The sequence below is a fragment of the Camellia sinensis genome, chromosome 11 (assembly GCF_055761805.1).
Source record: "Camellia sinensis isolate YWXY chromosome 11, ASM5576180v1, whole genome shotgun sequence".
Taxonomy (NCBI): domain Eukaryota; kingdom Viridiplantae; phylum Streptophyta; class Magnoliopsida; order Ericales; family Theaceae; genus Camellia; species Camellia sinensis.
In genome coordinates, this window is record NC_138971.1 from 106,895,910 (window position 1) to 106,967,998 (window position 72,089).

At 36.5% G+C, this 72,089-nt stretch overlaps 1 protein-coding gene across 2 annotated transcripts; it reads left to right on the forward strand.

Moving 5' to 3' along the window:
* The first annotated feature begins 12,535 nt into the window (after positions 1–12,535).
* On the forward strand, positions 12,536–26,704 carry LOC114294952 (glycine-rich protein). 2 transcript variants are annotated; one of them, XM_028239141.2, is made up of 4 exons: positions 12,536–13,450; positions 13,534–13,718; positions 25,872–25,949; positions 26,041–26,704. In XM_028239141.2, the coding sequence occupies exons 1-4, from the start codon at positions 12,805–12,807 to the stop codon at positions 26,422–26,424; spliced, it is 1,293 nt and encodes a 430-aa protein (XP_028094942.2). In that variant the 5' UTR covers positions 12,536–12,804; the 3' UTR covers positions 26,425–26,704. The 2 variants fall into 2 exon arrangements, with proteins under 2 accessions (XP_028094942.2, XP_028094940.2); XM_028239139.2 differs by having other exon boundaries at positions 12,570–13,450; positions 26,038–26,704.
* The last annotated feature ends 45,385 nt before the right edge of the window (positions 26,705–72,089 follow it).

Genomic DNA, 72,089 nt, shown 5'->3' on the forward strand with positions numbered 1-72,089 from the left:
TGCGGCTCTATTCTTGATGTTTCTGGAAAAAGTTTGGATTTTTTAAACTGATAATGTTCTCAGTTTTAAAATTAGAAAAAACTGATAATATTCTCGATTTTATTAGATAATTGAATCAAACTAATAAGTAGAAGGATAAAAATGTTTAATCTCATGCTCTATTTTTTTTATCAGTTAGTGAAACAATTATTTGAAACACTACTATGCAAAATTGATAATATTCTTAGTTTTAAAAATTAAAAAAAAAAACTGATAATATTCTTAGTTTTACTAAATAGGACTTATGGATTCAAAAATTATTAGATAGGACCTAAGCTACCATAACATTTGCAAATAGAACTTTTAGGTAATTAACTCTTTTTTTAATTAAATTATTAAATTCACATAAAAATTGAAAAGAATTTGTGTAAAATTAGATATTAGTGAAGAAACATATATATATATATATATATTTTAAAAGTTTATAGTATTTGATTTGGCTTCCCATTTTTTATTATTTTTTTTATAACTTTTGTTTTGAATTTTTGAATTTTCATGCTTTTGCCTTTGACAAATTGTTTTAATAACCTTTTTATTTTCTTTTTAGATTACTTAATTTAATACTTTTTTTTAGTTTTTAATTATACTTTTAGATTTAGATTCACTTAATCTAAATACATTTAGAAAATAATTTGTTGTGTATTCTTTTTGGAAAAAAATTATTAATATTAAATAATAATAATAATAAAATCAGTACATGTTTGAATTTATAATTTTTTTACTAATATTCTACTTTTTAATTCTATTTAGATTATTAGATATTATATTTTCATGTAAAAGTATAATTTAAATATAAAATATGCAGAAATTTCAATATCTTTAATCACCAAAATTGAGAAAATATGAAAAATTGAAAATTGAAAAACAAATTTAAAAAATAAACCAACGAAAGTGGCTCTTGTTTAAAATTTTGACATCATAAGTTGGTTATTAAAGTACTATGTAAAATATCATAGTTCATAATAAATAATTTACTCAAAAAAAAAAAAGTGTACGAAGATAACCTATGAATTTTTGAGATGCAACACAAATCTCTATTTTAAAAAATGCATGCACTTTTTTCTGTCTAGATTTGAACGAATGCATACAATTTTAAGATTCAATCAAAATTATTCACAATGATTTGATCCATGATGGATAATTGTAAATATTATGTATATCAGTATAAAAGCAAACACATGAAATAAGAAAGAGTAATTATTTTTTGTTCTTCAATTATCATCAATGTAAAAAATAGAGACACACCTTTTATTTTTTTAGTAAAGCACCAATAAATCCCAAATAATGATCTTATGAACTATTTGGTCAAATTATTATTATTTTTTTTTGTTTTTTCTCTTCTTATAGATCCAAAGGTCTCATTCTAGTGTGAATTACATAAATGACCAAGTATAAACGTGCATGCTTTACGTACTGATGAACAAATGTGAGTTTTCTCATAATGTTAAAATTATTAAACTTTACACTTTTAAAAAATTTCTTAGTACACTTTTTCTAAACGTAACACTCCAAAAACGTAATACTCTAATGTAACGCATTAAAAAACTATGTACTTTTCTCAAACGTAACATTCCAATGTAACACACTAAAAAACTCTTTAGTATATTTTTTTCAAACATAACATTCGAAAAAACTCTTTAGTATATTTTTTCCAAACATAACACTCAAATGTAAAACTAAATAACTTCTTAGGGTACTTTTATCAAACGTAACAATATAATATTTCAAAAAAATTCCTCAGTGTATTTTTTCCAAACATAACACTCAAATGTAACACTAAAAAACTCCTTAGTGTACTTTTATCAAACGTAACAATATAACATTTCAAAAAAATTTCTTAGTGTATTTTTTCCAAACATAACACTCTAATCAATGTAACGCACAAAAACTCCATAGTGCACTTTTTTTTTTCCTCCAAATGTAGCACTCTAATATAACACTTCAACGTAACACCAAAAAACTACACTAACAAAATATAGATTTTCACGCTGGACAACCAACACTTTAGCCAATAATCGCTCAAAAAAGAATCTTCTATACGTCATATTTTCATTCTCATCCAAAAACTAATTAGAAAATTGAAAAAATGAATCATAAAAGGACATCTATACTATATATTAAGCAAAAAGGATTTTTTAACTCACAGATCTTGGGAGAGCTCCAATATCCTAATTCTAATTTTTTGATTTAACAAAAAAAAAAACTCTCAGCATTTATTGTTTCTCCCAACCCAACCTCAATATTTATTAACTTCTCTCAACCCACAATCCCTTTTGACTTCTTTCATAATTACTGCAGCATCCTTTTCAATTTCTCTCATACATCATGGCTACACACAAAAATAAATAAGATAAGAATTTAGCTATAGATCTCAAAAAAATATAACATCTAAATTTGAATTATGATTTAGTAATATAATTATGTATTTTTTTTTATATATATCTATCAAAATTTTAAATCACTTAATGAGACAAATTAATCAATTTTCTAAAACTATTAATTTTTTAATTTACAAAATAGATTTAAAAAATATTAACTGATTTATTTGTTTAACAACAAAAATGTTTCATAATCTCTCCCTCCTAATCTCTTGCATTCGTTTTCTCTTCCCCAAAAAATCAGATAATATTTTTTCATTAAAGTTGTAGATATCTATCTATATCTTATATATTATATTATAACATTAAAAAAAAACTAAAAAAAAATCTTTAAAGCTTATTTAATAATTATAATAATTTTTTTTTAAAATTTATAAAGTTCCGTGCATAGCACGGGTTACTATTATCTATATATATATATATATCTATAATCTATACTATATATTAACCAAAAGGGGGTTTCTAAACCCCAAGGCTTGTGGAAGCTCTAATATGTCAATCCTAATTTTTTAATTTTTTGTTTTTAAAAAAAAAAATTAACCTCAGCATTTATTAACTTCTCTCAACCCACAAGACTTTTTGACTTCTCTCATAATTATTGCGGTACCTTTTCCAAAACAAATAATATGTATATTAAAAAAAATTTTAAACAAATATAAATATCTATATATATATATATATATATATATCTATTTATTTATATCTATCTCTAACCCACAAGTTTTGTGGGAGTTCCAATATCCTAATCTAAATTTCTCGATTTTTTGATTTAAAAAAAAAACCTTAGTATTTATTAATTTCTCACAACCCCCAAGCATTACCCTTATAATAACACTTTAATGCATTAAGAATAAATATAAAAAAAAAATTCCTTGAAAAGTCCAACACATATGAATTCCTTGAAAAATCTCAACACATATGATTATTATCCCTCATAATAACACTTTAATGCATTAAGAACAGGTATAAAAAAAATTCCTTGAAAAGTATAACACATATGATTATTATCAAAATATTAAACTTTAATATAATATAAAAAAATAAGACATTTAATTCATTGAAAAGCTCAACACATATGATTATTATATTGAACTTTAATATAATATAAAAAAGAAAAAAGAAAAAGAAGACATTTAAAAAAAAAAAGACATTTAAAAATCACAATTCACATATATATCCCATGATCAGCATTTATTACCTCTTTTCAACCCACATGTCTTTCCACATACCTGAATTTATTAATTTGGTCAAAATTATCTAATTAGCATATAAAATCCCCTCATACAGATAATTATAGATACAACTCGTGCATAGTTACTGCAGTACCCTTTTTAATTTCTCCAATACACTATAGTTAGTGATAAGATTGTTAAATTATTATTATAAAAAATCTTAAAAAACATAATTTATATACTAAAAAAATCTAAAATAAATATTTATAATTATCCCGTATTATTATTATTATTATTATTATTATTATTATTATTATTATTATTATTATTATTATTATTATTATTATTATTATTATTATTATTATTATTATCTATATCTATACTATATATTAAGCAAAAGGGAGTTTTTAACCCCAAGGCCTGTGGGAGCTCCAATATCCTAATCTTAATTTTCTAATTTTTTGATCTAAAAAAAAAACCCTCAGCATTTATTGACTTCTCCCAACCCAACCTCAGCATTTATTGACTTCTCTCAACCCACAATCCCTTTTGACTTCTCTCATAATTACTGCAACACCCTTTTCAATTTCTCCCATATACTATTGTTACACACAAAAATAAAAAATAAAAAGATAAGAATTTAGCTATAGATCTCAAAAAAATATAACGTCTAAATTTGAATTATGATTTAATAATATAATTATGTATTTTTTTTATGTATATCTATCAAAATTTTAAATCACTTAATGGGACAAATTAATCAATTTTCCAAAATTATTAATTTTTAATTTACAAAATAGATTAAAAAAACTATTGACTGATTTATTTATTTAATAACAAAAATATTTCATAATCTCTCCCTCCTAATCTCTCACAAATTTTCAAAAAATAATATTAAAACTTGCATTCATTTTCTCTTCTCCAAAAAATCAGATAATATTTTCTATTAAAGTTATAGATATCTACCTATATTTTATATATTATATTATAACATAACAAATAAAACTAAAAAACTAAAAAAAAATCTTTAAAGTTTATCTAAATAAACTTTAAATCAATAAAACTCACATGTCTATCACATATCTAACTCACATCATAACTTACCTAAATAATAATAATAAAAAACAAATGAGAATCACAGATAAATTAAATTTAAAAAAAAAAGATACTCATAACTCCATCTTAAATAAATTGAAAAAAAAAATACCCGAATAGAAACCACACAAAAATAAAAATAAAAATAAATAGATATATCTATCTATCTATCTATATCTATACTATATATTAAGCAAAATGGAGTTTTTAACCCCCAAGACCTATGGGAGCTTCAATATCCCAATCTGAATTTTTTAAATTTTTTATTTTTAAAAAAAAAAAAACTCAGCATTTATTGATTTGGTAAAAATCCCCTAATCAGTATTTATTAACTTTTTTTCAATCCACATATCTTTCCACATGGCTGCAATTATTGACATGGTCAAAATCTCCTGATCAGCATTTAAAATCCTTTCATACAAATAATTATAGATACAATTCGTGTATAGTTACTGCAATACCCTTTTCAATTTCTCCCATACATTATGGTTAGTGATAAGAAAAAAAATTTAAAAAACATAATTTATATATTAAAAAAAATCTAAAACAAATATAAATATCCATAATTATCTCGTGCATAGTACGGGTGATAGGCTAGTATACATTAAGCAAAAATGAGTTTTTTAACCCCCAAGGCCTGTGGGAGCTTCAATATCCCAATCTGAATTTTCTATATTTTTTTATTTTTTATTCAAAAAAAAAAAACTCAGCATTTATTGATTTGGTCAAAATTCTCTGATCAAAATTTATCAACTTTTTTCAATCCACATGTCTTTCCACATACCTGTATTTATTGATTTGGTCAAAATCCCCCGATCAGCATTTAAAATCCCCTCATATAAATAATTATAGATACAATCCGTGTATAGTTACTGCAGTACCATTTTCAACTTCTCCCATACACTATGGTTAGTGATAAGATTGTTAAATTATTTTATAAAAAATCTTAAAAACATAATTTATATATTAAAAAAAATCTAAAACAAATATAAATATCTATAATTATCCCGTTCATAGCACGGGTGATAGGCTAGTTCAATTAAATTCAAATGGTACCAAATTAAATAAATATAACTTTCCAAAACAAAAGAGACTAATTGGCTAATAAGAAAACTCTTAAGACTAATGGATCAACATTCCTCATATGAGATTTATTGGTAATTTCTTTTATTTTTTTATTTTATTTTATTTTATTATTATTTTTTTATATGAAGGGAGACAGTTTGTCTGTATTTATATAGGACTCTTGAAAGCAGATATATCATTTCTGACTATTCAACTCCAAAAATAAAGAGATAGTTTATATAAGACTCTTCATGACTTTTAGAAAGTATAGTACATTTTTTTTAAAAAAAGCAGAAAATATGGCAGGTTTTTCACACTTTTATGATAGTAACAATAATAATAATTGGATGTAATTATATAATAGATAAGAAAAATGTCATGATACTATTTAGTGGAAATAATATTAAAATGTATAACAAAGTCTTTATTATACAGGTTATCCATGTCAATTTCGTACTATACAGTTTTGACACTAACCCGACATGTTTAATATTCGTGTTATTAGACATGTCATATACGTGTTCATATCAGGAAATGATCAACTCTAACTCGTTAACTTTATGTACGATTCTAGTCGTGTTATCGTGTTGTCTCACAAATTCCCACCCCTACTAATTACTTTTTGTGTCTCTATCACGTAGCTTACATCAAGAGTATATTTGTCTTTCTCTTTCCCATTTCGTATAGATTTCGGGTAGGTGATGTGATAGCACCCATGCTATCACACTCTGTGTGATTTATTCAAATCATATTTTAATAATTTAAACTATTCGCATTATAGAATGATTTATTCAAATTATATTTTGATAATTCAAACTATTCATATTATAAGATTTGTTGAATATACATTTAAGGCCCCAACTTGTCTCCAGTTGGAGATCAAGATTGGACCATTCAATCTGCTCCGTGGGCCCACTTTTGGGCCCCTTTGATAATCTGAACCATTCACATTTTAGGGTTCATCGAGTACATTATTTTTGTAAAAAATCAAGTTAATCGGATAACAACAACTACGTGTTCAAATCAGTTTTGTATAAAAAGAAATGGACGGTAAAAAATGAACGATTCATATAAAACTAATTTGAACACAGTTGCAATTATCTGATCAACTTAATTTTTTTATAGGGATAATGTACACGAGGAATCCTAAAATGTGAACGATTCGAATTATTGAAGCAGGACCCAAAAGTAAACCCACTGAACGAACTAGATGATCTAGTCTTGATCTCCAACTAAAGACAAACTAGACCCTAAATTTAATCAGGTAAGTATAACCCATGATTTCACGGTAAATCAATTCAACCTAAGAGCATTTCCAATGGTAAACTATTGGAGTTGTCATTGCCAAAATTTGGCAAGAGTCTCCAAAAACCTTGTTCCAGTGGGTTGCTATAACCCCTACCAAATTTGGCAATTACCATTTCCTCTACCAATGCCAAACTTGCCACATCATCTAAATAAACAGAATTTGGCTCCAAAATTTCCATGGAACAAACAAACACAGTGGAGAAAATCAATCAAACAACACAATAATTAAAAAAAAAATTTGCCATTACATTAAATTTTTGGAGAAATTATTACCATGAACTAATAAAAAAATAAAAATATATTAAAACAAAATCTAATAAATTCAAGGAATCTTACACTTGAAAGATCGTATGTAGAATTGATCATTCCTCTTTTCCCATTGCCATCGTCAAAGAAGATCGATTACAGTTTGAGTTTGGGTTTAAGAGGGTTTCAATTAGAGAGGGTAAAGCAAAGATAGAAATAGAGATGAGAACAACCGCTCTTTGGAGCCAAGTAGAACAATCACCATTTGGTGCACGATCGAAGAGACGACTAATGAACTACGATGAGTTTTGGTAGGATGAGGCCATTGATCAAGGAGACAGTGATGAACGACGACGGATTTTGGTGAGATGAGGTGGTTGATGAACTAGGGTTAGAGGAGTTGAAGGAAGACGAAGGAGATCGAGAGAAATAGAGAGAGAATATTAGGTCTGTCTGAGATGAGAACTGAAGAGGCTTAGGAAGAGAGAGAGAGAGAGAGAGAGGGGTTTTAATCTTAGTTGTTGGATGAGATGAAGGGAAGTGACAAATGGACGGGTGAGAGACAAATGGGAGGGTGAGAGATAATCTGAGTCGTTGGATGCTCAAATCAATATTGATCCAACGGTTAGAACATTTAAAAGAAATGAGATGCATAAGATTTTTTTTGGAAAAATTAGCCTAAGGTCCCTCTCCCACTTATCGTAATGGAAGAGATCCACAAAATTATTTTTTGATGTCTAAGGTCCCTAAACATATATCAGAGAAATTTGACTCTTTTGTCTCTCCTCTCTCTTCTCTGCTTCTCCATCCTCCTCTCCACCCTCCTCTACGATCTCTTCCTTAACACCTTCTCCTTCGACTCCTCCTTCCGCTCCGCCACCGTCGCAGACCTCCGCGCCGCCCGGATCCGCGACCCGGCATGCCTCTCTGTAAATTTCTGATTGAACAGTTGAACATAGAGTTCACCCACGACACCTTCGATGGCAACCAAGTCTTAGAGCTCAGATTTGTACGAGTTCCTTACAAAATTTATCATGTCTGTGCAGTGACACAACCACGATGCTTTTAATGCCTTCTTTAGCGAGACAGGTGCAGGAAAACATGTGCCCAGAGCTATATTTGTTGACCTGGAACCAACTGTTATTGACGAAGTCAGGACAGGGACTTACCAACTTCTTCCAAACTGTTGCATTCAACCTTCCAAATGATGAGCGTATAGTGAAAGATCGGGGAACATCCATGGTCATGCTTAAAAATGTTTCAGAGGCAAAGTACAATTCTTTTCTTTGAAGCAATTATGCTCATGTTCAAATATAAAACTGATAACAGATGTCTCTTGTTGGCAATTATTGGAACTTCTTATTAGTTGAGATGGGAAATTTTTTGTTATCTTATATATGCCCTTGTTTAAAATTGAATTCATTTGGTCTTTTTTTCTCTACCAGGTTCAAGCATATTCTTCGGCCCATATCTGATGTATGTATTACGAAGAAACAACAGAAACATGTAGACTTTGATTCTTTCTTCACCCACACAATTTGCCATGAGTGTTGCCTTGGGATTGGGCTTCATACCATAACACTTCCAAATGGTGAAAAATCTATAGTTAGATTGGTCAGTTGCATTGTCATCATTTTCACGCTCTTTCTTTGTAACTTCCTCCTCACTTGTTTGGTTGTTAGCATCTCATTTATTTATGTTTCGCAACTAGTTTAGAGGGCATCATCTCTCTTTGTGATATCGAATTATTCTTCAATATTAAAACATATTTTTCCCATATGTCATTTTGTTTTAGTGTTGATGAATTAATAATTATTTGATGGATGGATACATATATGTGGCCTCAGGTTAGAAACGTATGGGGGCAAGAATCCAACATTGGGGGCAGAAGAAAGACATGGTGTGATAACCCTCACCCCTGTTTACCGATAAACTACTGATTACTGCTAAAATGAGACTGAACATGATTAGTAATTGAACTGACTGAATTACTGAACTGATTGACTGCGTATGTTAGTTAAATTGCATTTCTATCTGTTGACTGTTTAAATTATCTGTTCATGTTTTATGCTTTAAACTGCAAATTGAAGGCCTTATCGGCGACCGAATCTGAAATTGATTGACGCTTTATGATCATTAGAATTTATATGATTTATGGCATATTTAATTGAAAAGTGTTTTGGTATGATGAAATTAGATTGAATTAAGCTAAATTGCAGAGTTAGACTTATTTACCATCGTGCCATTGAGTGGGCCACTTAGCCAACACATACTTGAGCCTTGTTATACATGTAAACAAAACATTTCATCAGCCAAGTTCCTTGTTATTGCCGACTAGAGAGAGAGAGAGTGAGAGGAAAAGAGTGATTTCAATTTGCTTCATCTTGTATTGCTTGAAAATTGAGGAGATTGGAGGAGTTTGTGATCAATTGAGCTTCTAGACTTGTATTTGGGAACCTAGGTAAGGAATTTATCCTTTTAATTGTGTATTCAAGTTTGTTCTTGCATGATTCATGAGTCTTTAGTGATCGAAGTCATGAATTAGTTCTAGCATGTTGAGTTGTAGCTCTAATCTTGCATGCATGTTTGTATTGTTGAGTTTTAAGTTGTTTTCATGGCAAAATGTTACATGCATGCTCATAATTATGTTTAAGTCCATGATTTCACCTTGTTTTGAAAAGAATCGGCTCATTAGAGCATGTATTGAAGTTTTGAATTGATTTAAACTCATGCATGTTTGCATGTTCATCATGTTCATGAAAATTGGCTTGAAATTGAGTGTTTGAAACACCATTGGGCTTTGATTTTACAATTGAGCTTTGGAATCATGTTAAATTATGAGTTTTGGAATGTTTTCTGGAAAATTGGCCCAAGAGGATCGGAATTTGTGCATTTGAACTTGGTTTTGAACTTGGAAGTTCAAATCTGGAAATTCCAGATTTTGAACTCCCGCTCGAGCGGGAAAAATGACGCTCGAGCGGGAAATTCGTGCTCCCAATTTTTCGCATTGTTTTGACGTCCGCTCGAGCAGAATAATTGACGCTCGAGCGGGACCTTGTGTATTACGCTCGAGCGGCTATCGAGCGCCCATCAAGTGTGATTTTCACCTATCCAGTACTTTTGCCCTGTTTTGCAGAACGCGCGAGCGGGAAAGTATACGCTCGAGCGGATACCTTTGTCTTCATGTCCACTCGAGCGGGGAAACCTACGCTCGAGCAGGACCTCTGTTTTCTGAAAAATATTTTAAAGTGCATCTTTGCATCCTCATTTCATCCTAGGCATTCTTAGGCCTAGTTTAAGGCATCTTAATGATGATATAGAAGTAGAACACACCGAGGCAAATTAGGGATTAAGTTATTATCTTTCCCAACTGTGTAGCTTAGTGTGTGTTCATCTTGTAAACTGTGTAGGGTTGGCGACTAGAGACGCGCTCTAGCTTAACTGTAGCTCAGAACTCTGTGAGTAACAACTGTGTAAAGATATGTTCAAAGATGAATATTTTCTGATTGTTAACTGAACTGCTTTCTGAACTGTTATTGTCAACTGAATGAATGTATGTCCAATATTCTGAACTGTATTGTGGCATCCTTAACAACTACTATTTACTGTTACTGCTACTGTTATAGAGATCTCTGTCGGTTCCTATGTGGAACCATTGCTGTTTACTGTTATGATGGCCATCATTGACTGCTCGGTCTTTTAAGACCTACTGTTTACTGTACTGTTATGCTAATGGATGTACCACATATGACTGTTATGACTGAACGATTGAAATACTGATTTAATGAACTGTTTTTATTACTGTAAGGACATTCATTCTTAACCTCTTTACACATTATGTTATTCACTGGGCTTTAACTCACTGTTTATATATATATATATATAGGTGTACAAGCACCAGACCGGAGCTAGGAGCGTGGGTTGGACTCCCTTTTTGTCAAGCCAACCACTGTGCCTCACTGCGAGGTTCCGAGGCTGTCAAGCTATGGCTTAGGGGTGTTTTAATTTCCTCCATTTGTCTCTGTATCTGTTTTGTAATAATTGTATAGACTGATAGCACTGTAATGTACTGTCCAACAGGGATTAGGTCCCTGTTCTGATTGACTGTAAATGTTGTACATATTGTTCTGTATTGTTCATGTATATACGTATGAAAAATCTTTTTGCATACAGACTCACAGCTCATTGGACATTGTTTATTTACTGTTTTGGCTTCCGCCATGCCCCTGTACTCTGTATTATTATCTGACTGTTAAGCAGGCCTTTGGTAATCTTGGGTTACTGGCGGGTTACGGTGCTAAACCCATAGGGACGGGTTTGGGTCGTGACACATGGGGCAGATGCTGCCAATAATTTTGCCAGAGGGCATTATACAGGTAAAATCTTCACTGTTCATAAAATTCACCACCCAGCACTTGGAACGTTTCTGTTTGTGAGGCTTAAACCTGTTTTTGGTGATGTTATCTGGATTTGGCAATTTTCTCTAGATTACTTTTGAATTTTATCTGAATTTGGTAATTTTCTCTGAATTACCCTTGAATTTTCTCTGGTTTCAATTTTCTTTGATTTTTCTCTAGTTTGAATATTCTCTGGTAAAGAATTTTGAATATTCTCTGATAAAGGATTTGAATTTCTCTAGTAAGGACATAGGGTTTGAATTTTCTCTGTTCATGATGGCATTTGTTAAGGACATAGAGTTAACTGAATTGATTGCTGAGTTGAATTTCTCTGGGTTGAAACCAGAGAAATTCTCTGGTTTTTAAAATTTCTCTAGGCTGAAATTTCTCTGGACTGGAATTTCTCTGGACTGAAATTTCTCTAGATCAATGTTGAGGGAGCTTAGACATTATGAAAATATTAGATGTCCTTTATACTATAAAGTCTTAATACCAGGGACCCTAAAAAAAAAACTCCATTTTTTTCCCCCAATTTTGTAGTGGTAATGGGTGAATTAGATTTTTTTTTTTTTCAAATTTTTAATTTTTTTTTAAATTTTGTCTAATTGTGTAGCATGTAAATATATATTTTTTTGATAAATTTTTAAAAAAATCATAAAAGACAAAAAAAAAAAAAAAAAGAAGACAGAAAAAGAAAAAATAAACTCGTATATCTAAATATCACCTTAAAAAAAAAAAGAAGAGAAAAGTGGTTGGAATTATGTTAAAGTAATATTGCTATAATTTAATAATTTACGACTGCAATATGTTTAATAATTTACGACTGCAATATGTTAAATTATAATTTTGACAATGCTATAATAGCAATTGGCATCGTACATGCTGCAATTCGTGAAACAAACCGGATAAAAGGCCAATCGCTCCTCTCTCTCGCTCGCTCGCTCGCTCATAAATCGCACTCGCCTCTTCAGCCCTCACTGTCTTCTCAACAACTCCGCAAAGCCTCCAAAAACCCTTCCCTACCCAACCACCGCCACCGCCACCGCCGTGAACGGCGGCGTAAACCACCATTCCTCTCTCCGATAAAACTCATCCGATTTCAGAATGCCAACTATGGCGAACTCCGAAGTCACTGACGGGCCAGTCCTCAGCTTCATCAACAAGCGTCTCCGTGCCCTCCGCAAGAAACTCAATCGCATTGTCCAACTCGAAGACTCCATCGCTCAGGGCAAGCCCATCAACAAGGAACAAGAAGACCTAATCGTCTCCAAACCCTCCGTCACCGCCTCCATCGACGAGCTCGAGAAGCTCCGCCATCCCCTCTCCGCCGCCATCGCTGAAGAAATAAACCTCGCCGTCCAACGCCACCACACCACCCCCTCCGATGATACAGAAAAGGACCGAAATGTGGCCGAGGTTGAATCCAAAGCGGTGGAGGATCTCCTGAACCTTCTCTACTTTGGGAGTATGTTTGATGTGAAGAGTCAGAACGATTTCACTTCGACGATGCTGACTCGGACTCACGAGAGGGGGTGCTGCTTGACCTACGACTACGTCACTGACGACGATGCCGCCGATCTGCTCGGCGAGAGGGACTTGGATTTGATTTCGATGTTGGGCGGTCTCTTGATTTCGCGGCCTGTCGATTCGAGCCTCTCGCATATGAATGCGTTGCGACGGTGCATTGAGCATGCGAAGCAATGGCTTTCCAATTCCGATCATCCAATCGATTCAGATCCGAATGTTACTTGTATGCTTACTTCATCACAAGTCTATGATTTTGTGAATTTCTGTGTTTTTTATTTTAGTGAATTTGACTGATGATTTTTGTAGATACGGGGTTGAGAGCGAAGCTCAACAAGATTATGGCTTCGGACTATTTCACCACAACTCCGGAGATGAAAGCTACTGTTGAAATGGCTGCTGCAGCTGCCGGAAATTATGCCTCTTTTCAGGTGCCTGTGCATGGTTCCATGGTGCCAGTCCAAGTGGAAGGTTCGGATGAGCAATACCAGCAGGTAAAAAATTGATTTCCTCAGAAAAAAATTTGATTTATTTTCTCTATGATCATTAAGTCTATATGGGTTGTGCCGTACTAGCATTATGTTTGATGTTTCTTATCTTCTTTTGGTTTTATACATATCTGATAATGATATTATGGTCTTTGCTAAGTTTGCATCCTGTTGTTAGTGATTTTTATTTATCTACAACTTACACTATAGTGGTGATGAACAAAGTCAGACAGTAAGTCTATGGTTTTGGGGCCTTTTAAGAGTTCAGATCAATATAATGGGTGTTGTTGGCTGTCTACTATTAACAGAAGAAACTATGTCGTCTTGAATCTAGAAAATTTGTTGCATAAAGAAATGTGTAGTTAAACCTGGTTTCCATTTTTTAGTATGATTTGCTGCTGTGCCAGGGTTATTCTGTTTTGCTGAAGAGTTGCTTTGCCATGCAAGATTGGGTTGTATGAGGCTATAAGATGATTGTTTAGGCGGTGTACTTGTATTGCATTCAAATTAATTGAAGGTTGCAAGAACAATGCTTGTTTTATTGTGGTTATTCACTTTGTTTGGATGCATTTGTAGGCGACGCGATTTATCATTCTCACAACACTCGTCCTTGTGGAAGTAGTTAGTTGTTAAAAAATTGGGAATGATTTGTCTTTCTATGGGATTTATATTCTGGTTCTCAAATTGGTGGTAGTACCCATAAAATAGATATATTCATATATCTAGTTTATCAAGTTGTTAGATCCCGCATCGAAGCTTCCTTCTTCTGGTGGAAATAGTCAAAAAGCAGATTTAGTATCTTTCTTGCTCTTTCTCTGATTGTTTTGTTTTGTTTTCTTTCTTTCTTTCTTTCTTTCTTATTTATTTATTTATTTATTTTTCAAATGAAGAAGTAGACAAAGTTAAGTAGACACTTTGTTTTGCCGGCTGTAGATTTTAACCTCTGTTATCAGAATCTTACGATTCGCGATTCGATTCACGATTCGATTCGCAATTTTTGCAAAATCGATACGAATCTAGGGGTGAATCTATTTTGGAAGTGAATCTCTAGTGAATCGCACGATTCACAATTGATTCACGATTCAATTCACTTGTTACGATTTATGTAATTTTTGAAATTATTGTATCCGATATATTTTTGACTCTATTTTTCCTCCATCTTTTTAGTAAAAATAACATAATAAAACTTCTTATAGCGTTTAATACCAAAATAACCAGCATATATACATGATTTTTTGTTATTTTAGTGATCATGAAGTTTTTAATAGGATCCAATTAGATTTAGTCAGACCCAACATATTTTTAACCTTTCTTCTCATTTTTTTTCCTTTAAAAAATTGTAATATATCTTCTAAAGATGTTTAATATTAAAATTACACTATGAATTATCTATTGCTATTTTATTAAATTAAATATTACATGTATGAGGTCAATTATACTTTTTAAAATATTTTAGGCTTTAAAAAAAAATATTCTAAATGATTCTTTCTTTATTTGCTCACTGTTACTTAGAAAAGTATGTATGCTTATTGTCCAAATATCAATATCGTTGTTAATTATTGTTACTTTAGAAATTGATAGTTTGTCTATCTGGTTATTATTTTTATTAAGAATGGTTGATAAGAAATATCTAAAAAAGAAAAAAAAAGATAAGATGGTGATCTTACATAGGAACGTTTAACATTTTTATTGATTTAAGTCTAAATATTTTATATTCATAAGATATATTTAACATCTAAATGTGTAAATATATGTTTTTAAATAATTTAGAAGAAGTGACCGAATCTTTACGATTCACGATTCGATTTGATTCGCGATTTGGTACGAGACCATTTCGATTCACGATACGAATCTCGATTTGACAACTATGATTTTAATTGTAAATATTTTCATTTTTGAATGAACCTTAGCTGTGTGTAATTGGCTAGAAGGAAAAAAAAAGAAATATAAAAAATACTTCAGCATTCTTAAGGGGATAGTGTTTTCTTTTTGCCACATTTTTGGGCCTCGATTTCTAACCATTTTAGAATAATTCCTCTCCTATTGATTTGTAGGGATTGGAGGGCAATATGTGAAGTGTAGTTTGAGAGATTGTTAGAGGGAAAAAAAAAAAAGAATTGTAAAAGAATACTTCAGCATTCTTATGGGATAGAGTTTTCTTTTGTTACCTTTTTGGGCCTTGATTTCTAACCATTTTAGAGAATTCCTTTCCTTTTATATTTTAGGGATTGGAGGGCAATATGTGAAGTGTAGTTTGAGAGATTGTTATGTGAATGTAGTTTGAGAGATTGTTAGAGGGGAAAAAAAAGAATTGTAAAAAATACTTTAGCATTCGTATGGGATTGAGTTTGCTTTTTGTTACCTTTCTGGGCCTTGATTCCAAACCGTTTTAGAAGAATTTTTCTCCTTTTGATTCCTAGGGATTGCAGGCTAGTATTCAATGTGTAATTTGGGAGATTGTTTATTTTTTCTTTATTTTTTATTTCTCTTGAGATTCCTTGTCTCTGGTATCTTGTAATTTTCTTTTTTCTTTCTTTTAAATAATATTTTTTTCTTTTGTTGTCTGTCGCCAATAGTTAAAAAAAAGAGAGGAAAATGGAGAGATTAGTGATATCATAATATGTGGTGAAGGTCATGTTGTCTTTCCATAATGCTAGTTTGTTTGCCAACATTGAAGTTAGTTTCTCACTCAAACATGGGTGCAATAATTTTTTCCCCCCCTCCTGTGGTAGCTAGGCCTTAGCTTTGAGAGTTTCTTGACTTCCTATTAGTGGATGGTTCTTATTTCTTTTCTGTGTGATCTTTCTTCTTCCCATATGAAGTTCTTTTTTTTAGGTATTTTTTTTTTTTTCCTTCTTACATGTGATTGTTCTTATAGAAATGGATTAGTTTGATAGGAATGTGCTTTTTGATAGTTTGTTATAATAAACTTGTAGTCACAGGATCTCTAATGAAAATAGTCATATCTTAAAACTGATATACAATTGGTGAATAATGGGCAATTTGTTTACATGTGTGTGCATATATTGAGTTCTATCTTATGGTGCATGGGTACTTAAAAAAAATGATGTTGCACTGTATAGTATGGCTCCAATACTACTGCACACGTATTGGGTACGTGAATTATGTGTCTATCTAATTATTTAAAAAATATATATGATTTTTGGGCATGGGTCGGGTATGACATGGATATGATTTTGGTGTGACATGGGTACGTATCGGGTACTTTTGTGGATATATAGAGGTTGAAATGTATTATTTTTTTTTAATAAAAAAATATAGGACTACTGTAATAAATTTATTATGTTTATTTTTAGAAACTTTAAAAAGAAAGGGTATCTTTGCAAATGTCCCAAATCAAAAATTACATTTAGGATTCTGTTATCAGACTAAGTAATTTTGTGTCCATAGAAGAGTAACCCTTTGTTTCTCTCTTAGTCTGACACTCAATAATCTCGTCGATGCTCAACACCAATGCCTTCTAGTAAATCTCCTCTTCTTTCTGACTCTCTCTCTTTCTGTCTTCTTTATCTTAATTTTCTTAGCGATCTTCTCTTGATCAGATTATCTTGTACTGGGGAGGGGGAGGGTGGAGGGGGCCTGATTAAATGGGTTTCATTAAATTTGAAAATGCCTTAACACAGTTGTGTGCTATAATCCCACATCGATTGACAATAGGCTTGGCCATCTGAATTTAAACTTTTTGAGCACACTTCCTTTGCAAATTTTGTTTTTAAGGATGAATTATATCCAAAAATTTGTGCCCATTTGGTGTTAGAGCCTACTACCATCTCAAGTCTTAAATCAAACCAAATCAAACCAAACCAAGCCTTAAGTCTCATCAAATGGGGTCGGCTACATGAATCCTTCTTCTCCATTCGATTCTATCAAAGGCTATTTGGTTAATTAAATTAAGGATATGCATATCTTCCCTCTACCGTTGCTGTATCGTATTTCTTTACTACTGTTTCTGTTGTATATGACCAAGCCATCTCAATCTATTCGTTATCAACTTATTTTTTGTTGGTGCTACTCTTACCCATTCACGAATTTTCTAATCTTGTCACAAATCTACCTTAGCTCCTCATCTTAGCAACACTCATCTCATCTACATGTTGTTCTTAGTTGCCCAATATTCCGTCCTATATAATATCGTTGGTTTAATATCCGTTCTATAGAATTTTCCTTTTAATTTTAGTAGGTACTCATTTATCACACAGTACCTTAGATGCACTCCTCCACTTAAGCCACCTTGTCTTAATTTTATGGATCACATCTTCTCCAACCTCCCTAGCCATTGTGATAATCAATCCTAAATAACGAAATTGTTCACTCTTACGTAGTTCTTGGTTCTTAATCTTCATTCCTTCTTTGTATCCGTTTCCATTGTTACTATTACTAAAATTACATTCCATGTATTTTGTTTTAATTTTGCTTATCCTAAATCTTTTAGATCAAGTAGTTTTCTCCAAGTCTCTAACTTAGAGTTAACTTATTCTCTAGTCTTATCCATCCACCATCTAAAGTATGGGATTGAATCGGGGTGCTGCCTTCTAGCATGGTAGTCACCTTCCTACAGTCCAACCATCAATTAAATAAGAAAATGAAATTCAAAAACTATGATTTCTTTAATCATAAGTTGGTCTTATGCTTTTAAGAAGCTATACAATGTACTTTAACCTTATAAACCATATCACTATTTTACTGAATTCAAAAGCACTTTTCATTGATGTCAAAACTTCGTTTAACCTTTTCACCATTTCCAAAACACTTTTTACACATATTTCAACTTTAAACAATGCCCTAGGGGCACTTGTTAGCATTTGTCTTCTTTTACTCCTTTAATCCACAAGCTTATGAAACTTTGAACCATTTATTTTATTTGCTTAAGGGAATCACTTTCGCAAGGGAATAATTGTGGATGTTAAACCACGATAGCGAGTCTCTGTCTTTGGACATTTGGCGATTGCAGAGTCTGTGCCACTAGTAAAGCAACCCAACAATGGACACATGTTCTTATAAAGTCAACCATGAAAGATATTCATTCAGCTGTAGTGAATAAATTGAAGAATGCAAAAAGGCCGACAAACCCAAAATGCACAAAACACGCACTGACCAACACATGATTAACTAAAAAAATGTCCCAAATCATACATGAAAACAAGCCAAGCACGCATAATGTTACAAAATATATTCACGCCTTGTTTGAGATTATTCAATTTTAGTCTAAAAGTTAAAAAGTTGCAAAAAAATTCGAAATGCCAACAAAAAGCCAACAAATTATATAAAAAAGTCAAAGATTTCCTTTGTCTCTTTATTTTTGGTACATCTTTTCGTAAAAAGTCAAAAAGTTATCCCAAACATATTAGCTTTTTTGTACTTTATATTTTAGTCAAAAAATCAAAAAGTTACTAAAAGAGCCTGTTCCTAATAACACGTGACACACTTGGTTGTTTTCAACCTCCAAAAATGCCACAAACATGCAAGCCAAGCCTTGACTAAAATTATTTTATAGATGTACCCCGACTTTACCTTTTTTTATTTATAAATTTTTTTTCGTGTGAGCATACTTGTAACACACCCTTACTAGCATCCGTACAGCCGTGCTTCAGGTTCTACCTTATTTTAGCCTTATTGAAATGGTCCTTTCTTTTGTTGGATGCTGGGAAAGGTCATTGGTGATTTTGCAAAGTTTTGAGGTTGAAGGGGATGATAGTGGTTGGGAGAGTAAAATCATCTTATCTGCAATCACAAACCCCCCCCCCCCCCCCCCTTTCACTTGTCAAATTGTGAACTGATTGCACAATTCAATGATGATTTTTTCTTTTAGTGTTCTTCTCCTATGACATTACATTTCTTTTAGTGTTCTTCTCCTATGACATTGCCTGTTTGGCAGAAATTATTTACAGCTTATTTCAGCTTTCAGCTTAATTTAAGCTATTTTGATGTGTTTGGTTTAGCTTATAGCTTATAGCTTTGTGGAAGTCAGAAATCAGCTTATTCTTTGAGTGGGGCAGGAGATGCTTTAAAAATAAGCTGGAAATCAGCTTAAGCTGAAAGTTATAAGTTATAAGCTGTTTAGGCATAAGCTATAAGCACTTTCCCACAGCTCTACCAAACAGGGCTATTACATTACTCTTATATTTGTTCAGAACCACTATGACATTACATTTTTTGCTGGAGATTGTTCCAATTTCTATTAATTGATAAAATACACTCATTGCCTTGGAAATTGGTGGTTAGTTGTTTATGGTTTTTGCTTTCTTGCAAGACAACAGACTTTTGAGAGGATGAGTTGAATTGGTAGAGAGATTGGGCTTCATAACTTCAATGCCCACGTGATTTTAAAATTCTTGCACCCAAACTTTGGAAGAAGTCTGACGGTTGAGCTTTCAAATGTTTTGTCATTTGAACAAGGCTTTTCTTGGTAATTGGCACACATTTGGGTAAAAATGACGTTAGTTTTTCGAGATAAATGTAGCCTCTATTTACACTTGCCTTCTTTGGGTTTTACTAAAAGAGTTCATGAGGTTTTCTAATTCTTGGGGCCGTTTTTTGTTTACCAGCATTTGCTGATGAGCTGTTGGTTTGAATGGAAATTGCAACTGTTGTCAGTCATTAGGGAATTATTGATTCATTGTTGGGTTCTTCGTACACATAGAGAGTTTGATTCATTTATGTGGATTCTTTGGGAAGTGGTTGTCCATTTATTGCAAGAAGTGGCACAGGGCAAGGAGGCAGCCCGCTGGCCATGACCCTCATTCTTTTTGAAAACTCCTTTCATCTTTCTTGTCAATTTGATTACTTATTATGTACGAAGTGGGGCTTTTGCATAATTGGGGCTAACCAAAACTTTAAAATCATCACTCCGAATTCTAGTTTTGTAATGACATTACATGGTCAAAAGTATCAAGTTGGGGCTAATCGTAAGTTGTAATATTTTGCTTTATATACATTTTGCATTTTTTGTGGCATTGAAAGATGTGTTACTTTAACTTCTTAATTCTAAGTAGTAAAAGTGGGATGAAATTGCACATGTGATCTTGGTTTCATTCAACGAGAAAGCTCGAATGTTATCATGTCTTGCACTCGTGCATTATATACTATTGGCAACAACTATAACAAAGTAAAAGAAGCGGCTAATTAATAATTTTTTTCAGAGACTTAATGAAAGGTTGTAGATCTAATGATGAGGTCATATAGGATTTGTGTACCACAAAAGTATACAAACATTATAATTGTCTTAGCAATAATTTGGTTTTATACTACAAATTAATCATAATTTTGTTGTCCTAGGCAAACTATGGATTTTCTAAACTTTCAGTAAAAAACCTTGGTAAAAAAATTAACAATTTGTGGAACCAAGTTGAATTTCATTTATCTTGTTGTGTTATGGACTATATGACGCTGAACGGCGCTTTATGATATTAGTATTCATAGTATAAGTAGATACTTTCTTTGCCATTCCCCCAAGCAAGAAGTTCTATTTAAGATTATATGTTGGTCATTATTCAACTTGCCCTTGTATATTCATTTTAGAGGCACTATTTTGGTCCATGCTTCATCATAAATCTGTGAGTTCATGTTCAATGGAAAATGTCTTTGAATTTCTCATAATTTTTGTTTTTTAGTGATGAGATCACCATATGTGGAGATGCTAGGGGCCGGGGAAAACATAAGTTGATACGGGATGCAGTAGTGAAAAAAGATCTAAATTTGTTTTATTTAACTGAGCATAGAGCCCTTGATAGTGCTAAATGGAGAAAAAGGATTCATGTAGCCAACCATACTTGATTGGGACACAAGGCTTAGTTTGGTTTGGATATTTTTATTTTTGGGCTTTTGGTTATTCTCTAATTGTTGTTGACTTGGGCCAAGAAATCTTTTATGGTGTTACATTTGTTGTGTGATAGCCTGTTGACAAATTTCTCAAAGTGGCTTTTTTGTTTCCTGGCCCCGAATCTCCCTAAATCTCCAAGCAACTGAGTTGTCACTTTCCTCATTGTATTTATTTGCTGTTAGGTTGAGTGATCCATGGGAAGAAAAGGTTTAAGGTTTAGGGTTTAGGGTTTAGGGTTGAGTAATCTCATAAGAAGAAAAGGTTGTGACTTAAAATTAATTAAAGCGGTGCTTGTTGAGTGGCCAATTGGGTAAAAATGATTTTTTCAGACAAATTTCATGTTGCATATGTTAGGTTGAATGAAAGAAAAAAGTTTCTTCCTATCATTCTATTCGGTTTGTAGTTAATGCCTGTAAGTGATGTGTTTGTTTGTAAAAACATTGCCTGATAATTTCGCAATGAGTTAATTTGTTTGCTACGTTACACGGACTCATTGTTTTGCTACCAATACTGGTGTCGACACGACACGACACGACACCAACACGGGTGCGGAATCCAACTCGGACACGACACTTTGCAAAAGGATACGGCAGATCAAGAGACGAAACGGTGATTGGATAGATTGAGGAAGAAAAACATAGATTGTGGAAGATTGAGGCGCAATGGATGCCGATTCACGTTGACCATCGTCTTTCAATCACCGAAGAGGAGAGAGGGCCACAATACTTTATAGTTACAATATTAATTGGGCTAACTTTTCACTCTTCATATTATTAAACTCTAATCCAACGAATTTCGGCCTGTCCAAACCAAAATTTTGCAGCAAAATAATTTTTTTTTTCAGATTTAGCACCTAAAAAAATAGTATAAAAAAAGAAAAAAAATTGTAGGATTAGACCTCTGCTAATGTTTTTTCAATACTTTTTGCTGTATCCACGTATCAGTATCTAATTATTGGATACATTTTAGCTGAGTCCAGGTATCCTTTATTTAGAGATTTGATGTGTCTGACTATATTACATGAACTCAGGTACGGGTATTGGGTGCTAGTATATATCTAGATGTCGGACTCATCAAATTATAAATTTAGAGGTACGCGGACTATGCAAAAAAATGTCATATTTTTAATTATGTGAGATAAAATGGTACTAACAATTGTACAACAATATTTACATATAATAATACTATTATATACAATTACATAAGAAGTATCCATTAAAAAGTATCCGACACTTATCTTATTCCCTTGTCTGAGTGTGGAATATCCGACATGGGAATTTGATTTATTTTGAAGAGTCTGTGTAACATAAGTGTCCGGTCCTTAGTTACACACCCGAGTCCATGTAACATAGTCTGGTTGTGTTCTCTTACCCTCAATGTCTTGTTGCCTTCATTAGGATGCTTTGGCATCAGTGTCTACTTGTAATAAGCTTCCATGTGGATCAACTTTGGGAATTATAAATGATGTGCTAATATCGTTTGATCTGTTTTAAGTTTGACCCTTAAGACTTTTGAGCCATACAAGAAGTTGGAGGTTATGTACAAGTGTGACAAATGTGCCATAGTTTATTATAGTTTTTTTAATTTCTCTGCATGTATATGAATATCTATAATCATCATACTTTAGAAAGGGTAGGTATAACGGTGGGTGGTGGGGAGTTTCTTTTTACACATGTTTTTGTCTGGTCACCTATTTATTTATTTATTTTTCATTCACTAGGTTATCAACTACCAAACAAAAGTTAATGGCTTAGATATCAACCACTGAATGAAAACCCATGGTTTGGCTACACCTTTGGTTCAATAGTAGATATTTGAACCATGAGTTTTTATTCATTAGTTGATATCTGAACCAAAAAAATGGTGTGAAACTAAGAAAATGGATGGTGTGCAAATAGAAGCTCCTTGGGTGGCAGGGCAAGAAGTCATTTTATAATTGGTGTGCAAATGCAATTTTTTCTCCCCAACTTTTGAATAGTAGATACAAGTCAAAGTCTCAACACTCTTAATGTCATAAACCTCAGTTTTTGAACCACTTCCCCATGTTATATGGACTCTTCAAAGCAAATTAAATACTTGTGTTGGACACTCAACACTTGGACAAGGGTGTGGGATCCGATATTTTCCATCGGACACTACACTACTTATGTATTCGTATTTAACAATATTATTATATGTATACATTGTTGTATAATTGCTATAGAAAGAATACAATGCTTTTTTGAGGGAAGGAAAAATATAATAGACGAGTTTTGGTGTGCTTAGAGGGAAACCAAACCACAACCTCCTAAGTTAGACCAGGCTAATGGCTATGGAAAGATAAGTTTCTGATGATTTATTCATTGCTATTTCTGAAATTTATACAGGCACTCCTTCCAGATTTTCCATACATGGGAATACGACATGAGTTCAGGTGCAGCCTCTGGTTTATGGCCCTTTGTTGCCACCTCAAGCCCTTCCCATTTTTTTCTTCCTGTCTTTGTAGTGCCTTCACTTGAATCCAATCATTTTTCAATGCTAGTGCACGACAAAGAGTCCAATTTTTATGCATATTTGTTCTTGGCTTTTGGTCTTATTGGACGCCTAGATGAATTGTTGTACTCTGGCTGCTGCAATGCATATTAACACAAAATGAGTTTTGAGTGCTGCCACTGGGTATTGGCCTTCTGTTGCCACCTTGGGCCACTCCCATTTTTTTCTTCATGCCTTTGTTGTGCCTTCACTTGGATCCAGTGTTGTGAAAAGCGCGCCTAGGTGCAAGGCGAAGCGAAGCTCATGGTTTGCGCCTACACAAGTCCCAGGCGAGGCGAGTTGAGTTAGGCGCACGCCTTAGACGCGACTTGAACCAGGCGACAGTGGCGCAAGGCGACGACTAGGCGCGCTTGATTTTTCAAATGGCTCTTAACCACAGATCGACTTGATCGAATGGGCTGATCGACTTGATTCTTCTTCTTCTCCTCCTCCTCTTCGACTGGGCTGATCGACTTGATCGAATGGGCTGATCGACTTGATTCTTCTTCTCCTCCTTCTCCTCTTCGACTGGGCTGATCGACTGGTTCTGTTTTTTGTTATTTTTTTTGTTTTTTTTTTTTTTTGGGCTTTGACTTCTTCGACTTCTTCTTCTTCGACTCTGACTCTGACTTTGACTCTCTTTCTCCTCCTCCTCCTTTTGGCTGTGTCGTCTCGTCTCTGTTTTGCCCCCTTTTTTTTTTTTTTTTTTTTTTTTCAATTATGCCTTTGAGTCTGTTAGAAACAAAAAAAAAAAAAAAAAAAAAATACAAATACAAAATAATTAACTAAAAAAAATAGACTAAAAAAAAAAAGATTATTATGCCTTTCAATTATGCCTTTTTTTTTTTTCAATTTTTTTTTTCCTTATCTGTTAGGGGAAAAAAAATAGATTTTGATTCTGATTAATTAACTAAAAAAATACACTGAAAAAAAATTATAAATAAATAATTATTCACAAATAATTAATTAATACAATGTTCTACTAGTCTTTTTTTTTCCTTTATCTGTTAGGGGAAAAAAATAGATTCTGATTCTGATTAATTAACTAAAATTATTTTCCAAAATTAGATTCTGATTCTTATTCTTATTTTCCAAAATTCATATTTGCCAAAATTAGATTCTTATTCTAATGAACTAAAATTAATTCATATTTTCTAAAATTAGATTCTGATTCTGATTCTTATTTTTCAAAATTAGATATTTATGTTTTGGATGTATTAGTGTTTATGTTTTTGTTTTTGTTTTTATTTTATTGAATGTGAATTATTTTATCTTTGAAAATTGGAATGTTATGTAATATGCACTTTCATGGCTTTGAGAATTATTTTATATTTTGTCTTGAATCTTGATTACTTTTTATTTTTAAAAAAATTGTTTTAGTAGTTAGTACTATGAATGATTAGTCTATGTTAATTTTTTAGTTTTTACTAAGACTTTGCGCCTTACTTCAATAAAGCCCGCGCCTCGCCTTGCGCCTAGGCCCCGAGAGACCTTTAGTGCCTTAGTGCGCCTTGAGCCTTTAAAAACACTGCTTGGATCAATCATCTCTTATTGCTGGTGCACATATATGGTGAATAGTCCAATACTTGTGAGTATTTTTTACTTGGCTTATGTGCCAAATGCTTGAACGAGTTCTCTCATTAATTTTTGGTGCTGCTTCTCCCTTTAGGTATTACGTCTGATTCTTTTTATCCTGTCGGAATGAACTTTTAACAATGAAGTAACTTACTTTCTTCTTATTTTATTATATTTATTTTTAATTTTAAATATGATAGTTGCATGTGTCCTAATTTGCAAGTATTATGTAGGATGAAGATACAACAAATTTTCAAGGAAACGAGACATATGATAATCAGTCTGGTCCTGTGGAAGAACCTCACAAGATGGTATTTGTACCCTTACACAAACTCCCTGTATTTATTAATGTTTGGTAATTTTTTTTGGTTAATGAGATGAAACATGGCACTCTACTAGCAGGGTGAATTTGGGTCGGAAAATCATACAGAAGTTTTGTCTGAGACAGAACTAGATGAACTGCAAGCAGAAGGGAAGAATCAGAGAGATGTGGAGTCAAAGGATCAGCATTATGTTTCTCGGAGGAACTATCAGAACCAAAAAGGTGGCCGTGGTGGTGGCCGCAGGGGTGGTGGCTACTCCAATGGCCGTGGAGGACGAGGAAGCAGCAGGGGAGGTGGGCCTTATCAGAATGGCCACAACCAGTATTATGACCAGCCCAGAAACTATAACCCAAGGAACTATTACAACAATAGGGGAAGAGGTGGCAGGGGTGGTGGTGGTGGGAACTTCTACAACAATTATAGTTCAGGCGCTCAAGGCAGCTATGAACCAGCTGAGTCATGATCCCTTATAACCCATTTAGTTGTTGATAGGGTTTTTTTTGCTACTAGCTAAGCCTTCTGCTTTGCATGGAACTTGGACTGGTTGCCCTTGAGATGAGAGTGCAACAACATCCAGGACCTTTGCTTTTGTAGTGCAGTCAGTTGAGGACTTCTTTTTATTTTTATTTTAGTTTGATAGCAATAGATTTTCATTTGAACTGCAATGCTTGTCCGACTTTTAATTTGGATTTGCAGAGTTGTTTCAATGCTTGGATGACGCTGCATATTTTGCAGTTGTTTCAGATGCATCATCTAAAACTGTGCTTGTTTTGCCCATGGAAAAAGATTTAGGCAATGGCAGTTTCTGTTGCTATTCATGAGTTGCAGGTTCTGGCTGGAGTTTATTAAGGGACACCAAGAGCCTCAATAAATAGCTTCCAGTTTCTTAGCCTGAGGGTCCTCTGTTGTAAAATCCTACATCCTCGTCTCAATTTACTCAGAACCGTTTGATCATATATGAGATTTTCAAATTAACTCCTGATTAGTATGCTGGAATGAAATATTCATTCTAGCTTTGCATTCCTTTCCCTTGTTTGATGCGCCATATTTGAGTGAGAAAATTCATTCCAACAAGAAAAATGCTAGACCTCAAAAGATTTATTAAAATTTTTACTAAATGTTTCACATGGATATGCGATCAACCCTATGTGAGTCTTACACTCATGTGAAATATTTGATCGAAATTTTAGTAGAATTTTTGAGATCTTTAAAATTAAGAGCTTGTTTGGTATGATGGAATTGGCCGGAATGAAATGTCCATTCTAATTTTAGATTTGGTACACCTTATGTAATTGGAAATGGCTATTTCATTGGAATGGTCATTCTAACAAAAAGTTTTATACTTAATTCCTTCTTCCAAGTTAAAAAAATAGACATTCAATTGTATAATTGAATTATCTTATAACAAGTGTATTAGTATGATGGCTGCTATCTCTACCTATTACCGCCATAGCCACCCCTCTTCTACCACCTACCACTGCCACCTACCACCACTATCTTCCTTACATCACTGTTGCCACCGCAACCACCACGACCCATTTTGATATGGCAAATCATATTCTTAACATTAATCTTCTTAGAGGAGATGCAACTAACCAAGTGATTTGGAAAAATAATTAGAGTGGTGCTTATTCAGTTAAATCTGGATATCTTCTTGCTATGGGGTTTGATAACTGTCAACGTTTGTTGGAGTTGTGGGGTGCACAGTGCACTTTGGAAAAAAAACTTTGGAATCTTAACATCCCCTAAATGGTATCTCTTTATATGGAAACTTTTTCATAGAATTCTGCCTGCTCGAGCCTTTCTTCTTCAACGACGATTTGTCACGCAAGCCTTGAGTCCATTATGTCGAGAGGGGGAGGAAACTCTTGAACATTTTGGGTTTCAATGTCTGATTTCTAAGCATGTATGGAGAGGGTCACAGCTGGGTTTAAATTTTGAAGTTGCTGTAGAATTATTGGTTCAGAATTGGTTATCTCTTTGGTTTCAAATCGCACCTGATGAAGCTGCAATGGTGGAAGCTGTTAAGATTTTATGGGGTCTATGGATCTTTCAGAATAAAGCTTGCTTTGATGATGAAGTGTTTAATCCTTCTGAAATTCTAGGTTTCATTTCCAATCTACATTCTAATCTTAAGGGTTTCCTTGTGTCACGGCCTTGGAATTTCTGAACCAACCCTCAGTCTTTCCAAGCCAACCGTGCGGCCTTAGATGCTTGTAGCACGCGTTGCTCGCACCTAAGTAAGCCTTTTGTGGAAGGGAGCTAGGGGAATACTAGCTTTGTATTACTAGAATGCTTTACAATGCTTGGGTCTACTTCTTAGTTCTTGGTTCTTGGTTTGGCCAAATGAGGGCCTCCCCCTTTTATAGCCTTACATAGAATATTCTAGAACTACTATGGTGGAGAGTGTTCTAGACACTTCCCCCTACTACCTCTAATAGATTATTTTAGAACTACATGGATGGAGGGGATTCTAGATCCTTCCCTCATCCTCAAAAAGCCTATCCTAGAACATACATACAACCTTTATTCTAGAGTCTTCTAGGCAATGCTGCTGCAGCTTCTCTTCTTGTAGCCATTCTAGAGAGTTCCAGAACTCTCTAGCATCCTTCCTGGCCTTCATACTTTCTCAAGTCTTCCAGGAGCTTCCAAGCCATTTCAATAGTCTCTTTTCCTTGAGACTTCCTTTTTGTAAGTTATTCTGCCTTAGTAATACGGCGGGGCGTGACACTTGGCATCTGAGGACATGGATATTCCAAACTTAACTTGTACTCAAGGGCCCAAGCATGGCTTAAGGTGTTTTGTTGTTTCTAATAATTCTTCATGGTGTGCAGATGATATTTTTGACAGGATGCTTATTGAAGCTTGGCAACAACATTCACTGAAAGCTGGTGCTGCTTGGGCGGGATTGGATGGCAATAGAAATCCGATTGTTAAGCGACATATGTACTTTTTTGCTTCATCAGCTCTTGTGGCTGAGGCTTGAGCATGTTTAGAAGCGCTAAAATGGTGTCTTCCACTCTCAAATTAAAGCTATTTCTGTTCTTACGGACAGTCAGGAATTGATCCGTCAATTACTGACACTGGGCTCGACGGAGTGGAATTTAGAAGCTTTGTTAGCTGATATTAAGTATGTGTGTTAGTTTTTGATTATGTCTGTATTTATAAGGTTCCTAGAGTAGAAGTTAAAGTTGCGCATGAAGAGGCACGACTAGCTTCTTGTTATAGAAGCATAAGTTTGTAATCTGCCTCTTTTGCTTTGTGTTGTTTTGTTTGTCTGTTTGTGAACTTTAATCTATGAAAGTTTCATATTCCTTAAAAAAAAAGAGAAAACCTCCATGACCCTGTGATTGCCACCCTACCACCACCATTGTTGCCACAACTACCACCCTACCACTACCCACCACTACCACTACCGCCACCCCTATTATCGCTACTACCACCGCCACAACCCTACCACCAACCCCTATTACCTCCACAACCATCCTATTATTGCCACCACCACGGTCGTTGTCGCTGCCACCATAACCCTACTAACATTGTTGCTACCACCACCTATTACCACCGTCTATAACCACCCATGCCTCCATCGTCACAACCACCACCCTACCACAACCATCTATTATGACTGCCTACCACTGTCGCTGCCCCAACAGCCACCCTACCACCATTACCACTGTTGTTGCCACAACCACCATCCCACCAACACCACCTATTACTACCAGCATCCTATTATCACCATTACCACCTATTTTCGATAGTTACTGTAACGCCCCGGAAATAATGATAACCGATACACCTCATAACCCTCAAACATACATGCATAAGCTTAACAATCCCAACCATTTAATATCATACACATTTCCAAAATTATAATTCATTCATTTACCTCAGTGCCGGCCCTGGGCATGGGCCAACAAGGACATGGCCTAGGGCCCCTCAAAAAAGAGGCCTCTTCTATTATGATTTAGTGTAATATATTAGGTATGTTTTAAATTCAAAAAAAAAAAAAAAATAAAAAATTAAAGAAGACCCAAACTAACTTAAAATAAATTGACCCATTAAAAAATTGAGAGGCCCATTCAAAAAAATTAACATTGTTATCCATTGAAAATAGACAAAAAAAAAGGGGGTCCCCCTTCTATTATAGTTTATTAGTTTATTGTAATATATTAGGTATGTTTTAAATTCAAAAAAAAAAAAATTAAAGAAGACCCAAACTAACTTAGAATAAATTGACCCATTAAAAAATTGAAAAGCCCATTTAAAATAATTAGCATTATTATCCATTGAAAATGATTTTGCGAAAAAACTAGATTATGCAAGTATGATTGATTTATTTGCTTCTAAAAATGCAAGAAGAGTGAGAATCAAGCGACACTTATTAATTGTTGTAATGTAATACTAAGTATTTTTTATGATTTTGACACAAATCTTTTGTCTTTTATCTTCAATTTTTTTTTTCATTCAATGAAAAAAAAAATGTGAAGGGCTCCAAAAATTTATTAGTTGATTATTGGCTTTGGGCCCCGGAAATCTCAGGGCCGGGCCTGATTCACCTCAAAGTATTACAAGAGACATCACATGCGGTAATACATTCATCAATTTTGGATCATGAATCTATAGCATGTGACCTAACACATAGGAACAAAAGTAAATAAATATAAGTTCATACCCTAAAGGTTACAAATTTTCAAGAATTTGATTGGTTATAACAAAAGTGGGTCAAGCCATATACAATGAAAATCCTAGGCTTGAACAAAACAAATTTACCAAAAAAAAAAAAAAGAAAAAAAGAAGCTATCCTTTTTGCAGAGGCATACCATCAGTACCAGAAAGTTGGTTCCCACATAGGGTAAGCTAAAACCCAGTAAAGATGAGTTTAATAACATGTATGATGTTTAACAAAGCTATATGGTTAATGCTTATGAAATGCTATTAAAAAAATATACAATTTTCTCTTTTTAAACAATGCTATGCCAGGGTTCAAATCACAATTTATATATCTTTTTTTTCAAAACAGAAAATAGGGTAGTAAATACACACATTGGTAATCTTTAGGTATGTATCTGCAAGTAGGCTATAAAAGCACTACCAAGCCCATTTTATCGGCAACTAACCGGAATGAAGGCATCTTAACTGTGCGGATTTTTGGACTTTCACCAAGGACACAAAGGCCAACTTAATTAATCACAACCACACCCCTAACCAGATTTATCACGGTATTCATCCATTTTCCTCAAAATAATACTTTTTAATGCATGAGTATGAAACCAATACTCAAATGAAATGCATGGATGGTTGGACTTCAGTTAACCTAGTTCTCATGCAATTTTTACAACAAGCAATGCTATCCTCCACCGATAGCCAAAATAGTCATCTCTAACTAATATATAAATTTCAAGAGACAAATATAACTTATAATCTCATATTTTCAATAATTTCAACATAGGAGTAACAATTACATGTTCGATCTTTTCTTTTCCAACTCAAACCAGAATTATAATATTCTTCCATAGATTTCATCAATTTCCCTTTTTGTTCAAAGTCAAGAATTGCCAAGATCTTCCATAATGCCAAAATAACATATGTTTCTTTCACATTTCTCATTTGAAAGCAATTTCCCTCAAGTTCCCATACCACCCATTATCATAAGCAACCTAACAACATTTTGAAGAAAACACCCCAAAAACTCTTTTTTTATGAATAAAAATCATGCCTAATTCAATCCCAAATTCCTCCAAAATTCAATTTGACCAACACATAATGAGGTTAAATAACATACAGGCCATTAAAGAAATCCCTACCACAAAGTCAGAAGAAAAGATAAACAACGTGCAAAATTGATGGAGATGAAAATTCAAACTTTTCAGATTAAAACGATCCTCGCCTCAAGCCCAACCTTTAATCCTAAAGCACAAATATCAAGAAATCCATGGATCAAGCAAGATGAGAGGATTTAAACAAGGATTTTAGAGAGAGATGAGAGCAAAAAGGGAAAAAGACCCTTGGAGACAGAGAGAGAGAGAGATGTCAAAAAGTGACTTTCCTCATAGTTTTATACAAACAGACCATTCAAGCGATGAAACCTATGCTCGAGCATCAAACACAACATATTGCTCGAGCGACCAACCCTAGTCTCAAGTGAATAAACCAAACTCCCAAAAGTTAACCCCTGTAGAACAGACCGCTCGAGTGACTAAAATATTTCTTGAGCAACCAAACTCCTATTCTCAGAAGTTAATACTATAACCTAGAACCTGGGAGAAATAAAACATTGCTCAAGTGAGCAAAACACCGTTCGAGCGAACTCAAAACCACACAACTAAAACCTACCTAGAAAAACCAAAACCCCACCCATTTCAACGTAACTCAAAAATCCAATTCTCAACTCCAAAAGACAACATAGGATCATAATAGATGTTAACATCAACAATCAAATACAAACCTAAAACCAAAGAGTATAAAAGGGTCGAGTCTTAACCCAACCTTCCCCCCTTAGGGAATTTTGTCCTGGAAATTGAACTACGTCAACAACAACAAGCAATACAACATCAACAACAATAATAACATTTGCCCAGTAATATATATATAAAAAAATACAAACTCAACTCAACACAACATTAACATCAATCTTACGAAGTGTTTACAAATTTCATATATGAAAATAACTACAAAAGATTCAAACATCAATAAATAAGTTTGGATACTTATCATGGACTTTAGTCTCACACTCTCAAGTCGCTTCTTCGACCCCGTGGTGCAGCCACAATACTTAACCAAAGGAATAGTCTTGCCTCACAAAACTTGCTCTTGTGTGTCCAAAACCTGAGTTGACCTCTTCTCATACGAGGCATCCTCGTCTACCTCTAAATCAGTCCAATCTAGCACATATGAAGGATTGAGCTCATACTTGCGAAGCATACTAATATGAAACACATTGTGAACCCTGAAAATTTGGGACGACAAGGCTAAACGATAAGCTACCTCTCCGATTTGCTCTAAAATCTCAGAAGGTCCAATAAATCTTGGAGACAACTTTTCACTCTTTTCAAACCTCATCAAACCCTATCTCGGTGAAATTTTAAGGAACACGTGATCCTCCACCTCAAAAGGCAAGGGTCTCCTCTTCCAGTCGGCATAGTTCTTTTGACGACTTTGAGTTGACACCAACTTCTTATAAATAAGTGCAACTTTCTCCATCGTCTCTCAGACTAACTTTGGACCCAACATAGGTGCATCATCCACCTTGGCCCAACAAACAGGCGACCTACAAGGTCGGCCATACAACACCTCAAAAGGTGCCATTCCGATACTCGCTTGAAAACTATTGTTATAACAAACTCTATAAGAGGTAAGTGCCTTTCCCAAGACCCCTTAAAGTTGAGAATGCAAGCCCGAAGCATGTCCTCTAGCATTTTAATTGTGTGCTCAGATTGCCTGTCGATCTGGGGATGATAAGTGATGCTAAAAGTCAGCATGGTACCCAAGGCACTTAGAAGGCTCTGCCATAATTGAGGTGTGAAACGTAGATCCCTATTTGAAACGATAGTCACCGGAACCCTGTGAAGTTGAACTATGTCCCTAACATACAATTTGACAAGATAGTCCACTGAGTCACTCGTGCGCATAGGAATAAAGTGAGTGGACTTAGTTAACAGGTCAAAAACTACCCAAACAACATCATTATCCCATTGAGTCCTCAGAAGACCTATAACAAAATCCATAGTGAGATGTTCCCACTTATACTTGGATATAGGTATGGGTTGTAACAATCCTACTGGTCGTTGGAACTCGGCCTTCATTTATTGACAAGTAAGGCATCTTGAAACAAATAGAGCCACGTCTCTTTTCATCCTCCTCCACCAAAATTGACGACAAAGGTCATGATACATCTTTGTGTCTCCCGAATGTATAGCAAGGCGTAACTAGTGGAACTCTCGGAGTACCTCTTCTCTACAAGACTCTGGCACAAACATGCGGTCTAAGTATCTCACACTTAAATCAGAATGAATATTCAAATCCTTCTCTACTTTCGCATTGGAAATCTTTTCTCGAATAATCTCGACCTCACGTTCGTGTTGTTGTGCCTTAATAACTTGACTAACCAATGTAAGTTGTGCAACTGCGGTAAACAAGGTAACCAACTCAACAGACTCATCAAGATGCAAGTCAAACTCACCGATGACACCTAGCATCTCCCATTCGTGTACGACAATACTTGCTACGTTGCTCCAGAACTTTTTACTCAACGCATCAGCCACTACATTGGCCTTCCCTAGATGGTAATTGTAGACGCACCCCGAGAACTCTCCGATGTCCGCGCCTGCGAGGGGCGCGAATCTTGTTTTGTTCTGAGCTACTACAGTTCGGACTCAATGTCACGGTTCTGAATCTAATCTCGCAAAGTGCAATACAAGACTGATAAATCACCAAAGAGTCCAAATCCGGCAAATCGTTATGGAAAACTGATTTTTATAAAAAAGTGCCAAACATGGACTGCTTTGCCAGATACAGAGTCGCCACCTAAATATTTTATTTTGGGGGAATTTAGGAAACCCTGACTCGTGCCTAAGGCCACGTGTCCGTCATCACCAAAGTTGCCTCGGCTCGAGAACTTGGGTACAAGAGGGGAAGGTCATGCAATGAGCACCCCCGCTCGCCCGATCAAAGATCGGCCTTTACTAACATGATATTTTGTTTTTGAAAACACATGTGCTCTTATTTCGGTTAATTAGCTAATCTTACTACGTGATACGCACATCATACAAGTATAGACTAGATCGCCTAATTTGGAACAAAACATTGCATGTTCATTTGTGAAAATGATTTGAAGTTTGCTACTCGCAAGTAGGCTAAATCGAGGACTTTAATGAATTGTTCCAATTCAAGCAATCCAACCTTCACCTACAGGCATTCAGGCAGTTAAACAAATAAGCAGTTAGCCTCACGGCAAGCATGCTTTCATGGTAATCAATAACACACATGCAGTATGCTAAAGCGTAAACACGCACAGTGTACTCCGAGCCAAAACAGAGAACTAGTTAGAAATCATGTATGGTCCTAGTTCATGTTGAAATGGCTAATGCAACACATGCAAAAATGCAACTAAAATAGGCTCGACTATTCTAGAATGGCATGTGAAATGCAACTTGATACATGTATTCAACTTGGAATTGAAATACAATGCAGTTAGTATGATGCGCTGAGCCTGGTGCATGCAAAACAGATGAATGGATGCACGCATGCGAGCATAAGGTATGCTAAACAAAATATGCCCTAAAACTAACCATCGTAAGTGGTTAAATAAAAGGGAGAAAGAAATGGGGATTGGAAGACATGCATCACACACACGCACGCTTATTACAACAGTTGGCCCTCTCAACGGATGGTCCGAATAAAGAGCTAACTAGCTAATCTAAGCTAATTAAACTAATTATTACACAACGAAATTGAATAACTAGCTACAACTAATTATTACAACACAAATGGAATAACTATGCACATTAGCTAATTAAGTACAAACCAAAGCATAAACTAGCTAAGGAAAGTAGCTATATAAAACAGTAAAGCAAGGCCCTCAGAGGGAAGAATGCATGCATGCCCGGTCGCCTCGTTCGAAAATCCGTCGCGATGCCCTAACTTGCCTCTGTTTGCAACTGCTCTCAGAAACTTGCACCAAGCTCCAAAAAGCTTAAACTCCACCATGGGAACCTGTGGGAGGGTGGCCGACCACCTATAGGTATCACCAGCCATGGCCGACCACCTATCTTTGCTGTAAACCAGAAAAAGTGGTCGGCCAGCTAGTTTTTCTGGCTGGCCGACCAGTTATTGTTGCCAAACTTTAGTTTTCTGCAACAGAGAGCAAGAAAGGGCATGGCAATGTATTTGCAAGATATGTGTGCACAACCACCCTCCCTATCATTTCATGAGCTCAAGGGAGTGTGGTTCTCGACCTTTGGGCCACCAATCACGCATCTCGATGCATGATGGCTGAGAGGCGAAGTTGCATAATTCAATATGAAATGAATGCACACATAAACACACAAAGCCTAGAACTCTATCATGTATGATCAAGAGCGTCGGCAACTGAGAATTGAGGCACATTTCATCACTTTAAGTATGAAACGTCCCTCGTTTCTTGTGTTTGGACTAACACCTATTCCAACACAATGCAACAAAAGCAAGGCATGCACAATGCGACTCAAGCATGCAAACATGCAATGCAACAAAACAAGCATGCAAACCACATGTAAGGAACAAGCATGCACATGCAATGCAACATGAACAACCTAACAAGGCTAATGGCATGCACAATGCACAATGCTAAGAACAAGATGGCATACACAATGCGATGTAACATGGCATACTCAATGAAATATATATGGCATACACAATGCGATGAACATGGCATACACAATGCGATGTAATGTAAGCATGCAAACAACATGCAATCAAACATGCTCAATGGACTTAAATCAAGATGGACAGACCTCAGCCACACCCAAAGCAGAGGCCGTAATGCTAGAATAAAGGCACAAAAGGACAAGGCATGCATGCACAATGCATTGGCCAACCAAGTAGGCCTAAGAGCACAACCCTCAAGAAGGCTCAAGGAGTGACAAATGCAGAAGTGTAACAACACTAAATGCACTGAAATGAGGAAAGAAATGATGCCGAATCATTCAAACAAAGCAGGCATAGCATGCAAAGGTCCTTAAGCATTAAAGCTAATAAGGAGGACTACAATGGAGACATGCAATACATGGCACAAATGCATGAACCAACCATGGACAGAGCTGAAATAGGTCAAGACAATGACCAAAACATGCTAAGATGGAGGCTCAAATACCTAGGTAAGATGGCATACATGCTAGGCCACAAACTAGGCAACAATGCACAACACTCAAAGGCACTTAAAGAGTGAATAAAATGGGAACATGGCAATGCTAAATACTCTGAAATAACATGTTAAGTGATGCCAAATCATGTACACAACACAAATAAAGCATGCTATGGTGCCCAAAGCTTGAAGCTAGCATAGGCACTTGTACTGCAACTATGCAAAATATGAAGCATATGGAAAATTCAACCTAAAACAGTCCTAGAACATGTCAAAATGGTACTAAAACATGTATGGAAGGAAGCCAAAACAAGCTAGCATGAAGGGCATAAGGCAAGATACATACAAGGCAAATAAGGTGGATTACACTACACCTATTAAGACCAAGCATGGGATGACTTAACCAACAAAAATTAGAGTTATATCATGGAAAAATAACCCCAAATAAGCACTGAAATGATAGCTCGCAAGCTTAGGCATGAAGGCATACGCAATGGTTCATGTTAAGGCATAAAGGGGCAAACCCTCCAACGCATTGAATAAGTGAAAGATATAAGTGTATGACCACACTACATGGACTGAAATCACATTTCAAATGATGCCAAATCATTCAAATAGGTCAAGCAAGGCATGCTAGTGGACTTGATACACAAAGCTAACAAGCTAGAATGCACAATAGCTATACAAAGCATGGCATGCATGACCAAAACAATACAAATCAGAACTAGAGCATGGTAAAACATGGACAAAAGCTTCTTGAAGTTAAGCCAAAAGCATGCTAGAATGATATGTTAAAGCATGAGACATGTTAGGTTAAATCATGGAATTGCACTACAAGTGCATGGAGCATGCAAGTGCCAACCAAACCAAACCTTAACAGAGGTATGACATGGTAGAACATCACCAAAAACATGCTGAAATGGACTCAACATAAGCTAGAAAGACATGCTACTTCATGAAGCATACAAGACTAGCTTATAAAATTTACACTACAAGTGTATAAGGCATGCAAGAGCCAACAAAACTAACCCAAAATAGATCTAAAGCATGTTAAAATAACACCAAAAACCTACTGAGATGGCCCCAAAACCAGCTAGAAAGACAAGCTCAAACATGAGGCACACAAAGCTAGTTTGCAAGATTTACACTACAAGTGTATAAGGCATGCATGGAATGACCAAACCAAGTCAAAATAGATCTGAGGCATACTGAAATAACCCCAAATATATGCTAAGAACAAGCCAACACAAGCTTAATAAACATGCTCAAACATGAGGCATATGAAGCAAGTATACAAAACACAAGGAGAGGGGATGACCCTCTCCTATTAGGAACCTCAAAACCACCTTTTCAGCACTGAAAATCCTCTGGATTTCAGTAGTAGAAAGGTCATGCAAAGGCTAGAACAAGAGCCAAAAGGGATGGCTCAAAACAAGGCTTAACAAGGCCTAAGAGGGGGTGGACCACCCCCAATGCAAAAGTGACCTTAAACAAACTTCACAAGGACTGAAAAATAGAAATTTTTTCAGTAGAAAGTCAAAGAAAAAATAGCATGCAAGTAGGGCTAAAAGCTAAAGCAAAAATGGGGGTTTAAAAGGTTAAAAGCTCACCATTGAAGACCACCTTTAAAGCTGCAACTCCAGCAACTTCTTTGAGCTCAAACCAGTCCAAGAACTTCAAAAACAACTTCAAGGGACCTCATCTCCGAGAGTATGGCGTTTAAGTGTGTGTTTGTGTGTTAAAGTGTGATAAAACTACACTTTTGAAGCACAAAAATGAAGTAAAGGGCAAGATAGATACAAGGGTGTATCTATATCTCTTAAGCACAATTTTCTAAACCTAGAAGAGGGAGGAGGTGGTTCTCTGTATGGAGGATGGTTTTAGTGCCCTCCAGCTGGCACAGCTGGAGGAAAATATCTCAAAAAAGGTGACAAAAAATAGCTGACCACGTGAAGTGGTCAGCCAGCTACTTATAGTGGTCGGCCGACCACCATAAGTGGTCTCCCAAGATAAAAACTGGTCAGCCATGGTGGGAGAGAGTCTAGAGCATGAAAACAATGCAGTGGTGTGGTGGCCGACCAGAAAAGATGGCCCAAAGACCAAGGAGACCAGTTGTCAGACCAGAAAATTGGCTGGCGGGAAGAAAAGTTTTCTCCAAGGGAAAATACTAGTCTCCCACCATTGTACCACTTTCCAAACAAGGAAAACAAGGTTTGTACCAAAAACAAACCAAAACGGATGCAAGACGAAAGTTGGGGAGGCAAAGCGCGCAGTCGGGAGCCTCGAAAACTAGCTGACATGCACCAAAAGTGGTTCATGACCACAAAAGTGGTCTCCCAAACCACAGTGGCCTCTAGGCCAAGGAAACAAGATGTGGTTCAAAAACCAAGCCAAACGGAGAACGCTAAGTGGTCCCGAGACAAGGCGCGCAGTCGAAGGCTCCGAAAACTGGAAACTAGTCTCTAAGCGAGAAAAGTGGTCTACGACCACGAAAAGTGGTCTACAGCCACAAAGAGGTGGTCTACCAGACCACTCCCTCTCCCCAGGGAAGAGAAACAAGGTTCGGTCCGCAAACCGAGCCAAAGCACAAAGAGTTCGGAGGCCCGGAGGCAAGACTCTCAGCCAAAACTCCGAAACCTCTGAACGAGCACAACATGCACAATCACCGAACGCTCAATCGATGACGTCTGAGTCTTAAGGTCAATCAAAAATGGGGTGTCTACAGTAATGCAATTTGAAGTCATAATTATCAATAAACTCTATCCATCTTCTTTGTCTCAAATTCAAGTCTTTCTATGAGAACATATATTTTAAACTCTTGTGATAGGAAAACACTTCAAACCTCTCCCCATATAGATAATGCCTCCAGATTTTCAAGGCAAACGTCACCCTTGCTAATTCTAGGTCATGTGTACGATAGTTCTTCTCATGGATTTTCAATTGCCATGAGCTATAAGCCACAAACTCTCTTTAATTTTTTTTTTGCATTAGCACATAGCCCAACCCTTCTCGAGACGCATCACAATATACCGAGTAACCCAAACCTCTCTCTGAAATAATTAGAACTGGAGCAGTGATAATGTAACGCCCCGAAAATAATTCTACATGAACTACCCACATTAATTAACATTCACTAAAACATGGCAATAAACTACCCATCTTTACATAGTTAGCAAGAGAGTTTCATACAAAAGTTCCACATACGGATATACATTCAATGATAAAAATACACATGAATCTATAGCATGTGAAGCACCTAGTCTCAAAACAATAAAATGCCCTTAAGGGCTTACATCTTCCAAGGCTATAGCTCGGTTACACAAAATGGTCTCTCGGACCCATACACATTTAGCCCTTGGCTTTATAAAAATTTACAACAAAAATAAGAGAGCTATGTACTCTTCACAAAAGTATCCATGCCCTTAATTCGGCGAGATTATCACATCTTTACCTGCACCAAATCCCATAGGGGTGAGCAATAAGCCCAATAGAGAAATCCCTAACAAAGTATATACATTTATGAAAGATGTCCAATATTAAATGCAAGTGCAAAATGCGATGCAATGCCTTTTTCAAAATAATCTCATATCATGCCTTTCTTAAAAGAATCACACGCTATTCATTAACACTTTTCAATCTCATCAATTTCAAACTTCCAATTCTATTAATCAAAGGGGCGGTAAATATGACACTAGTAATCCCTAGGCTGGTGTCTGTAAGTAGACTATACAAGTATTACCAAAATGTCATTTTTACCGGTATTAACCGAAAGGCTTGACACCTATCTACGCGGTTTTCTGGTCTTTCACCATAGACACTCAGGCCAATTTATCAAGTTCAACTACACCCCCTATCCGGACTTACCAAGTATTTACCCCTTGCACACTTCCATAGTTCTCATTTTATCATGATTTTCTCAAAGTAAATGTTTTCCAATTCATTTCAAGATGTGCAATAAGGATAATAAATCAAATGAGAGCATGATGCAATACACAATATCTCATAACTTTTATTCATTTCAAACATCTCTACAACAATATCAATTTACTACCTTATTCATTTATTCTTCTCGATATTATTATACAATGACCATACCTTCAATTTAAATAAATAACAATTTCTCATCGTGCCCAATTCACAACAAAATAGTCCCTTCAAGGCTACATGTGATGCCTTTCAAACATCAACTCCAATGTTAACAAGTTTCACTATCCAAGGTGCACAACCATTTGTTGTCTCACCACAATGCACTTTCACATGTTCAACAAATGCTAAAATAGAAACTCATTGCTCACATATCAAGTAAATTGTCATTTTGCTAAACATATGATGAGCTCATTTTCAAATAAAAAAAAGACAAGATGCCTTTAAACATGCTTACATCTTTCAAAAATCTCCAAAATTTTCTAGGGTTTTATGTCAAAATCAAAACAAACATCTCTTCCCTCTTTTGAAAGAGTTTTCTCTTAAGATAACACACCTCCTACTATGTGAGTTTAAAATCCTCAAGAAAATAGTTTAGGAGGAGAGGGAGATCAAACCCACTTTTGAAACCCTAACATTTATGAGACAAGACCAAACATTTCAAAAAAAAAAAAAAAAAAAAAACATTAATGGAACCCTTACATCAACTAAATCTAACATAAATATATATATAACTCATGGAAAATTTCCCTACCTCAAAGTTTGATGGAGAAATGGAGTAGAAACCCTAGGATTCAAGGATGAGAGAGAGCTTTGATTTCTACCACAACAAGTGAAGCTCTTGCTCTAGATCTGCAAGGTTGTGAGAGATGATGATGATCTAACCCAATGGATAGCAAGAATCAAAGGTTTTTGGTGCTTTGGTTAGGGTTTTTAGAGAGAAGGAGGAGAGAACATGTTTTTAGAGAGAGAGAGAGGGATATAATAAAATGAGATACAAACAACCCAAAAGAGAAGAAAAAATAGAGTTTTCGGATCTGGGCTCTCTCGCACGTGCGGAGCCCACTCCCGCACGTGCGGCCATCACTCCCGCATGTGCGCCACTTCCCCACACCTCTCCACGTACGTGCTTTTTTAGAGTGTGCAACCCACTAAAAATCCCCTCTCCCCGCACGTGCGGCTTGGCCTCTCGCATGTGCGGCCCCTATCCCGCACGTGCGGCCTAGGGCCCCGCACGTGCGGCCCTGGCCCAGCAGTCCAAAATTCTCTGGTTTGGTCCCTAGGCACCTCGGACTTGACCGCACCCTCTCCGGAATGGGTGAAATTCAATCACCGAACAAAAACAAGAATGAGAACTTTATTTGAGTACGACCTCCGAACGCTCCAAACCCAACAAGCAAAAAGAACGGAGTGAAGAGGAAAGAAAAAAAAAAAGAGAGGGAAATGACCCGGTTGCTATAGATAAATCTAGTCTTAAGTTCTTAGAATGACTTCTTACAAGTCTCACTCCACACAAACTTAATTCTCTTCATCGTCAATCTAGTCAAAGACGAAGCTAGCCTAGAGAAATCCTCCACAAAGCGTCAGTAATACCTGGCTAAACCCAAGAAACTCCAGGTCTCAAAGGCATTTTTAGGTTGTTCCCAAACCTGTACCATGTCTATCTTAGATGAATCCACAGTCACCCCTTTCCCGGACATAACATAGTGTAGAAACTTAACTTTCGTGAGCCAAAACTCACACTTCTTGAACTTAGCAAACAAATGGTGTGCTCTAAACAACTCAAGTACAACCCGTAAGTACCCTTCGTGTTCCTCCTCGGGGGGTGAATAGATGAAGATGTTGTCGACGAAGAAAACCACAAACCAGTCTAAAAATTCATAAAGGACTTGATTCATCAAGTCCATAAATGAGGCTAGTGTATTAGTTAGCACAAAAGGTATCACTAAGAACTCATAATGGCCATAATGTGTACATAAGGTCATTTTCTGAACGTCCTCCTCCTTCACCCTCAATTGGTGATATCCTGATCTCAAGTCATTCTTCGAAAAACAATGAGATCCATTTGACCAACAGATCATTTATTCTCGGCAATGGGCATTTGTTCTTGATAGTAGCCTGGTTCAACTTACAATAGTCAATACATAACTGTAAAGTGCTGTCTTGTTTCTTCATAAAGAGAGTCAGCGAACCCCAAGACGAAGTGCTAGGGCATATGAAACTCGTATTTAACAAATCCTAGAGCTGCACTTTCAACTCATGCAACTCAGCTAGTGCAAATCTATACAGTGCCATAGAAATCAGAGCCGTGCCTGGCACCAAGTCAATAGAGAACTCAATCTCTCTATGTGGTGATAAGTCAGTAAGATCGTCTAGAAAGACATCCAAATACTCTCGAACCACTCTTGGTAAGTCACCCTAGACAACATTACCTTAATCCGTAACCAATATGGCAAAGAGAAAACTCAATTCTTCTCGGCCCTTGAGGTCATACAATGGAGGAATAACACTATCATCCCTATTGCACAAAAAGTAGAAACAATCCCTGATGGTGTACACACCAACACCCTCCTAAGTAACAATCTATTAAAGCCTGGAAGTAGGTCAGCCAATCCATGTCTAAAATCACATCAAAAGTGTGCATGTCTAGAACAATAAAATCAAAGAAGAGTCTACGATTTGTGACCTCAATCTCACAAGAGCGATACACTCGACCGAATGCCACTTTACCCCCAATAGGTGTTTCAACAAACAGAGGAGACTCCAACTGATCAAACTCTAACCCCAAGGTAGATACAAAAGAAGATGATATAAATGAATGAGATGCACTCATATTTATCAATACACTGGCTAGCGAATTGAACAACAGAAAATTACCTCTTACAACAGTAGGCCTTGGTAATAGTTCTGGTGTGATAACAACATACACATGCCCTAGATGCCTTTAATCTACTTGCTCACCCCTTGGAGCATAGGCCTGATGAACGAACTGAGCTGAAGTGGCTCCCTGATTGGCCCTCGAGGCTTGAATTAACTAAGCTGGTAGGTGGCTTTGATTCTGCGTAGAACTAGATGAACTAAATGTGCCACTAGATTGAGGGAAAAATCTACTCAAGTGCCCGGATTGCCCACACTAAAATCATGTAGGTGGTTACCCTCTCATTTGGCTCTCACTTTGAGAATGAGTCGAAGATGATGATGGTTGTTGCCCTTTTCCTCTTTGCAGGCAAGCTAGAGACTTGTCATGAATACAATTATTCACTTTTTTTTTTAATTTTTTAAATCATCAGCTCGTCTTACTTCTCATTTTCATTCCTCATTTCACAAAAGTATATAAATCTTTTATTGATTTCCAAATTTATTGTTCTTTCTCTCCAAATCCCTAATACCCACAACAAATCATCACATCTTTTTCTTTAATTACCATTTATTTTCATAATCTAACACATATATAACACAAATTAATCCCATCAATCAAAAAATAAATAGTCAAAGGATTTGGGGTTTTCATCTCAACCCTCATAAACCAGATTAACCAATTCACAAATCTTTCAATACAAACAACATTTACCAACACCCTTTTTATTTTTCTGAAATTCCAATTTCCCGACAATTATTACAACTTAGCAATTATAAAATCTTAGATAATAATTAACACAAATAAAGTTCATGATGACTTTCTTTATTTTCTTACATACCTATTTTCACATTTTTAATACACGATACCCCATATGGTCCAAATAATATCAAATCATTAATTTTTCTCTCATTTTCATAACCCATAAACAATTAATTAGGGATTTTTACTCTAATCCTTTTAAACATGTTCCTCAAAAATACAATCTCATAGATTCACAACAAAACACAAGATTTAACTCTAGATCATAAAACCCTAACCCTTATCACATACTTTTCAAAAATACCCAACAAATCAAGTTTTTAATGCAATAAAAATTATCACATGTCTATCTATAACGAGGTATTGAAAATGAGTAAAGAAATCCCTACTTTAAAGAGAGAAGAGGAGAAAACCTCAAAAATCAACTTCATCAAAATTTGATCTCCACTGGTCAAAACGTAGCCCTTGAGATGCTCTTCATTTTCGTATTAGGAACTAATATCAAAATCTTGCTTGATCTTCGTAGATTGAAGAGAATGTGAAATTGGTGAGAGTTTAGAGAGAATAGAGAGAAAAGAGAAGTTATAGAGAGAGAGAAAGAGAGATTGATAAGAAATGGTCGAAAAGAGAGAGATTTGATTTGAGTGAAAAGAGCACAAAAATCGATGTCTGAATGCTAAAATCCACTCGTGTGGATCAACTTAGTGAAAAGTGGCTTTCTCGTGAAATCTGCTCGTGCGAAATTCATATTTCGCTTGTGCGAATTTGATCCAAATAACTTTTGCTGGATGAGTTCAAACAAGCATATCTCCCTTGTCTGGAATTGAAATATGGTCAATTTTTCTAAATTGAAGCCCTCGTAATAAGCTTTCCAATGGTGTTGTCCTTACATCAAGATTCAAAATGTGGAAAAAGAAGAAGGCAAAAGAGTAAACATTACTCAAAACAAATATTCAAATTTGGGATTTTTGGTCTAATCTTGCTCAACCAACATGTTAACTCATCAATCAAGGTTCCAAACAATGATGAAGAGGTCCCAATTATAATAAGGGGGACTTACGTGTAGGTCCTAATAGGTAGACTTAGGCCTCGTTTGGGAATACACTATTTTAGTAACTTTTTGGTTTAATACGAATAGATGTGCAGAAAGTAGAGAGGGCGATATGACAACTAACAGCGACTTTTTAACTTTTTGGCTAAAACCGAAGGTTACCAAACAAGGCCTTATTGTCCATAGGAGTAGCATCCTGGCACAACTCAACAAACTGTTCCCTTAACCTTTCCCGAGCGGAAATATGGAAGTACTTGGCCCAAAAGGACTCTATGAAAGAAACCCACGTGTTACTTACTGTGTCCTTAGCATACTTCCACCAATACCTAGCGTCCCCTTTCAATTGGAAAGTCGCCAAAGAAATCCTCAACCCCTCATCCTCGACTCTGAGTATACCAACTGTCTTGGTAATTTGTTCCAACCACTCATCTGCTTCCAACGGTTTAGCCTTCCCTAAAAACTCCGGTGGATTGGAGTGAAGAAACTCCTTAGCAAGCTTGAGGGTACACTCGTTGTCATCCTTATTGCGAGCTAGGGCATCTTGTATCGCTCTCACAATCTTGCGAACGACTTCCTCCCCGACAGTCGATGCTGCAACGGCAGGTGTTAAAGGAACCGCTATGCCTCTACTGACACTCCTACTCCTCATCCGTCCTCTATTCCCTCGTGTAGACATCTTGTAAAATCCAAAAACAAAACCAAACTTAGTTCTCAACACAACGACCTTCCCCGAGATACACACTCACCACTGCCAAGCTACTAGACACACTTAGCCCCTAAAACATACAATTTCTGTTGCGTATAAACAATAAAACACCTAAACACATAATTGAATCAAGTCCTCAAAGATAGTCACTTATCTCGGAACTCTCAAGGAATTCCAATTATAAACCACGTTGATCAGGCGTGTTCCGATAAGACCTCAAAGCAAGTTCACCGGCTACAAGTACTGTCTAAGAAACTTAATCCCATGCTCACATAAATGAAACATACAAGTCCTAGCGTTTATCCTAACTATATGTAAACATCCTCACCAAGCATAGCAAACTCGTTGTGGTAAAAACCACTCCCTACGAGCCCAAGGTATTCAAACTTGGCTCACTTTGATACCAAGTTGTCATGCCCCACTTTTTGTTACTTAGATTCTATTATTGAACCATTATTATAGATTCAATTTCAGAAATAGCATGCGGAAACTCTTTACATTAACAAGAACACATGAATAAAGATTCTCTCATTCGAATACAATATGAATGCAATATGAGTTATAATTAAATAAATTGCCCGTAGGCTTACATCTTTCACATTAAAAGGGTTTAATCCTTTTACATCAATGGCATTCCACCCACAAATAAAAGGCCTTATGGCCAACAGATAAAGAAGATCCTTGACCTTGAAACACTTCTCGACGTTCACCTGAAAAAGGATTAGCAACGTGGGATGAACATAAATACAGATAGCTATGATCATGAATGCTTTATATCATATCATATACATAATGTGACGGTTTATACTGAAAATATACTAATACAGGTACTTTTCTCAAAATCAAGCAATTTACCCAATAACACAAACAATCCACTTTTCTTTCTCATTTCTTATTTATAAATAACGTATCACAACTGGTTGTTTTAAAAATACTTTCACAAAACCCAATTACTTCTCATTATTTACGTCCAATACAAAACATATGTTCACTTTTGATACATTGATCACATTTCCTTGGCCCTAAGTCCATGGTCAAGAAACACTTTTAACAACTTGTCTAATATGCCTATGTACATACATATATGTCCTAACATGAATACGAAATCAATACGTATACAATGATTACTATGTTATCACATAAAGTAACTCGGCCTCACCCAACCATAACCATCACCTACTCAAGATATATAAGGATACACCAAGACAAAATGAGAAGCAAAGCAATGCTCTACCTGCCTTAAGCACGGTAAGCCAATGATATACCTTTTCATAACGAAATGCCAATTTACCAGACACAAGCTGGAAGGTAATGGTACCTCTACCAATTTACTAGACACCAGCTGGAAGGTAATGGTACCTTTGCCAAGTTCTCCAGGCACTAGCTGGAAGGTACTAGTACCTCTCATTCTAAGCGCGACCAATTCTCCAAGGGCTAACTGGAAGGTAATGGCACCTCTCAGTCTCAGCGTGTGAACATTTCCAACCATCTCAACATACTAGAATGCATAATAACACAATTGCACTACATACACGATATTATTCAACACAACAATGCCATTTTCCACTGATGACTAAGGACAAAACCTCTAAGCATATGTATTAAACACACGTAAGACAACAATCCAATCTCATGAGACCTTATGTCCAATAACAATAATAATATGTAAAGGTCTCAAAATCCGACCTCAAGTTCATTATTAATTTACGAAGTGTTATGATTTCATTTTCTTTCCAAAAATCAATTTTCCTTATTTTCCAATCCACACTACTCCAATCATTTTCTAAAAATTCATTATCTTCATTTAATTAAAAACCACATCCTTAATGCCAAAGCCATAACCCAACCCTACTCAACATGATTAAGCAAAACAATCCAATACCAGGGTTACTTCTTCCTTTTAGATATTAACACAATTAGACAATCCAGATTAACAAAATATAAAAGATTATTCAATTTCCCCCCTTTTAAATCCATTAAGTCAATAATATTAAATTAGGGTTTTCCTCCCTTTCAACATAAACATGTTAAACTACTCCCCAATTAACCCAAACAACAACCAACTTAACAACTTTAATCACAAATATCAAACCCTAGATCTTTTTTCTTGATTTTCAAGGAAATCCATAATGAATATAGTTTTTATGCAATAAAATCTACCACATGTCTATCTATAGACGAGGTATTAAAAAGGAGCAAAGAAATCTCTACCTTTTGAAGCCAAGAGGAGACAACCCAAAAATTATTGGTGGCGAAACCGTGAACTACTTGGATCAAAAGGAAGCCCTTGACAAGATCTACAATCTTTCTCAAAGGACCAAGGTGAAAAGATAGCTCCAAGTGAGTAGATCTAAAGATCTAAGTGAAAAAGTTGAGTTTAGAGAGAGAGAAGGGAGACTCCCGGTGTAGAGATGAAAAAGAGAAAGAGAGAGAAAAGAAATAATGAGGAAAGTGTGTTTGGAACCTATTTATAGTCGTAGAATAATAGCCCCAAAATCAATGAAAAGAATAAGTCAAAACCTCCAAAAAGTGCACCGTACCCAAAAAATCTAAAATTTACTCACAAGGGTTGATCCTTAAGGTAGTGGTGTCGACCCTCAAGAAAAAATTTTGAGACACCAATGTGTGTAGTAGACAAGGGTCGACCCTTGGAACTAGTGGTGTCGACCCTATATTTCAGTAGCAACACCCAGAACATAGCAGCAGACAAGGGTCGACCCTTGGACCTATGGTGTCGACCCTATAAACCAGTAGAGACACTAAGAGCATGACAGAAAGGTGGTGTCGACCCCCATGAAGATTAGTGTCGACACCAGAACAAAATTTTTAAGTTCTCAAAGAACTTTTCAACGAAAACAAGCGTGAATGAACAATCCTAACAAGTCCAAATTGAATTATACTCCTTAAAAACCAAGACACAACAACTCCAACGACTCCCAAAATGAAAATAAATGAATTAAATACACTCTCCAATAGTTTAAAGGGTACAAGTGCTACACAAAAAATCATCACAAAATATTATTTTTAGCAACGATTTTATTAGGACTTGTTTTCAATAGGATTTTATAGGAATTAAGTCCAACTATTAGGACCTATTAGTAGTTTACTCTTATAATAACTAAAAGGCCAAATGCAACTTGTAACTTGTCAAAAGTCCAAATATATATATTCATACAAGTATAAGGTATCGGTTACCACTTAACATAAATAAGTCGGGTTTAAGACTTGGGACACTAAATGAAAGTCCACATCAAATATGTTCATATAGTTCTTTATTATGTAACATATGTGAAATTTCACACTGATCACATTTTCATAAGTGTTTGTTATCAAAGGATATAAACTTTCACATCAATAACAAATTACATATGTGTACTTGCTTGTGTTTGTGAATGTATGCATTAATAATTGCATAAATAACCAACTTCTTGTTTCCACTGTGGCAGAAAACCTATGTTGAATTGGTCATAACCAAGCTTGGTTCATTATCCTAGCTTGGAGGTAAGTTGGCAGTCCACAATCGTACAAAACCTATCATCTCGATAGACTATTGTTCCCAACAAGCTCCATACTTGTAAGTCACTTCATAATAATATATTCACATTGCCACAAAACATAATACAAATTATTTAAATTATTAACCATATCCATTTATCTTACAGGGTTGATTGTGTGTTGGTTGTTTGTTATATTACGAGACAACATGTCTGCCATGATCTGATAGAGCCAAATCTATGCCACTGACAGATACGAACTATGTTAATCATTGGTCAATTTTTATTTTTATTTTTTATTGATTTTATTTTTTTTGAATGACAAAGACAAAATAGTTCATGATATTCTTGGGAAAAAATAAAACATCTTCTCAATTCATTTAATCCTATGGTTGGGGGTTGTCCACCATAAACTAGTTATTTATTTATTTGTGAAACTTTGACAACTTGTTGAAAATGCGGGTAATGTATATATGCATCAATGATCTATTTCGTACACACCTATGTGTTTTGATGATTGATGCTGATGTGTTTCTTGTGCCAAACAATATGAAGTATGAACATCCACATTTGTTCTCTTATGTTGATATTGGTGTGAATGTTAACATCATAGCTTACGTTACATCCCATTCCAATGAATGTGAATGTTCACATTTTGTCCTATGTTTATTATGGTTGACTACAGATGTGAATATTCACATTGTACATATATGGGGTGTATTAATACACACAATGTTAGTTGACAAAATAATCATACACATATGTTTACACCACCATTCTAGCAACCCCAACAAAATAGTCTAGATACCACATACAAGTGACACTACTATTGTCACGACCCCATTCCGCCCCTAGTAGAATGGTGCCATGATGGCCAGTAATCCAAGATTACCGAAGGCCAGCTTTCAAAATTCACACACAATCAGAGTATTACATATGGGGCTAACATGTGCGGAAGTAATATATACAAATCTAGTTAGTCCATAAGAGTTGTGCATAAGTCAAATGAAATGGCATACATCTTTACATAGCTTTACAACTTGGGTACAATAAAATGAAGTACAAAAATACATCTTAACCAAAAGGCTTCTCGAACCATCATATACAAAATACAATGAAATGCAAGCTAAGAAGCATGATCTTCAAAATGCTACAAAATGCGAATCCAAAACAAGTTGCAAAGCACATCTAGGCGTCACCACCATCCTGCTCATCACCTACATATATATAGAAAGGGTGAGCTTGGATAGTCAGTGAATGGTACAAGTAATAAAGGGTTTGCATGAATAATATCCAAAATCTTTATCAAAGCGATACACATTATATCTTGCACAAAATCAAGGACAAAACAAGTTCATCTAACAAGTCTTTCAAGCTTCATCAATCAGAGTCCTTCAAGGCTTTCAAGTTTCAAGGGGTGACATTAACAAAGGTTGTGCTACAAATGCTTATAGTCCCCTAGCACGTATGGACTTTCAAAGGTTGTGCTACAAATGCTTATAGTCCCCTAGCACGTACGGACTTTCAAGGGTTGTGCTACAAATGCTTATAGTCCCCTAGCACGTACGGACTTTCAAAGGTTGTGCTACAAATGCTTATAGTCCCCTAGCACGTACGGACTTTCAAAAGTTGTGCTACAAATGCTTATAGTCCGCTAGCACGCACGGACTTTCAAAGGTTGGGGTCCAAAACAAGGCTAAAACTTGATACACAAAATAGGGATAATCATTCATGCTTAACAAATACTTTACCAAAACAAAGCGAAACAAGGCTTTATCAAAACTCTATAACATAACTTTATTAAAAATACCACTCACATAGTTCCTCAACGTCGGGGTCAAGCGAGAGTCCAAGTCCTACAAACACATGGCAAAGTCTATTGAATGCACTTTCAAACAAGCTTTACATGAATGCAAATGATCTCGACATTCCTTCAAAACTAAGTCGAACCGAAACAAAACACTGTTTCTCATCTCGGGAAAAACTTGCTGGGCACCAACCGGGTCTTGGCCGAGGTCCCACACCTCCTTGCCGAGGTGTGGCCCCCGATGGCCACATTCAAGGAAATGAAGTCGGGAAAGTCTAGATTTCCTTTTCTTGAAGAACGCGAAGAACATGGATGCAAAGATCATAACTTATCATTACAAAATCTGAGATTTCATGCTATGAATTCAAAAACATGGACCTAGGTACCCATACTTGAAGATTTTATGAAAACAAACGCAAAAACATGTATCTTGATGCAAGCTTTCGGATCAAACAAGGCTTTTATTCAAGAACACATGAATACCACTTTCTCTTTCTAAAACCAAACTTTAAATCGATGCATGGCTTACAAATCGTGCTCGATCATACAATGTAGCTAGATGAACAATAAGAACAACAAGAGTAGATTAAGATTCTAACCTCAAAACACGAATCAAACGGTTTGAATTTTAAGGAGCAAGCTTGGAAATCTATTTCCTCTCTAAGAACTCCTTTTCCCTCTTCTAGAGCTTCTCTCTCCTCAAGAACAAAGACATATAACAAATGATACATTTCTCTCTCTGTCGGCTGATTTAACACTCAGCTAGGACACGTGGCAACGGCTGGTTGGCTCTACTAAAAAAGGCGACTGAGTGAAAAGACAAGACCATGACAAAGTGTGTTCAACAAGCAAGATGGCATAGGCACTCCGGCAGGTAATGATCTCGGCTAGGAAGGAAAACACTCGGCCTAGCTGTGCCACACCTCGGCCTAGATGTGCTGCACCTTGGTCTAGGTCGCACCAATCCAGGAACAAGATCACTTAGGTGCAAGGTAACATCTCGGCCTAGATAATACACATCTCGGCCTTGGTGATGAACACCGCGGCCTAGATGATGACATCTCGGCCAACATGCCTTGGTGAAGGTGGAGGTCAACCAAAGTGGTTCCAAGATGGTTCTAAGCTTAAGGTGACCTCGGCTTGGATTAACCTAGGCTAAACACGCACACCAAACAAGGAGCAGAGCATGCAAGTAATACTTATGCAAGACAGATCATGGTTTTGCAAATGCAACATATCAAGACAAGATCATGGGACATATGCAAGCATGACTAAAGTAAAGTGAGGGTTGTTACATCCTACCCTCCTTAAAAAGTTTGGTCCCCAAACTTAAGTTACCTTGCTCTACAAATAACTCCGGATGTCGAATTTTCACTTCTTCTTCCTTTTCCTATGTAGCCTCCTTGCCATAAAGCTCCTTCCATTCAACCTTTACCATCGGTATCGACTTGTTTCTCAACTGTCTCACTTGTCTGTCAATAATTCTCATCAGTTTCTCCTCGTAGCCTAAATCTTCATTAACCACAATCCCGGAATAATCAATTACATGCAGTGGATCCCGAATATAATTCCTCAACATCGAAATATGGAACACATTGTGAACTTGACTTAGTTCTGGTAGTAAAGCCAATCCATAGGCAGCTGGGTTAACTTTCTCAAGTATTTCAAACGGCCTGATGTAACGAGGTGCTAACTTACCTTTCTTCCCAAATCTGGAAGTTCCTTTCATTGGTGAAACCTTCAGGAATACATGATCCCTAACTTCAAATTCCAACTCTCTTCTTCTCTGGTCGGCATAGCTCTTCTGTCGACTTTGAGCAGTTTTGATCCTTTGTCGAATGAGCTTAATCTTCTCGGTTGTAACTTGAACTAGCTCGGGGCCAATCAAAGCTTTATCTCCTACTTCGGTCTAACATATCGGCGATCTGCACTTCCTTCCATACAAAGCTTCGTACGGCGCAATGCCAATGCTAGCTTGATAACTGTTGTTGTAAGCGAATTCTACTAACGGTAGATGTACTTCCCAACTTCCCTTGAAATCTAACACACATAGTCCGAGCATATCTTCGAGTGTCTGAATCGTCCTTTCTGTTTGTCCATCGGTCTGGGGATGAAAAGCTGTGCTAAACTTCAACTCGGTTCCCAAAGCTCTTTGTAAACTCTGCCAAAATCTAGAAACAAACTTCGGATCTCGATCTGACACAATGGACATCGGTACTCCATGAAGTCTTACAATCTCATTCATATACAGTGCAACGAGTCGGTCAGCATTGAATGTAGTCGGAACAGGCAAGAAGTGTGCTGACTTAGTCGATCTGTCAATGATAACCCAAATTGAATCCATGCCCTTTTGTGTCCTCGGCAAACCAACCACAAAGTCCATGGAGATGTGTTCCCATTTCCACTCAGGAATCGGCAAAGGTCGAAGTAGTCCTGCTGGCCTCTGGTGTTCTGCTTCCACTTGTTGACAATGCAAACACTGGGATACGAACTCGGCTATCTCTCTTTTCATATTCGGCCACCAAAAAGTTTGTTTCACATCTTGATACATCTTAGTGTTCCCTAGATGAACAGCAAATTTGGAACCATGAGATCCCTGCAGAATCTTTCTTTTCAACTCTGGAATGTTGGCCGCGCACAATCTTCCTTCAAACTTAAGTACTTGATTTCCAATAGTGTACCCTGACCTCGACTTAGTGAGAATCTCATCGGCAACTTTCTTGAAGGATCCGTCTTCCATCTGTCTGGCCTTCACTTCCTCTATAACGGTCGGCTCTACTGAAATCATGGTCAAGCATGCCAGGCTTCCAACTGATTTTCTGCTCAACGCGTCATCTACTGAGTTTGCTTTACCTGGGTGATACCGAATTTGCATGTCGTAGTCTTTCAATAACTCAAGCCACATTCTCTGTCTCAAATTTAACTCCTTCTGAGTGAATAAGTACTTTAAACTCTGATGATCTGTGAAAACTTGGCAAGAAGCCCCGTACAAGTAATGACGCCAAATCTTCAAAGCAAACACCACGGCTGCTAGCTCTAAATCATGGGTAGGGTAATTCTTTTCGTGAGGCTTCAACTGACGGGAGGCATACGCTATAACCTTACCTCCTTGCATTAACACGCAACCCAATCCCTTATGTGAAGCGTCACTATAAATCTGAAATTCTTCCTTGTCTGACGGTAGTATAAGTATCGGTGCTGTAACCAACCTCATCTTTAACTCCCGAAAAGCTGATTCCCTATCCTCGGTCCATTCATACGCCACTCCTTTCTGAGTTAGTTGTGTCAGCGGTACTGCAATCCTTGAGAAATCCTTCACAAACTTCCTGTAATAGCCGGCCAAACCCAGAAAACTACGAATCTCGGACACATTAGTCGGCGTCGGCCAATTCACGACAGCTTCAATCTTACTTGGATCAACAGAGATTCCTTCTTTATTAATCACATGGCCCAAAAATGAAATGCTGGAAAGCCAAAATTCACACTTGCTAAGCTTGGCATATAATTTCCAGTCTCTTAGGATTTGTAAGGCTAGCCTCAAATGCTTCTCATGCTCATCACCACTCTTGGAATAGATCAGTATGTCGTCGATGAAAACAACCACGAACTTGTCTAGGTATGGCTTAAAAACTCTGTTCATCAAATCCATGAACGCTGCAGGAGCGTTGGTCGCTCCGAAAGGCATTACCAAAAATTTGTAGTGGCCATACCTCGTCCTAAAAGCAGTTTTCTCGACATCCTCGACCTTAACTTTCAGCTGATGGTAGCCCGACCTCAGATCAATCTTAGAAAAGACCCGTGTCCCTTGTAATTGATCAAGTAAAGCATCAATCCTCGGTAATGGATATTTATTCTTAATGGTCACCTTATTTAGTTCTCGGTAGTCGATACAAAGGCGAAGTGTACCATCATTTTTCTTGACAAATAGAACTGGTGCTCTCCAAGGTGAAGTGCTCGGCCTAATAAATCCCTTGTCCGACAATTCTTGTAATTGTAGTTTCAGTTCCTTGAGTTCGGCTGGGGCCATTCTATAGGGTGTTTTGGAGATAGGTTGGATTCCCGACATAACATCAATCGTAAATTCTATTTCCCTATCTACTGACTAGCCAAGTAATTCATTTGGAAAGACATCGGGGAATTCTTTAACCACTGGGATGTCGGCTAACTCAACATTTCCATTCAAATCACTTAGTATACTACACAGATAACCTTGACACCCCTTTTGGATCAACTTATAGGCTTTCATGGATGAGATTAGGTAAGATGGGGGTACTACTCCTTTACCCTAGAAAATAACCTCGGCTTGATTTGGGGGTTTCCGTGTGACACTCTTTGAAACACAATTAATAGATACATGATTCGCTACTAACCAGTCCATTCCCAATATGACATCAAAGTGAGTCATGCTTAACGGCATTAAATCAACTAATAATTCTATGCCCTCAATCACAACGACACACGCCCTATAAATGGATGCAACAATCATAGTTCTCCCAGATGGAGTAGACACATATAACACATAATCAAGGGGTTCTTGTTCTCTATTTAACTTCTCGGCAAACTTAGCAGATACAAATGAATGTGTAGAACCCGAATCAATCAATATGTATACATCTTGAGAGCAAATTGGGAGTATACCTGACACGACTGTCTTAGCATTCTGAGTATCTCCGGGTACCAATGCAAAAACTCTGCCCTGTCTCGTTTGGGCCCTCATGATGTTATTTCTCTGTGCGAAGCCTGAGGTACTCCCATTTTTCTTACCATCATCAGTCCTTGCCTTCGGACAGTCTTTCACGCGGTGGCCCATTTTGCCACATTCAAAACAGGCTCCTGATGCCCAACGGCAAACTCCGGAATGCGGTTTTCCACAACTTGCACACGTCGGCTTAGAATTACCTTCCTGGTTCGAGTTGCTGGAGCTGCCCACATTCGCTTTCTTCTTGGCGTTAAACGGAACTCGGCGACTATCATAGTTCTGTCTCTTCCTCTGGCTCTCTCCTGAATTCTGATATCGGTTCAAGTTAGCTTCTGCAAGGATGGCCTTGTCCAATACTCTGGCGTAAGTCGGCATGTTGAGCATGTTAACTCGATCTTGTATCGGCCCACAAAGCCCACTTTCAAACTTCCTGGATTTTCTATATTCATCATCGACCATGTGAGGCGCATATCTCGCCAGCTTGGTGAAAACACGGTCATATTCTGCCACTGTCTTGCTGCCTTGTGTTAGAGTCTGGAACTCTGTAGTCTTGCGGTCTCGAACGCTAAGGGGAAAGTGTTTGTTGTAAAATAACCCCAGAAATCTGGCCCAAGTCAAACCTGGGTTGCTTTCTCGGGTCATCATCTACTATCTTCGTGCATCGTCGTCTAGTGTGAACGCGGCCAATGACACCTTCTGGGTGTCAGTGCTGGGAAAAATCTCAAACAATTTCTCCATTTCCAAGACCCACGCCTCGGTTTTCATCGGCTCTATACCCCCAGAGAATCTCGGTGGTTTCATTTTCTTACACTCTCGGATCAGGGCTATGGTGCCGTCCCCATATAAAGCTTGCTGTAGAGGCACTTGCGGCGCTGGAGGAGGTGGAGGCAGAACTACATGTCGGCCGTTTGTCTGCTCGGCCTGGGTAGAGGTAGTACTAGCGTCTTGTGGCCTAGGTTGTCTCAACTCACGGACCAAACCTTCGACCAATCTCTCTAATCTGTCTAATCTATCTTCGGGATGATCTCGGCCAACTGGTGGTCTACCCCTTCTCATGATGCTAAGAGTATGCAAAATATGACTTTAAAACAAAACGATAAAATAATATGCATGTAAATAACAAATAGTCACGCCGAGATGATGCACACATTGTCGAGTAGCAAACATTATGATGTAATCCTAACATCAATTCTAAGGGAAATCCTATGCTCTTTGGGACTCGAAGTGTGTGAGTAACGAGCTATAAGAAACTTGTGCTCTGATACCAATCTGTCACGACCCCATTCCGCCCCTAGTAGAATGGTGCCGTGATGGCCAGTAATCCGAGATTACCGAAGGCCATCTTTCAAAATTCACACACAATTAGAGTATTACATATGGGGCTAACATGTGCGGAAGTAATATATACAAATCTAGTTAGTCCATAAGAGCTGTGCATAAGTCAAATGAAATGGCATACATCTTTACATAGCTTTACAACTTGGGTACAATAAAATGAAGTACAAAAATACATCTTGACCAAAAGGCTTCTCAAACCATCATATACAAAATACAATGAAATGCAAGCTAAGAAGCATGATCTTCAAGATGCTACAAAATGCGAATCCAAAACAAGTTACAAAGCACATCTAGGCGTCACCGCCATCCTGCTTATCTCCTACACATATATAGAGAGGGTGAGCTTGGATACTCAGTGAATGGTACAAGTAATAAAGGGTTTGCATGAATAATATCCAAAATCTTTATCAAAGCGATACACATTATATCTTGCACAAAATCAAGGATAAAACCAGTTCGTCTAACAAGTCTTTTAAGCTTCATCAATCAGAGTCCTTCAAGGCTTTCAAGTTTCAAGGGGTGACATTAACAAAGGTTGTGCTACAAATGCTTATAGTCCCCTAGCACGTATGGACTTTCAAAGGTTGTGCTACAAATGCTTATAGTCCCCTAGCACGTATGAACTTTCAAAGGTTATGCTACAAATGCTTATAGTCCCCTAGCACGTACGGACTTTCAAAGGTTGGGGTCCAAAACAAGGCTAACACTTGATACACAAAATAGGGATAATCATTCATGCTTAACAAATACTTTACCAAAACAAAGCAAAACAAGGCTTTATCGAAACTTTATAACATAACTTTATTAAAAATACCACTCACATAGTTCCTCAACGTCGGGGTCAAGCGAGAGTCCAAGTCCTACAAACACATGGCAAAGTCTATTGAATGCACTTTCAAACAAGCTTTACATGAATGCAAATGATCTCGGCATTCCTTCAAAACTAAGTCGAACCGAAACAAAACACTGTTTCTCATCTCAGGAAAAACTTGCTGGGCACCAACCAGGTCTTGGCCGAGGTCCCACACCTCCTTGCCGAGGTGTGGCCCCCGATGGCCACATTCAAGGAAATGAAGTCGGGAAAGTCTGGATTTCCCTTTCTTGAAGAACGCGAAGAACATGGATGCAAAGATCATAACTTATCATTACAAAATCTGAGATTTCATGCTATGAATTCAAAAACATGGACCTGGGTACCCATACTTGAAGATTTTATGAAAACAAACGCAAAAACATGTATCTTGATGCAAGCTTTCGGATCAAACAAGGCTTTTATTCAAGAACACATGAATACCACTTTCTCTTTCTAAAACCAAACTTTAAATCGATGCATGGCTTACAAATCGTGCTCGATCATGCAATGCAGCTAGATGAACAATAAGAACAACAAGAGTAGATTAAGATTCTAACCTCAAAACACGAATCAAACGGTTTGAACTTTAAGGAGCAAGCTTGGAAATCTATTTCCTCTCTAAGAACTCCTTTTCCCTCTTCTAGAGCTTCTCTCTCCTCAAGAACAAAGACATATAACAAATGATATATTTCTCTCTCTGCCGGATGATTTAACACTCAGCTCGGACACGTGGCAACGGTTGGTTGGCTCTACTAAAAAAGGCGACTGAGTGAAAAGACAAGACCATGACAAAGTGTGTTCAACAAGCAAGATGGCATAGGCACTCCGGCAGGTAATGATCTCGGCTAGGAAGGACAACACTTGGCCTAGCTGTGCCACACCTCGGTCTAGGTCGCACCAATCCAAGAACAAGATCACTTAGGCGCAAGGTAACATCTCAGCCTAGATAATACACATCTCGGCCTTGGTGATGAACACCTTGGCCTAGGTGATGAACACCTCGGCCTAGATGACATCTCGGCTAACATGCCTTGGTGAAGGTGGAGGTCAACCAAAGTGGTTCCAAGATGGTTCTAAGCTTAAGGTGACCTCGGCTTGGATTAACCTAGGATAAACACGCACACCAAACAAGCAACAGAGCATGCAAGTAATACTTATGCAAGACAGATCAAGGTTTTACTAATGCAACATATCAAGATAAGATCATGGGACATATGCAAGCATGACTAAAGTAAAGTGAGGGTTGTTACAACTATGTATATTTGCTATTGATGTATTATGTGTGCCAAACAATATAGAATGTGAACATTCACATTTGTCCTCTGATATTGATGTTGGTGTTAATGTTCTATCTAAAAATATACGAAAAAAGAATATTGAATATGGACAATGACAGTTGACCAAACAATATTCCAAACAATATGAAGTGTGAACATTCACATCTGTTCTCTTATGGCAAAGTTGGTGTGAATTTTCACATCGTAATTTATGTTAAGACCCATTTTCAATCACATTCTGTCATATGTTTATTGTGGTTAACTACAAATGTGAATATTCACAGTATACATAAATTAGGTGTATGATCAATCCACTAACATACTAGAATTAATGTGAATGTCTACATTTATTTGTTGCATTGTGAATATTCATATCATGTTTGTGTTCAAATAAACATATGGCATGTGGTTATATGAGAGAATACAATCTTTGATGTGAACTTTAACATCACCATTGCATAATGATAATGAACATAGTGAATATATATATACCATTCAATATTATATGGGTGTGTGAATATTCATACTGATTGACAACACAAATGACAAATGTTCAGTACAAATTATTGTGAACATTAACACTGATTAATGATGTGATGATGTTAACAAAAAATCAGAAACAATAGCAGCAACAGAACTAGAAATCCAAAAATCTCGATCTCTCTAAAAACAAAAAATATCACTTATATCCTCATCTTTTTCATTATCACTATCATTAACAACCCATGTAATTCCACTATTATACCGATCCAAATCAAACCAAACCCACATTTGAAGAACATATTTGTAAAAAAAATCAACTGGATACAAAATTAAGTTTCAAATCATTCGTTCTCCCTTTGATCTCCAATCGAAATAGCAACTATGGCAGAAAATAGAGTTTCTAACCTTTGTCCAACAATTCTCAACTTGTAATGTCCCTAGGATTTCTGACTGTAACAAAACAAAGCTTTAATCTACAACAATAGAAGAATACAAAGTTTCCAACACAGAGCAATAATGGATGAACACAGAGTTTGAAACACAAAGCAACAATGAAAGAACACAAAATTTCACCGCAACAATGGAAACGTGAATAGTGCAAAATCATTGATCGACCAAATCCCTACAAAGCAGATATTTGAAACTTATCAAACCAATCTCTACAAAATCGGTGATCACCAAAACTACTTCTAACAAACTATGGAATCATGAATAGTACAACTATGTGAAATACATCTTACCAAAATAGTGTTGGACAATCTTCATTGTATTTAAATAAATTAATTCTGTTTGGTTACTAAACGATAAACAGAATACAAAAGAAAAATAGGAAATAAGAGAGAATGTTTGATTACAAAAATCAAACTAATAAATAAAAATAAAAAAATAAAAACAAATTTTTTTTTTGTTACAAAAACAAAATCAAAATCTGATTTAAATAAATAATAATAAAACATAAAAAGAATTAACTTACTTGATTAATTTCTTGTACAGTATTCAGAGCAAGTCCAGTGTTAGACACTGTGTCCTTAAGACAGATTCGTCCTCTACACGGTGCTTTTAGAATATGGACGTCTATCTCCCAAGATTAAATGATCAATCAATGAAAAATAGCAGCACTACAATTTTTTTGTACAACGAACACACTAAGTGTTTATACTCTTTCTTAGAAGAAAATAATGCAGTAATATGTAGAGAATAGCTACAGAATTATTTTGGATGAAAATTATCGAATAAAAACATTAAATGAGGGCTAGTCTATTTATAGATGTAGTGGCCCCCTTTATTTTGAATTGAACAGGTAGCATACCTGTTTGAACAGGTACTGAACCTGTTGGTTTGAATTGGTACTGTTTGGATTCAAATTCAAACAAATAAAACCAAATTGCACAGATTTAAATTTGTACGGTTTTTTTTTTGAAATTTAAATAGATTCAATTCTGTTCGGGTGAGAGAAAAATGGACCCAATTTTGAATTTTAATTTTCAAAAAACAAATTGGAAAAATTTGAATTTAATTTTAGAAAAATAAAATTCAAATGTTTTTGGCCCAAAAAGATAGGTATCGGGCCGGACAAGCCCAACTGAACCTCACACCACGCACCCGCGCCTAAGCACAGCTTGGATGGCGACGCGCGCGTGTGTGGTGATTTTTGGGTCCAATGGGTCTAACCCATTTTTCCCATAACCTCCCTCTCTACAAAACTTGGGTGCCCCTTGGGGCGTACCCCAAGTTCCAACTCTAAGCCTTATAAACCCATTCAAAACTTCCCATCAAATCAATGTGGGACAAGCCATTTTTCAAACCTTTAAGGATTTTCCACCTAAACTCCATTTCTATGGAGCACACTTTGGCTTCAATTTCCTATTCACCCGATAATGGTTTTGAGGAACCAAATATACCATGTGAATCACAGCGCGGCATAGAACGCGTTACCACTTAGACCCGCCAACTTTGGCGCACGGGTCCTACCTAAAAAATAGACCAAAGTTAAGAAAATTTTTTGTTTTTACCCAGATTTTTTCCAAACATTTCTAACAATCCCCCACATAAATGGAATTTGACGACAACGAAAATGCAACAATATATAGACTTAGTCGAAAGAGTATAAATCGAAAATATCTTGCATCAGGATAGGTAGCTTTCGGCCTTGAAACTTCCCTAGTGATAACCTATCGGACTTACTAGCTAACCAATGGATGCGATGCCTTGAATTGTTCAGCCGTTTGTGTAAGCCAAGACAATAGATTTCACACAAAATATCTTCTAACACATCGTGGTTCTCACTGTTGTGATCATTTTGGCCTTGAACGCTCCTGGTTTTCATGAGTGCTTCTATAGAATTTAGCCTCTTCATTCTCATAGAACCAGCCCCAGTTCGACACTCATATAGGTGATTCTTATTGTGAGTATCTCCTTATACTCGTCTTGATTTATGCCTTAATCATGATATAAGTAATCATTAAAAGCAAAGCTTATCCTTACACCCCTGCAGACAACACATGGTGCAGATATCACTCTCGCCATAGGAATAGGTAAGGAATTTTAATCCCTTGGTGATTTCTGGCGAGCCACACATAACTTAGTTGTCCCTTTGAACTTAGTTCTTGAGATCTCCAGTCATATAAGTAGGGTTACCATTATGATGACTCTTATGTAATAGGCTTTAATCCCATCCTCTTCGATGAACTATACACTTGCTCTTTAGTCAAACCTTTTGTTAACGGATTTGCAATATTCTCTTTAGATTTTATATAATCTATTGAGATTATTCTATTTGACAGCAATTGCTTTACGATATCATGTCGACAACGAATGTGTCGTGACTTACCATTATACATATGATTCTGTGCCCTGCCTATTGCAGATTGACTATCACAATGAATGCAAATAGCTGGCACAGGTTTTGGCCACATTGGAATGTCTTGTAAGAAGTGACGAAGCCATTCTGCTTCTTCTCCTACTTTGTCTAAAGCAATAAACTCAGATTCTATCGTGGACCGTGCGATGCATGTTTATTTCGTGGACTTCCAAGAAATAGCAGCGCCTCCCAGAGTAAAGACATATCCACTAGTGGATTTTGAATCTTTAGTATCCGATATCTAATTTTCATCACAATAACCTTCGAGTACTGTTGGATATCGAGTAAAGTTCAAACCATGATCACGGGTAAATCTTATATATCTAAGAACCCAAATGATCGCCTTCCAATGGTCTTCTCCGGGGTTACTAGTGTACGTACTCAATTTACTGACAGCATAAGCTATATCAGGATGAGTACAATTCATTAGGTACATTAGGCTTCCAATGATTTGGGAGTATTTTAACTAAGACACCGCATCACCTTTATTTTTCGATAAATAAAAACTGATGTCTACAGATGTTCTAGCTAAATTCATATCATCCTTGATAAATTTACTAAGAATTTTCTCAATATAATGTGATTGAGATAATGCATATCCGTCAGATGTTTTAGTAATTTTCATTCCTAATATAACATCTGCGACCCCCATATCTTTCATATCAAATCTTTTGTTAAGCATTTACTTAGTTGATTTGATCATGTTTTGACTGCTTCCAATGATAAACATGTCATCCACATAAAGACAAACTATGACATATCCTTGGTCATTGTTTTTAACATAGATGCACTTGTCATATTCGTTTATCATAAACCCATTAGTAAGCATTGCATGATCAAATTTTTCATGCCATTGCTTAGGCGCTTGTTTTAATCCATAAAGAGATTTTACAAGCTGACAGACTTTCTTTTCTTGTCCCGGCACTACAAACCCTTCGGGTTACTCCATATAGATCTCTTCATTTAGATCACCATTTAAGAAAGCTATCTTAACATCCATTTGATGTATCTCTAAATTAAACAACACTGCTATAGCAATAAGCATGCGAATGGATGTTATTCTTGTCACAGGGGAATATGTGTCAAAATAGTCCAGACCTTTCTTTTGTCTGTAACTTTTTACTATAAGTCTTGCTTTATACTTGTCTATTAAACCATTTGCTTTCATTTTTCTCTTAAATATTCACTTATATCTAAGAGGTTTAGAACTAGGTGGAAGATCCACCAATTCCCAAGTATGATTTTGCATAATGGATTCAATTTCATTATTAACAGCCTCTTTCCACAAAGGTACTTCAGGACCTGTCATTGCTTCCTTAAAGCTTTGAGGTTCATTTTCAAAGAGGTATGTCAGAAAATTTGGACCAAAGGATTTTGATGTTCTTGCTCTCTTACTTCGTCTTGGTTCATCATCAGTTAAATCCTGTTGGTCGAGACCGTTACTAGTCTCTTGTGTTTGATTGTCATTAGTCACTTGACTTTGTGTACAATTATAGGTTGCGTTTGGTAGAGTTTTGTAAATATGATTTGAGAGTATGAGTTGTATTTTGAGTTTGTGAGTTGTGGAATTATGATTTGAGTGTAGAAAATTTGTTTGGTTATGGTTTTTGAATAGAATGTTGAAGTGTGTTTTGAATTGTATGTGGAATTGAGTTTTGAGAGTTTAATGTGACATATGAAATAAGAAAATTTGTTTCAAAATAGTTTTCAGAACTTAATTCAACCTTTAATTGATAATCAAACACACAGCTCATATATCGATATCCGTATTTTTGAGCAACAGTCATAACTAAACTATTTTTAAAATACTCAAATTAAAAAATAAATTTTTTTTTTCAATTAATTGTTTTTAAGTAATTTTTTTGAATAATTTTTTTTGTCAAATATTTTTTTTAAATAACTTCTATGTGAATTATTTTGTGTCAATTAATTTTTGTGTGAATTCATTTTTTTGACCTGTGAAAAGATTTTGTACATTACGTTTTTAATTTTTTTTTTTTTAAAATTTTGTTCAAGTCAACAACTTTGGAGATATATTGATAACAATTAACATAAATCAGTGTGTTAATATTTTTAAATACAAACCAATACATAAATGTTACCAAACATTTTCATTACTTTTTCATTTATTACATTTTATTAATGTAATAAAAAATTCGTTTGGAAAAGTGCATGCATTATTGTACTCTTGCAAGTCAGTCACCCGTGAAGGCCACAGAAGGTCGTATAATTGGGGGTGTAATATTTGTGTATGAAATTACCAATTCGCCCCTCTTTAATTGAATGGTAGAACAAAATAAGAAGGATAATGTTGTCATTTCACATATCCAAGACATCTACCCCCTCCTATCCATCATGACTGTGGAATAAAGAAAAGAGAGACGATGACAAAAACCTGCAGACATGGTTAGTCTACGGATGTAATTACAATTAAGTAAGGAAAAAAAAAACTGTAGGAAATCAAAAGTAAGTAAGAAAAAAATAAAAAATAAAAACCTCCTGGACCTTATGAACCTCAGCCTCTATATAAGATCTGAGTCTGCACCATCTTCACCATCCAGAATTCCAACACACCATCTGAGCCCATCTCATTCCAACACCCAGCAGCTCCATCACACTATAATATTCACTACGTAGAAGGCAGTGTAGAAGAAAGAGAGAAGAGGTTAGTTCATATTGTTGATAGCTTGAGAGCCGAGTTGGAGGGAGGCGAATTGTAGGCGGAGAACGGCCACTAGGGACAACCGGCCGGTCATCTGGCTAGTCATCCGGTTCAGCCACCAATTCGCCCTCCACGCTCAGTTTCGTTATCTGTTACCTATCTGTTCCATTTTTCGCACCAACATCATACATTTTTCATACCTTTTTCTTAACTTCACACCAACATCATACATTTTATTATACGTTTTTCATATATTTTTCTTAACTCTTACATAAATTTTTCTTAACTTTTGTAGATCATGCCGAGAACATAAAGAGCGAGACTCGAACGTGGCAAACCCTCTAACCTCGTACAACGTCAACGCAGTAACAACATCATGACTATCCAACTAATGATTTTCTCACATATCATCAAGAACAAGACTATTCAACTTTTGCTAATCAACCAATTGTTACGGGGAGAAAGGTAAATCTACCTTCTCGATATGATTCACTGTTGCTTGGCAGATTGGATACAATGGGATGGTTACTTTTAACTAATTTACCACATAAGATATATCCCCGTCTTGTACAGTTATTTTACGTTCATTTGACATTTGCTGAGCAACAAGTGGAACCCTTAACTCTGACCTCTTATGTGAAAGGGAAAGCAATCACACTTAGTCCCCACACTTTCGCACAAATTATTGGAGTTGAAACAGGAGATTTGCAATGCTATTTCAAAATGAGGCTCAGTTAGCTACCATTGTTGATGATGTAACTGAGGTTTATACTACAATTTGTGAGAACTGATTCACCGACACTAATTTACATGCCAGGCATTTAAAACCCCACCTTCGTATTCTTCATCAATGGATAGTTGAAAATGTCACTCCCAAAAAAGGACATTTTGATGATGTTCCACGTTTTAATGTTTATTTGTTATATTGTTTTGAAATTGGACAAAAATTCGATTTATGCTTCATATTACTGAGAGAAATGATGGTTGCAAAATTTGATACTCTGAGTGGTCGGTCACTACCTTTTGGAGCTTTGTTAACAATAATTTTCAAAGCGCATCATGTCATCCTTGAAGGTGAAGTAGATGTGAGAATCATTTCACCAATTTCTGAGTACACACTGACCCGAGCCGGTGGTGCTAACACCTTCTGGGCTCTATTCATTTTGAAAATGAACCAATACCTGATGAGGAAGAACCCAATGACAATGCCATGCCACCAAATGAACAACCTCAATACTGGACTGATTATTTAGCGTTGGAACACGAACGGTATAATCAGCGCCTACAATGGGAACAACAAATGGCTACCTATGTTGTGACATGTCAACATAGTCAGATTGGTGTCTAACAACCCCGTTTGCTTCCTCTTCTGCCGCCATTAAACGGATCCAATTGTGCACTACACAACATGCAATCATGAGAGGCCCTTGTCTTGTAGACTTGTAATTTGGCATAGACCGCAATATTGGGAATCGCTTCTTCAGAACACCAAATGTTCTTTCTATGACATTGCGTAATGACGAATGCCGATGGTTAAACAATTCCTTGGGTCTTGAATAATGACGGCCATGAAACTCTTGCAAGTGATAGCGTTGGGAACGAAATGGGGCAAGAAATCCAAGCATGTTCGTGAAACCAGCATCCACTAAATAATACTTCCTTACATGTAAATAATGAATGCATTGTTCTATCAAACATATGACAAACGAAAAAATAATTTGGAAAAGTGTACCACATGTTATTTCATGGCACTCACCATTGAGTGGGTGTGGGAACTGAAGATCAGCTCTTGTAATAGAGTCAACTAAAATAGCATTGTCGTGTGTGCTACCTTCCTATCTAGAATTAATAAATGTGAACAACATGTCGAAGTCGCACGCTGCGAGTACATTTTGCGATACCGTAGATTTGCAACCGCGGAATGTATTTTGTCTTAAAGCAGAGACCCATGCATCCACCAATGTGCCATCGGTAGCACCGACACAATCCTAATTGAAAGATATTTGTTTGACATTAAAAGTGAAAAAAACTTGGATATTACTTATGCAAACGGATCCAAAAAAATATCGTCCCTTATTGTTATGTAGAACTTACAGGATAATCATTAAATTCATACCTTGAACCATGGGAAAAACCTCTTGTCATTTAAAATTTTTTTCCGAAATCTCGTATTGGTTACGTGGTTTGATAACCGTTGATGCAAGCTTGCACAATGCTCGCATAACAATTTTTATGTGCCAACAAATTGTTTCTGTGGAGTGTTGAAATCTATTTGCCAGTAGTCGATGATGATCATTTTGTGCAAAAGTGCATAAAAAAATCCTAAGCGATTCCTCCACACTGATATGCATATGTTCAGTATCGATAAAGCCATTTTGCATGTCTTTCAATAAAATGAATGTTGGTGCATCCATTCGCATAATGTCCATCATTGTTTCTGGATGGCCATTCAATAAGCTGAAAATGTAATCATCACCTTTGAATGGACAAGTTCGCTGCGGTCGGCGACTACTTGACGCGTTGATATAGTCATGCATGAAAGCAATCATCAAAAAATCCATAAGATCTTCAATAACCTCATCCTCCTCTGATGAGATCTCCATTGCATTGTTTGCTGTGTCGGATGACATTGCCTACATCACAGTAAATGCATAATTACAAAATAATGTTTGACAAATCGTAACACATACCATTATTGGTGAAACTGAATTAAAAAGTGGCTACATGAATAGTCGGCCTTAGTCATTTAACAGCGTACACTGAAATTCATACGACAACAAAATTTGTTTACTAAGTAGTCATATTGTAATAAGACAACATGTTTTTAATAAAACAGAAACTACTTAAAAGTTCAATAAAAGTAAACATACGAAGATAGAAAAGGAAGAGCATCTCATTGAATGAAAAAAAAATGATAAAAAACAAATTAGGAATCATGAAATCATCTTGCACACCGGCAGAGAGATTCGCTAACACAATGAAAACACAACTTCTCACTTCACTACAAAGCGAAGATCATAGCTAGGCGCATATGGGTAGGAGTACGCATAAAAAACCTTCGCCATTCCTTGTCCTTAAACAGTGTCAGTGCCCTAACGTACTACACCGGTGGTATGTCCCCAAGCTCTAGCAATGCATCTTGACATGCATCAAGGGAATACTCATCACCACCTGCACTTACAGCCTCTGTGCCATTTTCTCGTACACGTGAATGTTCTATTTTTGCCTGTACATAGGATGTGAAAGCTGCGCACACATCATCGAACCCACTTGATCGTGACATTTTGGAATGACCACTGTTAGTGTGGCTGCTTGTAGGGCCCCTCTTGTGACTTTTGCCCTTTGGATCCATGTACTCATCGCCGAATAAGTCAACCGGAATGGCCTCAGCAACATTACTCCCACCAACATCAGGGTTCAAAAATTTATTTAGCATTTCATCTTCTTCATCTGAGTCAAGGGCACCTTGTGTGGATGCACGAGACAAGGCCCCTGTGGCACAACAATTTTCAACAATTTCTGCCATTTCTTGGAAATACTCAAACCCTTTTGTCCTAAACATCTTTACAATTCTGGGAGCCTACAACAATTGAAAATAATGAATTAAGCATACTATGTGTCATGAAATGTATGAAGGAAAAAATTGAAAATGGTTCAGGTTAATGAAAAACCTTATCCCAAAATTCATCGGGTGCAACAGCGGTGCCTATAATGGGATCCCATCCCAGATCAGTCTGTGCATGGAGTCGCTTAAATGTCTGGTAATCAGCTTTCAATCGCTGATATTTTTGTTGCACCTGCTTTCCTGTATACCGAAATCCATACAGACTGTTGTAGACACCCCATTTTTGACTGTCTTCAAGACTTGGACGTCACCGTTGGAACACTTGGTGATCATCCGTGCTTGTGTTCGCCGCGAGTTCCTGGAGGTCTCGGTTGCGCGCCTCGCCTTAGGATCTCTTGACTCGACTTTTCGGTGTCTGGTTTTGCACCAAACACTTGTGTTTTTGCCTTGAAAGGCAGGGAATGGCTTGTTGGCCATTCCCACACCCCACTGGCTGTCCTCTTACATCACCGGCTGTTTATTGGTGCCACCGGCAGTGGTTTCTTAAAACCAATGGCCGGTCGGCACTATATTTTGCCGACCGGCACTTTGTTTTGGCCGGTGACCTTTTTTTTGCTGGCTGGTGTGACCCTTTGGCACCCTTCAGACTTGGTGCATTCCAGCATGCCAGCTGTGCCAGCTGGAATGCACCAACACTCCTCCCCGTGCATAAAGTAACTATTTTGCCCCTTTTGCCCCCTTTTGGTCAAAGCTTCTTGAGGAAGCTTAGCTTCCTCAAGAAGCTTAGCCAGCTGTCTTAGCTTCCTCAAGAAGCCTTGCCCCCTTTGTCCCCTTTTACTTAGCTTCTTTGAGAAGCTTGAGACCATTTCTTTTGCCTATATAAGCACCTCTCTTCTTCCATTGTAGAGGGTTGGAGTTTTGAACATAAAAACCAGAGCTTATATACATATACATCTGATATACACACTTTCTCTCTATATTTCCCTCTCTCTCCTCCCTTGTGTGTGTTTTCTTGGCCTAAAAGTGCATTTTGACCTTACTTTTGCACTAATACACACACCATTACACCTTGCTCCGAGATATTGAGGGTTATTTTTTGAGATTTTGGACTGATTTTGCTCAGTAGAGTGTGGCTGGACCAACTGTTCTTGAAGTGTTCTTCAAGGGTAAGACTTTCACTTTAGTTTCCCCAATCTTGCATTGGCTTTTGACCTATCTTGCATGCTGATTCAAGCTTTGAGTATAACATAAAAAAGTCTTACATTTTCATGCTTAAGAACTTTCATTAAGGGTGTTTTGGGGTTTGGGGTCGAACTCACCCTCTTAGGCCTTGTTTGGCCCTTTTGGTGCTTCCATTGTTAGGCTTTATTTGCTTGAGTGTTTGGTTCTTTTCACCACTGAAATCCAGTGGATTCTCAGTGGTAAAGAAGAGGGTTTGAGGTCTTGCATAGGGGAGGGACACCCCTCTCCCTTGGTCTCTCTCTTGTTTGCATATTTGGCTCAATGTGGTAGCATGCATGTCTAATCTTGTTTAGCTTCATTTCAGAGCTTATTTGGTGTTTATACAACATGTTTTACCTCAGTCTCATGTGGGTTTGTTAGTCTCTTTCATGCATATTATACTTGCTTTATATCTCCTCAAGGTTGCCTAGAGGTATGCTATACATTAAGGCCAGGATTCTCGCATGATCTAGCCTAATATTATGAAGGTATTAACATCATTTTGCCATGTTCAAGATCTGTTGGCCACTGTTTCAGCCATGCTTGCCATGTTTGGTGTCGCCTCTTTGCATTTTGGCTTGAGAACCTTAAGGGGATGGGTGATGAACATGCATTGGTTAAGCTATTTCGGTGATCTGGAATCACTTAGCATATCATTTCAGTCCCTAAACCATGCTTGTATACTTGCATTCATCGCTCCTCTCACGCTTTGAAGTTGTACCCTCTTATGCCTTCAAACGTGCATTGTGTATGCCTAGGTGTTTGTTTCATTTGGGATGCCATATGTGTGGGTTTTGGATCTCTTTTTGCATGCTAAAATTCTGTTTTTGGTTGTATAGTTCATGCCATGTTTGTTTGAGTTAGTGGTGGTAGAATGCCCTTTGTTATGCCTTAGCTTTGGCCTCCATTTTGGCTTGCATGTTTGTAGTGCATTTTGTCCGTCACTTGAGGCACTTTTAGCCACTGTTTTTGGGGTGTTTGAGGCCTCCCATTTCAGTCTAAGTCCCTTCTTGGACATGGTTGTATGTTTGACTTGTTGCCTCTAATTGCATGCGTGCATTGTACCATATTAGCATTACGTGATGAGTTGCATTGTAGCATTGCATATTAGGAACATTGTATGCTTGCCATGATATGTTGCATTACATTTGGCATGCCTTGCTTTTTTTGTGATATGTTCCATTTTCGAGCCATGTTTACATAACATGCATTGCATTGCTTGGTTTGGGGTGTCAAACCAAGTGTGAGGGTTAAGAAGTGTTCATACTACGAGTGATGTAACACGCCTTAACTCTCAGTCACCGAGACCCTTGACCTTGACATGATAGGGTCTTGGTCTTCATTCGTGTGTTGCATGCATTTTCATTGAATCGCAACCTTGGCTCCTTAGGCCATCACGCATCAAAATGCATGATTGATAGCCCAAGGGTCGAGGGTCATGCTCCCTTGAGTCCCTTGCATGATAGAGAGTGTGCCCGCGCATACATTTGCTTGAAATTCTTTGCCATACACTATCTGTCCTTGTTGCTGTCAAAAACTAGTTTCTGCAGGGAGTTTCTGCCGACCGGCACTGTAGAGTGTCGACCGGCCATGGATTGGTGGCCGATAATGTGAAACCCCAGCCGATGGATAAGTTCCATGGCCGGTGGGTATTCCCTTCAGCCGATGGTGTCCTACAGGGTTCAGGGAACCTGTCCCAGGTTTTTGGCAGTTTTCAGAGAAGCAG

Excerpts from the sequence above, each read along its gene's own strand:
- LOC114294952 (XM_028239139.2), top strand. The coding sequence starts at position 12,805 with ATGCCAACTATGGCGAACTCCGAAGTCACTGACGGGCCAGTCCTCAGC. Across the intron at positions 13,719-25,871 it reads CGGATGAGCAATACCAGCAG|GATGAAGATACAACAAATTT; the intron begins GTAAAAAATTGA and ends AGTATTATGTAG. Across the intron at positions 25,950-26,037 it reads TGGAAGAACCTCACAAGATG|CAGGGTGAATTTGGGTCGGA; the intron begins GTATTTGTACCC and ends GCACTCTACTAG.